The 68,741-nt window shown below is 53.4% G+C and overlaps 3 protein-coding genes across 3 annotated transcripts; 1 reads left to right on the top strand and 2 right to left on the bottom strand.

The window, feature by feature from the left end:
* Positions 1 to 3,976: 3,976 nt before the first annotated feature.
* On the bottom strand, positions 3,977 to 5,428 carry RNF26 (ring finger protein 26). Its single transcript, XM_054395712.1, has one exon. The coding sequence runs from the start codon at positions 5,426 to 5,428 to the stop codon at positions 3,977 to 3,979; it is 1,452 nt and encodes a 483-aa protein (XP_054251687.1).
* An 8,900-nt stretch (positions 5,429 to 14,328) lies between these two features.
* On the top strand, positions 14,329 to 26,687 carry MCAM (melanoma cell adhesion molecule). Its single transcript, XM_054395534.1, has 15 exons — positions 14,329 to 14,395; positions 18,716 to 18,843; positions 18,954 to 19,164; positions 19,275 to 19,345; positions 19,457 to 19,535; positions 19,716 to 19,898; positions 20,022 to 20,149; positions 20,673 to 20,826; positions 20,916 to 21,037; positions 21,327 to 21,465; positions 21,548 to 21,669; positions 21,755 to 21,890; positions 23,449 to 23,590; positions 24,030 to 24,147; positions 25,011 to 26,687. Exons 1-15 carry the CDS (start codon positions 14,329 to 14,331, stop codon positions 25,038 to 25,040), a joined length of 1,830 nt encoding a protein of 609 aa, XP_054251509.1. The 3' UTR covers positions 25,041 to 26,687.
* Positions 26,688 to 34,840: 8,153 nt separating this feature from the next.
* Positions 34,841 to 67,080, bottom strand: CBL (Cbl proto-oncogene). Its single transcript, XM_054395689.1, has 16 exons — positions 66,934 to 67,080; positions 61,890 to 62,137; positions 51,272 to 51,418; positions 49,488 to 49,644; positions 47,739 to 47,860; positions 46,620 to 46,757; positions 45,667 to 45,754; positions 44,904 to 45,035; positions 44,159 to 44,362; positions 41,910 to 42,041; positions 41,048 to 41,425; positions 40,409 to 40,503; positions 39,737 to 39,892; positions 38,678 to 38,781; positions 38,022 to 38,204; positions 34,841 to 35,121 (listed from the first exon to the last, which is right to left on the bottom strand). Exons 1-16 carry the CDS (start codon positions 67,078 to 67,080, stop codon positions 34,841 to 34,843), a joined length of 2,712 nt encoding a protein of 903 aa, XP_054251664.1.
* Between the last annotated feature and the right edge of the window lie 1,661 nt (positions 67,081 to 68,741).

The following is a 68,741-nucleotide window of genomic DNA, read 5'->3' as shown; positions in this document are numbered from 1 at the left end:
GGACAAACCTTCCTTAGCCACTGCAGTGGAGAAGCCTATATAAGAGCCAGGCTCAGCACAGGAGCTGTGGGGCAGTTGGCAGAGGTGGCAGTTAGTGGATTGGTTTTGAATTTTGGTTTGTTTTAAAAGAAACAAAAAGTGGCAGCACCTCTTCTCAGAGCAGCACACACATCATGGGTACACCAAGGTCACAGCTCTCAGCAGCCGTTGGAGCAAATCTTCCTGCAGTGCTGGAGGACACAACCCTGAGCTGCAGAGGGTGCTTGGGGCCAGTTGCTGGGGCTGGTGCAGCTGGCTGGCAGCCTGCAAGAGGTGTGTGGTGGTGCTCGTCTTGGAGCTGTTCTGTCACCTAGAAGAGCTGCTGGAGGAGGTCAGCAGGCTGCATGGCATCAGGGAGAGCATGAAAAAGATCAACTGGACCATCTCTGAGACCCTACAGCTATGACAGCCTAAGCCCTGGGCAAAGAGTGCACCTGCCAGGTTTGGAAGTGGAAATGTCCTTGCTGGTGAAGGTTGTCCTAGTGACTCCTGGCAGTGCTCCACCCAAAAGCTTGTGGTTATGGCATAGGTTCAGCACCTTCATCGCTGACAAAGTGCAGGGAGTGCTCTGCAGTCATCTTCAGGTGACCTCTGCCAGCAGGCCAGCTGACCTGGTAAGGAGAGACTGGGAATGGCAGGGGAGGGAACAGTCCTCACTCAGGTGGGGATGTGGTGGATGGGGTGGGCAGGAGTGGTTGGGGCTGGAGCAGGCTGCTCAGGAAGGTGGTGGAGTTGGCTCTTTAGGACATGGTTTAATGGCCATGGTGGTCTTATGTTGACTCAATGATCTTGGAGGTCTTTTACAACCCAAACAATTCTATGATCTCGAGGTCCTTGCCAGGCTCAGCCCCTCGGTATCCCCGAGGTCTCTGAGGTGCTGGGATTGCCCTCACGTTCAGGGAGCTGCTGTGGCTCCCCGAGCCGAGCTGCTAATGAAGGGAGCAAAGCTGGTGCAGAGGAGCAGCCCAAAGGCCCCCTGCCGTTCTGCTGCTGATCATCACCTGCTCCCTCCCTCTGGGCCTGATATCCGTAGCTGCTCCTGCTGCTGTGCATCTGCAGTGAGCGTCTGTGCTGCCAGCTCCCTGCCGTCAGGCAGACGATGGCTGCTGGCCCCAGGCTGGGACGAGCAGCTCATTACGACTGGGATATTGCAGCCAGGCTGACAAAGGGATCCTGGGGACACAACCAGGGCCTGGGGTGTTTGAGACTGGCTGCAGCAAGCTGTCAGCCCCCACTGGTGCTAAACTGGAGTAACCCAGCAGCAGCATGCTCCTCCCTCCTTGGGGAAAAGATTGTGATGGGTCAGACCAGCCCACTTGGCTCATGCATGAGGCTCCCGAGCAAGCTCTGGAGTAGGAGGATTGCAAATCTTGTGCCCTGGACTGCTCTGTGGGCATTGCTGCTGAACACCCCCCTCGATGCCAGAGAGCAGACAGGTCTGGCAGGACTGGCCATCAGTGCTGGGGACACTAGAGCTGCCTGTTAGCTGAAGGGGGAGCTGCATTTTTCTCCTGCAATTACCTGCTGCTTGGCCAGGGCATGAGCTAAGCAGCTCACTCCTTGGCTCCAGGGGGAAGGCTGTGTCCTTCACATCATGTCCTTGCCTGGCAGGCTCAGCTGCAGCAGGCTGAACACCCTCTGCATCTCCCACTAGTGGGGCTGGCTGAGGTGGGGGTGGGCTGGGAGCACCCTGCCCTTGCAGGGGATGGCAAACATTCTCCTGCTGGCCCAGACCCCCCCTGCCCTAGGGCAGCTCTGCAGCCTGCCCAGGTCACACACCCTGGAGCATGAGAAGGATGAGCAGTGCCTCTGTTCCCCTACCTGCCACCCATCTGCAGTCAGACCTGAACAGGGCTCAAGTAGGCTGCCAGCAGGGCCTTCTTCCCTGTGCCCACACTGTGCCTGGCAGAGCTATGCTCCTGCAGCAGATGTCCATCTCTTTCTGGCCTCCCAGGAGCCACTCTCTCCCCTCCACGTTTTCATCTTGGTTAAAATTAGCTATCTGGGCATGGGGCTGCCAAGGCAGGTGAGTTCAGGGCAGGGTGAGCCAGAACTCCTGGGGTCTTTGCCCATCAAGGCCCTGAAACATTTTTCCAAGCAATTTACAAGGATGCTGGAGAAGCAGAGGGTGCTTAAAAGCAGACATCAAGTGCCAAGAGCTCAGACCCTTGCCAGGGAGTGGTTAATTCCTGCAGCAGATGAATCTAACCAGTGGCCCAGCACTGCTGAGCCTGCCACAGCCTTTTTGTGAGGCAGGACCTGTGCTGCTCCACAGCTCCTGGTGCTTTAGGTGCTGTCTTCAGCCCTGGGACAGTCAGCCTTGCCAACACCCTGCCCTGCAAGCAGCAGGACTGAGGTGCCAAGGACACGTGGAAGCAGGGAGTTGTATTGTTGTGTGTGTTCCTGCCAGCCTGGGATGTGCCTCCTTGCATACCCACAACCAGCTCCTCTCTCTGGGGGTTAGAAGGGCAAGGGGTGGGGGGCTACACCCCCTGAAAGCTTACCCACTGTGTCTTCAGGTATGGATTCATCTCCTGGGTGCCAGGCTTTCCCTGTGCAGCAGCCTGGCTGCAGGGGATCCCCCCAGCACCCACAGACAAGTAGCCCTGAGCTCGCTGGAGGTCTTGGCCCTCCAGTTCTGATGCCTGCTGAAGAGTGATGAGCTTCCTCTGGAGCCCAGCAGAGAGGAGGCTCCATCCCCACAGAGAAAACCCTTCCCAAGAATGAGGCAGCAGACAGCTTTTGGTAAAGAAAGCTTTAATCTGCTTAGTGCCTAGTCCATTGTGCAATGAGTTAAGGCAAAGCTTTCTCTTTATAAACAGGCAACAAACCAAACAGGCTCTAAAACAAAAAATGTGACTGCTAGAATAATTAAAAAAAAAAAAAAGTATGGGGAGGGTTGGGGGGGGAACTGCAGTCCTGAGGTGTCCTTTCCCCTGTAACATATTGGAAGCATTGCACTCAGGAGCTATGAGCTGGTCCCAACTGAACCCCACTGCCTGCAGCCAGAAGCATGGGCACACTCCCAGGTGTCTCCAGAGGTACACTCAAGAAGGCTGCAGCTCCATCTCCTCTTGAGGAGGACCTCTGGAAGTGCCTGGGACAAACTGGGCCTTGTAGGGTTATACTCACTGCTGTACCAAGGGCTTGGCTACTCAGCTGCAAGTGTCACTGGCTATAGCCATAGGGGAGGTGGCTGGAGAGAGCAAACCATGGGTGGTGCATGTTTTGGGAGGTACAGGGACAGGAATCAGGGAGATGGGGTTTAGGCCCGGAGCCAGAGTGGCTAGGGTTCTGAAACACCCCAAGAACCCTGGCCTTTTCCATCTGAGAGCCAGGCTCAGCCCTCTGACAGCAAAGCCTAAAAAGCTGGAATGTGCTCATTGCTCTCCTAGGATGTTTGCAAAAGGAGCACCCTCTTCCCTTTCAAGGGAGCTGCCCAACTTGGAGGGTGGGAGGAGGAAACAGAGGCCTGATTGCACTCTACCAGGTAGTCTTCTGGTCAAACCTTGGGGAAAAACCCTCCCTTGCCTTGCAACAGACCCTGTGATTCCCAGGAGGGCACAGCCTTTAACCTTTACATCAGCTTTGACTAGGAGGGACCCAGAGCATCTTTCTACACTCTGCTCTGGATCTCAGATTGCTGCAGGCTCAAGGCAACAGGCCCTGAAACTGCAAAAGCTGTTAACCACAAAAAAAAAAAAAAAATTCTCTTTCAGCCTGCTGCAGAGATCAATAGCTCTGCTTGCTAGCAAGACCTACAACCCAGCAGATCTGCCTAGCAGGCACTCCCAGCAGCCTTCTGCCTTTTCAGCACCATCCTGAGTTCTTTGGAAGCTGCTTAAGGCAGCCCTGGGAAGTTCTGCTTCCTGCCAGAAGGCAGTCAGGGGTGCCCTTCAGCAAACTGAAAATGAGCTGAGCTGCCCACCCCTTGGGCTCACAAATAGACATTGAGTGTCTGGAGGATCATCTGGCGGCACAGGGGACAGTTGCGCTGGTAGATGGCCTGCTGCAGAAGGACTTCTGTGCACTCCTGGCACAGGCACAGGTGCCTGCAGGGCAGAAGCAGGACTGTCTTGGTTTGGTCTTGACAGATGACACATTTCTTACGTTCCTCTTGTTCCTTCAGGAGCATCCAGGGGTCGTTATCCGGAGTGCCCTCAGCATCCGCAGCTGCTGCATTCAGCTGCTGCCTCCCTGGACCTTTCCCCCTGGAGGTGTTTGGCTCCTCCCTGGGCAGCTGGAGACGCTGTCCTGCCATGGCACTTCGGCTCAAAGCAGGACGTGCTTGTGGCACCTGCTCAGCATCCAGAGGGTCCTCATGCTCAGCTGGCAGCTGGCCAATCCCTGCCAGTGCCAGCCTGCTGGGGGCAGCAGGTCTGGGTGCCAGCACAGGTGCCCCTCGCTGGTTGCTTTCCTGGTTTGTGGTTCTGCCTCCCCGGCTCCAGTTGGTCACCTGCAGGCTCCAGTCGGTCACCTGCAGACTCCAGTCCACCAACCTGCGCCAAGCCTGCGAGGTCATGGCCATGCCCAGCGTCAGGACTGCCACCTGATAGAGACGCCACACATCCCTCTGCAGGCGGTGGTAGGAAGGCAGAGTGTTGAAGTAGCTCAGCATGTAGCCTGCCAGCGTCCACAGCAGTCCAGGGTTGAAGACAAAGCTGCTGACCACAATGATCAAGAGGAGCAAGCCCAGGCCGTAAATATTCACAAAGAAGATGCTGATGAAGAGCTCGGCAATGGAGGCCAGGAGCTCGAAGGCCAGCTGGCAAGGTGACCACAGCAGGATGGACACAGCGATGGCACCGCTGGAGACGTGGGCGAGGAACGCAGCCAGCAGGTCTGTGACTCTGAGGAAGGGGCTGGCGACCGAGTCCCACAGGGCTGCGACCAGGGTGAAGAGGTTCTGCGTGCCGATGAGGCACACGTTGACGAGGCTGTTGATGAGGTAAGCCAGCAGACTGGTGCCGATCGCCAGGCCCTCTCCGACCTGCCTGGCCAGGGCCTGGCCGCAGCCCAGCAGCCCGCAGAGCTCGCGGTGCAGCAGCTCCCTGCCTCGCAGCGCCAGGTGCGACAGGAGGTGCCCGGCCACTTTGAGCCCCTCCAGGCCGCCGCAGCAGCAGCCGCGCAACAGGCCGGCCAGCCCCTGCGCAGCGCCCAGCGCCAGGGAGCCGGCCGCCCGGGCCAGGGAAAGCAGCGAGAGGAGCAGCCCGTCCCAGCAGGCCAGGGCGCCGGCGGCGGTGGCGGCAGGGAGGCTGCAGGCCGCGGCGAGCAGCCACAGCAGCGCCGACACCAGCGACGACACGAGGAAGAAGTTCACATCCAGCAACAGCACTAGCAGGTCCAGGGCCATCCGCAGCCCACGGAGCAGCACAAACAGTAGGTCCATGGCGGCCGGGTCTGGGCTGCGGGCGGCGGCCAGGAGCCCCGCCGGGGCCCGAAAGGCGCCGTTAGCCGCGGCCCGCTCGGGGCCCCTAGGTGCTGGGCGCCGCCATCTTGGTTCGGGCTGCCGCGCGACGCCGAGCCAATCGGCGGCCAGGGCTGCTCCTCTCCCCGCCGCCCATTGGGTGGTTCGCAGGACGCGGCGGGGGAGCGGCCTGGTGGGGCACTGTGATTGGCGAATCCTGTGGGACGGGCCCGCCTCCTGCTCGCGTTTAAAGGGCCAGCGGCATTCGGTTCGCTTCCGGCGGGGCAGGTGTCTCAGGGCGAGGGTGGCCGGTACAGGGCGTGAAAGTGATCCCCTCGCAGCGCGGGGGGCACCCACCCTGGGGCCGCAAACGTGATGAGTTTGTGGCGACCTCAGCCCTGGCAGGGGAATGTTTGCACTCGCTAGCAGGTGCCCTGGGGAGGAAGCGTTTGCGACCGGGTCAGCACAGGGCTGTGCTGCTCTCACCCCACCAAGAAGTTTCCTGTAGGAGGTCCCAGAATAAATCCATGGCCTTGTCCTGGACCAAGGTTACAGCCCTAGAGCAGCTCCTCTTGGCTCCTGGACAGGGTGTGGGGCTGCCAGTGTTTCTGACCTTGCCTCTGTTGTGTCCCAGGAGATGGTCCAGCCTTGCTGCCCTGTGGTGTGATAACAAGTTCAGGAAAGTCCAACCCAAGGCTTTTTAAGGAAGGGGAAAGCGAGCAGAGTGGATGACCCATGGGAAAGTCATCTGCAGCCCAAGGAGGCACCAGCTAGCATGAGGCCAAGGAGAGCAGCACTGCACCCCTGGGCAGGAAGGGAGGAATGCTGAGGGAGCAGGGCTCTGGTGTCCCCTTCCTGCAGCTGCCTGCCTCCTCTCCTGTATGTTGTCCTTGAAACACTCTGATCCGGGGCAGGAGCTGGGACAGGGGGCATGCCCTTGAGACACAGCACTGCCTGGACTGCCGGGATGGCAGATCTGCCTCTATCTGTCTGTCCGTCCCTGCCTGGGGTCTGTTCTGCTGGCTGTCTCCCTGCCAGCCCATCTCCTCCCTGACTGGATGATTTTAGATGTGGGTTCCCTGACTGTGGGTGCCTGGAACCCCCCCAGCAGCACGTGCACCCGTGCCCACGTGACAGACACAAATGCTTTCAGCATTTATGGTAATGTTTGGCTTTCTCATTACTTCACCAGACAGGAGGAGGAAAATAAGAGCTGAGCCAAAGGCTGTGCATGCTCCACTCATGCGCTGCCTCTGGTCATGCACCTGCCTCGCCCCCTTGCTCTAGCAGGCTCCTTGCTGCAGGGCCAGAGAGATGCAGGGCATGCACGGTTTAGAAATCACAGCTCCCTAGCAGGGTTCTGCATCATTTCTCCATATTCCAGTGGGCACATATTCCATATTCCAGAGGACAGCCTGTGCCTGCTTTCCTCTGCTGTATGATGTCCAGCTCCACAGCATCCAGATCTGCTGGACAGAGGGACTTGTGTCCCCCTGTGCCATGGGGCATGGAGGGAGCAAGGCACTGGGAGCACTCAGGATCAGTTCAGATTGGACTATCTCTTCAGCTGGAGCAGAATCAAGTGGGGTGTCCAGTGGGGGCATTGCAAGGCTTGGGTGCAGGGGTGGAAAATGCCATCCTGGAGCCTTGTGGGGGTGGGACAGAGGTCCCCCCCAGGGTGCTTGGTAGCTGGGCCATGGCCAGGATCCCCAGGATCCCCTCCAGCTGTCCCAGCACTTGCCGAAGGTCCAGGCACAAAGCCACTGTGTTCCCAGCTGTGCTTGTGGCAGCTGTCAGCAGCAGGACAGGATGAGCCCTGCTTGCAAACCTCCCTCTCCTTGTCGGCCTCTCAGTGCTCATTTGGCACAGAGTAGACAGAGTAGGTCTGTGGTAAACCAGGCTGCACTGGTGTTAACTAGGGCTGCCATAACCCATCCTGAGAGTGCAGGAGCCTGGGATGTCTGTGCAGCCCTGCCTGGAGACCCATTGCCAGCCAGGGGCTGTGCATCTCACCAGCTATGCTGGCACTGAGCCTGACCACAGGGCTGCTGCTGCATCATGCCTCTGAGCTGCCTTCCTGGTGCTGAGCTCACCACAGCCGGGCAGTGCCCTGCACTTTGGAGAAACAGAGCAGCCAGAGAAGCTGCCTTGGCCCTCATCCTTGCAGCTTTTAGCTGGAAGCAGAAGAGGGAAGGGAGCAACCCTGGGGCCAGGTGCCATGGTGCTTGAGGAGTATTCTAGAACCCAATGTGCTTGAGGGGGAATCAGGATCTTATGCCCTGGGTCCAGGCTGTGCCTGGTGCCAGGCTAGCAGTGTTGGAGCTGCCTTGCATCGCACGCTGGGCAGGTCCCAGCAGACTGGCTGGGAACAGGCTGTGGGTGGCAGAGGAATGGGAAAAATGAGGCAGACAAAGAGCTGGCATCACAGCCTGCATTTGCAAGATGGTGCTGGGGACCACCATGGCTCCCTCCAGGCCTGTCTCTGCAGGGGGACATGCAGCTTACACAGCCCCAGCATCTTCCCCTGCCTTCCTAAGCCCTTGCTGCATGGGTGTGTTCAGCCCTGGAGCTGCCCTGAGGCAGGGAGTGTGCTGCTGGGGTGTGGGTCCTGCTGGCATTGTGCCAGTGCTCCCAGCATGATCATAGTTGGCTAGGCAGCTGGGCCCATCCCCTGGGTGCTCCTGCCTTTGGACCCCTGGCCATGTGGCAGCCCTGGTGCTTGGGAGAAGCCAGCCAACAGAATCCTGGCACTGCCAGCAGCCTTACCTCAGGTCCCCTCAAGATGCCCTTGCCAAGGGCCGGGGCAGATGCCTCAGTGTGGCAGCGGCTGGCTGCAGCCCCGTGCTTGCAGGCCAGGCTGGAACAATAGCTCATTCTGCTGCATCCGTTCCAGGAAAATCCCCTGTCCCCACTTGGGCTCAGCTCCAGCCCGGCATGGCTCCCTCTTCCTCTGGCCTTCACCTCACCTCGCAGGGACAGGTGATGGTGTCCCCCACCGCAGGCTTTTGAGCTGACTAGGAACACAGAGCAGGATCCACCCTGCACGCCGCACGTCTGGGGCTGCCAGGGAGAGCCTGCAGTTAGGTTTGGGAGCTGGAGGGTGCCCGTGTCCCACACTGCTCCCAGCAGCAGGCACTGTCTCTGCTTTCCTCGCCCAGCAGACCGGTGGGAGCACGAAGCCTGCCCACCGTGGTTCTGGAGGGCTGTGGCTCTCCACTAAGGGATCTGGGATAGCTCTCTCCTCCTGGAGCCTGGCCAGACAGCCCTGGGAAAAGCAAGTCCTCTTCCATGGGAAAGTCCTGCAAGGAGAAATCCCTGCCGGCCCCACAGTTCCCTTGGGCCCTGGTGCTCCTGCATGTCACTGATGCTGTGGGGCCAAGCATGGTGCGGGGCGTGAGGAGGTGGCATGGGGACTGTGCTCTGCTTGCTGCATGCTCCCGAGCAGCCCTGATCTGTTCTCACTCTTACTCCATGTGCCCTTGCAGTGGTGGGGAGCCTTCCCCAAAGCCCTCCAAGGGGATCCTCCACAATCCATGGGTGTGAGAAGCACTCCCCAAAAGCTGGGGCTGGCATCACTGCCTGCCTGGGGCTAATTTCTCATTATGCTTCCTTCCAGTCGATCCTAATGAGCTGTCCTGGGGGACCCCCAAGCTCTGCAGACAAAGCCAGGATGAAGAATTCACCACCTGGGGCCACAGGCAAGTACAGGAGATGATGCTGTACCCCCACGCTGGCTTCCCCTCCCTTCCTTGGCTGCTCACTGGCGCCACAGCAGGACCAGACAGCTGGGTGCCAGGGAGCACAGGACAGGGGCATCCCTCCTCCCCATGTCCCTGGGGAGCCGTGGCACAAGAGTGGGCACAGCAGCCCAGGCCATGGGTGCTGGTGGCAGCTGCTGTTGCCGGACCCCCAGCAGCTGGGTGCAAAATCCACCCCCATTGTGTGGGCGAGCGCCCGGCCCCGGCCCATCTGGCGCTCAGACAATGAGGCCTTTTTCCGGCCGCTGCTGAGGGAGATGATCTCGGAAATCTTCCAAAGGAAAAGGCTGGTTTATAAATAGCCATCCATGGGCTCCCAGCTTGCCCTTGCTGCCCCATCAGGCCCCAGCCCCTTGCACCAAGGTGGCAGTGCACTGGGGCTGGTACAGGAGCGTGGGGCATGTACCAGCGGCCGTGCCCGTGTGAGCAAGAGGGCAGCATGTGGCTCTTTGCTCACTGTCCCAGAGCAGCACCTGCTCCAGGCACTGGGGAGCCTGCACGCCTGGGATGTGGAGTGACAGATGAGCCCTGGGCAGAGGGCTCCTTCCCCCTGTTCCTTGGTGGTGGCTATCAGCTGGCTAAGGTTTCCCCAGGAGCACTCACTCCCCTAGCTGTCCTTGTCCATCGACCTGTACAGGGCGAGGGTCAGACCCCAGGGCAGGGCACAAGAGGAGGGCTGCACAGCTCCACAGGCTTCCTCACCACCCCTGTGCTGCTCCCTGTGGAGCGTGGCTGAGCCCACGTCGCTTGCACGCCACAAAGCAGCCATTGCAGGGGGGCTGGAGTGCAGGGGGCTCCTGGGTCTGTCCTCTCAAAGCAGCAGCATCACCAGGGTGGATGCCAGGGGGCTGTACTTTGGCTGACATAGGGCTGGGTGACTCTAACCAGCCTGGCTCCTTTTTAGGGCTTTGCCACTGCTCTGCATCCGCCAAGTCCTTGGCTGTCTCTGTGCAGCTGCCCCAGCAGATCCTGCTCCTCCGGCACAGAAATCCAGATGTCACCTTCCTTCCCCCCTTCCCTTCACGTCCTTCCTTCCTCTCTCCGCCCAGCCCCTTGCCCCGTTCCTGTTCCCGGCCCCCCCTAAACAAAGGCTCTGTAGCCATGGTTAATAATCCCCACATAAAGGCTCTGCAGAAGATGAGAGGAAGGAGAGGGGAGAGACAAAGAAGCCGCTGGGAGCCCAGCCGAGGAAGAGGGGGGTGGAAAAAAGACATTTCCCTGAGCTGCAGGGCAGGGGCATGGAAGAGGGCTCCCAGAGGTGGACAGAGTTGGTATGGAGGCATCCTAAGGCATTTTTGCCTCATGACACATCTGATATGCCATCTCTTGTGGTCTTCCACCCAGGGCCAGAGGTCAGGCAGGGCTGCAGTACATTTTGTGAGCCCTAAAGCACCCCTGAGTGTGGCACCAGGGGCTGGCAGGAAGGTGCCCCAGGGGCTTCTGCCCCAGCAGTGGGGAAGTGGCGGGCTGCTCCCAGGCGGTGTGGGAAAGTGTGGTGCTGGCCTGCATCCCATCCGTTCCCTGGGGAGCAGGGCCCCTTTCGGCCTTGCTGCTGTTGCGTGAGGAGGTGCAGGCCTGGGCAGACACGGTGCTGGCAGCCGCCCTGCATGGCTGCTGCTCAGCCGCCCTGGAACCGTGTGGGAAGCCAGTGCCAGCCCACAGCTCATCACTTACTGGCACTGGCAGGGGAATTTGCTGGAGGTACCTGGGCACAGAGCACCCTGAGCACCCCACAGACCTTTCCTGAGCCTGCTGCTCGGGCTGGTCTGGGCTCTGTTGTCATGGTAGAGGACTGCAGGAGCTGGGGAAGGCATGGAACTCCCTGTCCCCACATGGGACATGCTGAACAGCAGGTCAGGGCATGCACAGTGGGAGAGCAGAGTACTGGCTGCTCGCACAGCCTGCACTGGGGCCAGATCCTTCCAGCAGCACCGACAGGATGCAGACAAGCTGGGAGGTCGGGGAAAGGTGGAAGGAGCTGAGGTGGGTGCTGGAGTACAGCCTGTGCTCAGCCCCTGTGACTCTGCACAGTGGATGTTGCTCCCTTCTGGCTACAGAGAGCCAGGCTCAGTGGGAGTCAGAGGAGAAAGGCAAATACAATTACACCCTTACAGACTGTGCCTGCAGCCTGCCATGCTCAGACATCAGCAGGGGAATCAGCCCTGCCCTGGGCAGGCTGTGCCCATGAGCCATCCTGCAGTCCCCAGGTTTCCAGCAGAGAGGAACAGCTGTCCAGCAGCTCTGCCAGTGGCCAGCAAGACCTGTGGCTCCCACCTGCATGGGAACAACCTCTCACCCAAGAAGTGGCAGCAGGATGCAAGGAGGAGAGTGTGGTGAGCCATGGTAGCCCCAGCAGCCATATTCCTTTGGCTGCCAGAGAGAGCAAGAGCTGCTCCTGACCTTCCCACCCCAGCTGTGTGTGTGGGACTGTGACAGGGGAGCCTAATCCACACTGTTTGTTTGCATAGCAGGGGATGGGGGCTGAAGTCAAATCCATTAAGCAAGCAAATAAATAAGAAGGCGTGAGACAAAGTGGCATAAAGGGAAGCTGAAGGTGGCCAGCCTGTTGTGATCCCCACGTGGAGATCCCAGGCCCCCTGGGTGCCACACACAGCGCGGCAGGGGTGATTTCATGCCGGCTGTGAGGGCAGCAGGGCCTCGCTTTTAAATTCTGCCCATCTTCTCCAGCTGTTAGCTTGGTAGGGGCAAAAATATATATATAAATAAATAAAGTTTTCTTCAAAACCAAATGGTTCTGTACAGCAGAAGCCTGAGAAACTGGAGGCATGTCCACTGCACTAACAGCAAGAGGTTGTTTCAGGGTGGCATCTCCCTTGCCACAGCAGTTGGCCAGCCTCTTTTCTCCAGAGAGGGCCACTGCCCTTTCCAACTGCTGGGAATTTTCTGCAGAGGTTTTATTAGCAACATTTTTTCTTTATTTTTAACAGGGAATAAAAGTTAGCAGCAGAACAAACAGCACCAGTAGTGTGGCATCTGGACTGTCCTGCTTGTTTGTTTGACTTGGATGTTTTCCCATGGGAAAGTGGAACACCTTGAGCCCTCTTCCCTCACAAGGTGATGTTTGCAGGGTTTAATTGTGGCATTTTGTGCAAGATGGATCATCTCTTCCCTCCTCCATGGGGAGCAGAGCCTAAGGCTCCTGTGTGCTGTATCCTGCCCTTTGGAGGGAGAGGAAAGTGTGAGCAGCGTGTCAAGGGGTCTCCAAGGACTCATGGTGGGTGCAGACAGGAAAATCCTGCCAGTGCTGGCTGCGAGAGCATCCCCACACCGCAGTCGTGAGGCCGGACAGCAGCTTGCAAGCAGCCTGTGCGTGATGGCACAGCTCCCTCACACTTGTTCCTCCCAGTGAATGCACTGCCTGGGAGGAGGAGGCCTCCTCTCAGCACCAGCAACGTGAGGGCTCTGAGCCTTATCACTGCCCAGCACTGCCATTTTAAGCAACTAATCTCGTGGGGAAAGTATTTAATCATTTCCGATGAATCATCAAGACTGCTTGGCTGGGAAAGTGTGGAGGGGCTGGCCAGGCATGCGGACCAGGCAGGAGGAGGCATGGGAAGGGCCACTGCATGGCACCCGCAGGGGAGCCGGGCTGGGGCTGGGGGCCAGCACAGGGCTGGTGGTATGAGGAGTGCTTGAGGATGCTCAGGAGGAATGTTGTGGCCCGGGGGAACATGCAGCTGGGTCCCAGAGTGGCTCAGGGTTGTTGAGGAGATGCAGTCTGTGGTGCCCAGAGCCTGGACAGTAGCTCATGCTGCAGGAAAGGCAAACAGAGGAGAGCAAAGGATCTGCAAAGGTTCAGGAGCCCTTGGGCTGAGAGCTGGAGGAGACCTCTCTTGCTGCTTCTGGAAGATGCTGGAGCCTGTCCTCAGGTGGGGACAATAAGAGTCAATGAGCTTTGGGAGCCCTGTGTGAAGGGGAAGAGAGTGTGGGAGGCAGAAGGGTGGCTTTGGAGGAGAAGACAACTTCAGTGCTTTCTCTTCCTACACAGCCTCTCTGGCTCTGAGGGGAAAGTGAGATGCAGAACCTGGCTGTGATGTGACAGGGACACTGGACCCAGGTGTCCTGCATGGTTGGTTGTGGGCAACCCACAGCAGCTCAGGAGATTTGTGGTGCTCCCCCAGGCCTGTGCAGTGGCCTGTCTCAGGAGGGGCTGGATGATTACCCCTGGATAATAGCAGCCTTGTGCAGCCCTGAGAGCCCTCAGGCCGGGAGCACCACCCCAGCCACGACTAACAGCTTTCCCTGGTCGGGGCTTGAGCCGTGGCTGGGGCCGTGCCTCGGGAACAGGGAGGAGGCTCTGCAGAGACCCTCCTGGAGGGGCTGGGGACACTGCATGCAAGGACACTGAGGCACAGTTGGGCCCTGGGGTACAAACGTAGCAGAGCTTGGTGAGCTGCCTGGGACAGCACCACCCTTGTGTTCTCTCTGTTCCCACAGAGAGGTGTTTTGTAGGTGCCTCTGAAAACCCCTGGGCTTGGCCCAGTTGTGAGTCCACCTGTTAAAAGGCAACACAGAAGCTGTGGTTGGGCTTTGGGACACTGCAGGACTGAGCAGCAGAGTTCTGCCCTGAAGCAATGCCAGCCAGATCCGCTGATGCCTGATCTCAGGGACTGTCCCTTTTGCTTCCATTCCCCAAACGGTGTGGAGACAGGACTGACCCTACACCTCTGCCCCCTCCTCCGGCTCTGCAAGTGATTTCCACCTGGAGCACTCAGCAGCCTGCTCCAGCAGCCTGCGCAAGCCCGGGCAGGCAGGACCTGGCAGGCTGTAGGGCTGAGAGCAAAGCTGGAATGAGCCCCTCCAGCAGAGCTCCAAATGCCTGCGAACCGGCCCCTGCCGAGGCGTGGAGAAGTATTTGCTAGAGGTCAGAGTTAGAGGCCGTCGGGGTGAGCCGGGGAGCTGCCCGCGGGGGCCGAGCGGGGCCGGAGTCCGCACCCCACGCTGTAGGGCTCGGCGCGGCGGCGCCCGGCCGGCTGCCGCTGGGGGGTGGTAAGGGGCCGCGGGCGGTGGGCAGGCACCGAGCCTTCCTCCTCCTCCTCCTCTGCCTGACGTCAGCCCGCGGCCCCGCTCAGTCGCGGGCGGTCGGTGGCGGCAGTGGCTGGCATGGCTCGGGGGCAGCGGGCGGCGGGACTCGCCCTGGGCTGGGGCTGCTGCCTCCTGCTCTGCTGCGGTAAGTGGTGCCGGGGGCGGCGCGGAAGGGACGGGACGGGACCGGGTGGGACCGGGTGCGGGCGCACCTGCGGGACGGGCGGGCGTCCGCAGCCGCCAGCGAGGCGGTGAACGGGGCCCCACCGTCTGCGGGCATGGACGCACCCTCGCCCCGTGCTGTTGGGGCTCCGGGCTTCAGCGGACCTGCACCGCTGCTGGACTCTGCTCGCCGCGCAGCCCCTTACCAGCGCTGTGCGGCGGTGAGGAGCGGCAGCCGGCAGAGGCTTCTCCGGAGAGCCGCTCCAGGGGCAGCCAGCACGGCTCACGCCCTTCGGAGGCTGCTTGGCTTGGGGCCAGGAATGCTAAAATTGTGCTGCCGGGGAAGCTTAGGTAGGAGCAGCCCCCTCAAGCGCACGTCCCCAGGCTGCGCGGCGGGCCTGGGGTGGGTCTGGGTATGGGGGAAGCAGGGAGTGCCCTGTTTTGCTTTCAGGATCCTTCTGCGTCTCTCCTAAGGTAGGGCAGGGTGAGGAGAGGTTCCTCCACGTGTGTTCAGTGTGCAGCAGGGTGAATTGGTGGAGCTGTTAGGAGGCATCCACCCCTTTCCTTCTAAGGAGTTTTTTCCCTGAGCACTGTTTCTCTTGGCTTTTTTCACGCTTTCTTTTTTTATCCTCTTTCCAGTCCATTTTCACCCTCGGGTTGGGGGGGGCTGCATTTCCTGTCCTGACCTGCTCCCCGCAGCATGCCCTCCTCTTTCAGGGGGCCAGGCAGTAGTCCTAGCGCACTGTGGCTGCTCCATAGAATCCCAGAACTGTCCATGTCGGAAGAGACCTTTGAGATCATCACATCCAACCACTCGCTTAGAGCTCCCAATCTCATGATTACTGATAAACCAATACTTTAGCTTCTCACCTCGCCCCTGCCCAGCCTTGCTGTGGAGGTGGCCCAAGGCGCTGGGGCAGCCTGCTCTGGTCAAGGCGTTGGCACCACAGGAGAGCTGAACGCTCGAGCCAAAGGCAGGCTGCTTCTACTGCCTGCCCGTGCTGGGATCCCCTTCCTCACAACACATGTGCTGAGCGAGGTGTTTATTGATTGATGGCATGGGTGTGTTTGCGAGCCCAGCCACGGGGAAAGGCTTTGCCCTCCCCAGAAGCATGAGGGGCCATGGTCAAGCCGTTCCTAGACGGGTTAGGGGGCTCACCGTGCTGCTGGGGCGGGGGCCTGAGCCCACACTGCCAGTGCCACCCTGGTCCCTCCTGCACTGCAACCTCTGGCTGGTGTCTGTGGATGTTGTCACCTAGCTGTGGGGCTGGGTTGTTAGCTTGTTGTCTCCTGATGTACTGAGGGAGTTTGTTTGGGAGTGTAAGGTGTGGGTCCCTCTTGCAGCAGACAGCCTTATCTCGCTGCCCATCGCCAGCACAGCAAGGACGGGTGGAGGCTGTTGCGTGCTGGCTCTGCTTGGTGTTTCACGTCTGTGACAAAGGAGGGGTGCCGGTGATCCTGCTTTGTGGAGCTGGTGCTTCTTGCTTGGCGGTTTGTGTGGGAGGGGTGGTCTTGCCAGGGCAGAGGAGGGTAGCATGTGTGCATGTGCGGGGAGCAGGCGGGATCTGGCCGCAGCTGGTTTCCCCGAGATGGGCACAGACGCCCGCGGAAGCCTCAGGCATCCCCATGTGCGGCTGCAGACCCCTGTGCCCCTCCTTTCGCTGCTCTGCGCTGGGGGCTCTGCAGCCGCCCTCGGCAGGTCCCCGCACACCTCGGCTCCGCAGGAGGCTGGCGGAGGGGCTGTGCTACTCCCCACCCCCTTCCCCGGCTCTAAAAGTAAATCTTTGTTCTTGCGGAGCTTTGGCTGCCGGCCGTCTGTCCGCCAGCCAGATGGAAAGGCACAGGGGCTCTCCTCCTTTCCCTGCTTGCTTGTGGCAGGCGTCCTCTCCACATCTCCAGGGCTCCCGCTGGAGCTGTGCCAGGCACTTGGGGTGCACAGTGCGGGCTGGGGTTGGGCTCTGCGCTGGGCTGCTCCACGCGTGGCCAGTGGGTCTGCAGCCCTGCCCAGATTCCCTCGTTGAACTGGTGTCTTACAGCCATGCTGGGTGCAAGGGAGAATTGCCATGTCCCAGGGCATGTTATGCCAGGGTGCCTGTGCCCAGTGTCTGCCCACGCAGCTGGCAGATGGTGGGGTCTCAGAGCTGCAGGGGGAAGCCTTGTGTCCCAGGATTGTGGGGGACTCTGGGGTCCCCCAGTTGCCCACACTTGCAGTGTAACCTACCCATGGGTGCTCCTTCCAGCCTGAGGGAGGGTCAATACCCAGCCTGTCCCAGGGGAGGTGAAAAGCAGTAAGCCCTCGTTTCAGGCAAGGAGAGGGGGCTTCAGTGTCCATGTCTACCTCCTCAAGGGCAGTGCATGGGTGGGAGGGAGGTCTGCCTCATGCCAGCCCCAGATGCCAGCCATTCTCCAGTTCTGAGCTCATGGTTTCGGCTGCTCCACTGCCTGGATAAGAGCTCTCATGCCGACCGGGTCAGCAGGGCGGGCCAGCAGCTCTCCCTGCCCAAGGGCCGTGCTGAAGGTCTAAAAATGATGAAGGGGCAAAGGTTTCCCTGGCTGCCAGCACCCAGAAGTGTCAGGACTCAGGGGTAGGGTGCAGGAGAGGGCAGCTGGGACACACCCCAGCCCCGGGCTTGCCCAGGCTGAACCCGGCAGCCAAATTGTGGCCATGCAGGTGGGCAGGTGCCTGTGTGTGTGCTCAGTCAGCTTCCTGACCCTGGAGGGTGCTTGGCTCTGGGGCTTTCACCTGTTTTTGTGTCACCTCCTTTCCTTGCTTGTTCCTTTTTGTTTGGTGCCAACTGTACTGTGCTGATGGGATGGATGAGAGCCAAAAGTTAGCTGTTGGGGTTAGTCCTGAGGTGGTTAGTCCTGTGACTAATCTTTGCTGTGGCAGGAGGGCTCTTGGCTGCATTTTGGGGCTGTGCCAATTCTGTGGGGGAAGTATTTTGTGGGCATGACATTCCCCTTTGAAGTTGCCTCCCTCACGAGGCTCTGTGGCTGTAAGTGAGCAGCACTATCAAGGCAGCTGTTGACACAGCTGCCTTCCTCCAGCCTTTTGTCTCCAGCTCCCATACCTGGGCTGGCCCACAGGTGCCAAAACAACTGGCCTTGTTGCTGGGGGACAGAATGCTGTCCCCTCCTGTAGGGCTGTGTGCCAGCCCCAGGGTGTGCATTGGCACCCAAAGGGCTGGTGGCAGTGGCACTGCCAGCCTCGCTGTGACGCAGCCCTTTTTTCTGCCATGCCTAGTTGGGGCTGCTCTGCCCCTGGACCCTGAGGAAGCTGTTCTGTTCCTTGTCCTGGATCAATAGCCATTACCTTCTCCTGCTGATCTGGAGAGTGGCCAGCAGCTCCATTACTGCTGCGGACAAGTGGGTGGCTGGGCAGGGCAGGTGGGGTGCTGCGGTGAGCAGCCTCTGCGCAACGTGGGTGTGGGTCCTCAGTGCCACCCGTGCTGTGGGTGGGCAGTGCTGGCTTTGCTTTGTGGGCAGGGAGCAGTGAAGCAGTGAGTGGCTGCTCTTGGATATGCTGCAGGGGTCAGGGCACTCACTGCTGGGTGCTGGGTTCCAGGGTCAGTGCTTGGGAAGAGCCATGGTCTGCTCATGCCACAGCCATGGTGGCTCGGGCCATGCTGCCTTGATGAAGGGCCCTCTTGCCTGGGAGGGTGAAAGGGAGCAGCAGGCAGCTGCAGCTGGCTGGGCCAGCCCTTTCCGTGCTGCTGCCCTATGTGCCCCATCCCACTGCAGAGTAACACAGAGCTTCATTCATGTCCCAGCTCCTGGGGCTGCTGCGGGGGCTGCTCAGGATGACGTCAGGGCTCTGGTGCTGGGCTCTGGGAAGGTGTGGCCTTGGTGCTGCCAGTTTCAGCCCCCAGCCCCTTCCCCTGCTAACCTCCTGACACCTCCTTGCCTGGCCTTTCCCCCCAGTGGGACATGGTGGGTGTGGGGTGGATTTGGAGGCCCAGAGGTCCTGCTGCCCATTGCAGCAGGGCAGGAATGCTGTGGGGAAGGGCAGGTGTGGTGGGGACTGCAGCAGCAGTGGGATGGGAGCTGTGTTCAGGTGTCCTGGGGTGAGCACAGTGTGCCTTGTCCTCTCAGGAAGCAGTCTTGTTGGCCTGAGCCTGAGAGCTGGCTGTGGGTGCAGGAGGCAGTGAGGCAAGTGGAGCAGGGCTGGCACTCCCACCAGGCTGGGACACAGTGCCTGGGGGACGCTGGCAGGAGGCCAGCTTTGCTTCCTTGCTGACTCAGACATGGGAGCTTCCTTGCCTGTGCTTCCCACCCCTGACAGGCTCTGGGTTCTGTCTCGCAGCTGCAGCCAGCAAGGTGGAGGTCTCCATGCCAGCAGTGGTGGAAGTGGAGAGAGGAGGCACGGCCAGAATTGAGTGCAACTTCCACATCCCTGAGAATGGTTCCTTTGCCTACCTCAACTGGTTCTATGTGAGTGTTGGCCTGGCAGAGGGGCGGTAGGCAGCGGGCTGGGATGGCAGCTGGCTCAGGGCTTTCACCTGGGCTCTCTGTCAGCCTGGCCTTGGTCCTTTGCCTTGCAGATCGACCGTGCCAACCGGGTGAGGCTGTACCACATCACGAGCAGGGAGACCCTGGAAGAGGAGACAAGCTACAAAGGGCGACTGTCACTGGGGGAGGACAAGGCCCTCTCCATCAGCAGGGTGACACTGCAGGACTCCAAGATCTTTGTGTGCCAGGTTGGGGCAGGCAGCTATGGCGTGGATGAGAAGCACACCGAGCTCCTCATCTACAGTGAGTGATGGGGCAGGAGGGCAGCACAGCCACACATCTGCCCTGCAGGGCTGGCAGGGGATCCTGTCTCATCCATCTTAATACATGGGGGAGGTGACTTCTCTTTCCAGAGGTCCCTGAGGCCCCTGAGATCACGGCCAGCTCAGGAGGCATCTCTGTGCAGAACAGTGACACCTCAGAGGTGAGGAGAGGCCCCACAGTGGGCAGGGGGAGGCTCCCAGCCGTACCAGGCTCCTGCTCCCTTCTCCCCCGCGGGAGCACCTTGTGCTGAGGGCTCTCTCTGCCGCTGCAGATCGCCCAGTGTGTGAGCAGGAACAGCTTCCCACCTCCCAACATCACGTGGCACAAGAACGGGGAGCAGCTGGAGGAGAGCCGTAAGTGGGATGGGGAGGGAAGATGGGGATGAGGCATTGCACCTGCCCGCGGGGGAGAGCAGCCAGGACCCTGCTGCTGTCCTCCTCTGGCTGCGGCCAGCCAGAGGAGCTCTGTGCTTCCAAGGGAGCTGTGGCACCCCCGCGGGCTGGCAGCAGCTGCGTCTGGTGTCCCTGCAGCGGAGGTGAAGCTGACGTTCACACGGACGCGGGAGGCCAGCGGGCTCTACACCGTCACCAGCAGCCTCTTCGCCCGTGTGCGGCGCCAGGACCGCCACTCGCGCTACCACTGCGCCGTGCACTACCGCCTGCGGGGCCAGGCACACACCCTGGAGTCACGACGGGTCAACGTCACCGTCTTCTGTGAGTCAGGGGGCTGCCCACCCCACCCCGGCCCCTGCCCCCCTCGGCCCCTGCCCACTCTGCCAGCCTCACTGCTGTGCGGTGTGGGCTCAGCACTGACCCTCCCCTCGTGCTCCCCCCCAGACCCGGCGGAGCACGTCAAGCTGCAGGTGATGCCATCTTCCACGCTGGTGAAGGAAGGGGATGATGTGCAGCTGGTCTGTGAGGCTGATGGCAACCCAGCACCCGTTTTCAGCTTCTATAAGAGAGAGGTGGGCACATGGGCACCTCCTCCTTGGCAGAGGTCTCGTGTCCTAGCTGCAACTTGTGTCCTGCCTGCAGGGCCCTGGACAGTGGGGTGCAGTAGCTTGGGTGGAGCCCTATGAGGAGAAAGTGAGGGAGCTGGGGGGTGTTTAGCCTGGAGAAGGAGGCTCAGGGGAGACCTCATTGCTGTCTACAGCTACCTGAAGGGAGGTTGTGGCCAGGTGGGGATTGGTCTCTTCTCCCAGGCAACAGGCAACAGAACAAGAGGACACAGTCTCAAGCTGTGCAGGGGGAAGTTTAGGCTTGATCTTAGAAAGAAGATTTTCACAGACAGAGGTTGCCCTTGGGAATGGGCTGTCCCCGGAGGGGGTGGGGTCAGTGTCCCTGGAGGTGTTTGAGAAAAGCCTGGATGAGGCACTCAGTGCCATGGTCTGGTTGATTAGTTGGGGTCTCTTCCAACCTGGTTGATTCTGTGATTCTGAGGGTGTCAGTGTGGGGCTAAGGGCTCTGCTCTCTCCCCACTGCCTGCAGCTGGAGGACTGGCAGGATCTTTCAACGCTGGCAGAGAGTGGGGTGCTGAACCTGCATGATGTCAATAAGAGCAGCAGTGGCCTGTACAGATGCCAGACTCTGGACTTGGATGATCTGCGACAGCTAGAGGAGGATGTGGAGCTTGTTGTGAACTGTAAGGCAGGGGAGCAGGACCCTGTGGACCTTGCGATGGGTGCCTCCTCCCTCCTGCTCACTCTGCTTTGCTCTCCGTCCCTTTCTTAGACATTGAAGGGGTCCATGTGAACATGGAGCCGTCCTCAACCCTTCATGAAGGGGATAGTGTGAGGCTGAGCTGCGATGCCCACAGCCCTGTGGACCTGGACTACCACTGGAGGGATGAGAAGGTGAGCAGGCATTGCTAGCCTGGGCTTTACAGGAAACTGGGCAGAGCCAGGAGCTTGCTTCATCTCTCCTGAGAAAGACCAGGGGTATTGTTTCCTCTTCTATGGACCTGCATTGTCCATCTCTACCTCTTCGCCTCCTGGCCACTACTGCAGGGAGGTCCTGTGGTTGCAGGTTGCCTTGCATGTATAGGAAGGAGGATGGAAGCCCCCTGGGACAGAGCTTGGGGACCTGAGTGCAGAAGGGCCTGGAACTTGGGTCTCATTGCTGATGAGCATCGCTTCTCAACAGGGCAAGAAGGTAGCAGAGGGCAACCAACTCTTCCTGAGCAACCTGACCTTCGAAACCTCCAGCAACTTCAGCTGCAAGGTGGTGGCACCAAGCGTGCCAGGGCTGGAGCGGAGCAAGCAGGTGGCTGTGGCCGTTCAGGGTAAGAACTGGCATCGGTGTGGGCATGCTGCCCTGCCAGAGCGAGCCCCGTTCCACCCAGCACTGATGAGCCCTCCCCACAGGGAAGCCGAGGATCGTGGCCATCAGCTCCCCGCTCTACGTGCAGCAGGACGAGGTGGTGAACCTGACCTGCAAGGCCATTGCTTATCCTAAGCCCTCTCTCCACTGGAGCGTCAACGGGACGGTGAGAGCTGGGGAGGGTGCTGGCTGCAGGCCGTGGTGCCTCAGAGGGAGCACTGAACCCTTCCCTGCCTCTGCTCCCCTGGCAGGCTCATGAGTACTCTGACAACCAGCACATCGCCAGCAACCTGACTGTGCGTGTGAGCCACGACCTGCTGCGGGCAGGAGCCAGGTGCAGGGTCTCCAACGCCTTGGGTGTCACTGAACAGCACATCCAGCTGCTGGGTGAGTGTTGGGCACTGCCCTCTGCCCTGGGAGCCCAGGGAAACATTGCTCTGTGTGTGTGTGTGCCATGCTGGTGTGGTGTGGCTGAGCCCTGTCTGAGCAGATGTTGATCTGTTAGAGGGTAGGAGGGCTCTGCACAGGGACCCTGCCAGGCTGGAGACATGGGCAGAGCCCCAGGGCATGAGGTTTAACAGATCTTAAGTGTCGGTTCTACACTTTGGCCACAACAACCCCATGCAGTGCTGCAGGCTGGGGACAGAGTGGCTGGAGTGCAGCCAGGCAAAGAGGGACCTGGAGGTACTGGTTGACAGTAGCTGAACATGAGCCAGAGTGTGCCCAGGTGGCCAAGAAGGCCAATGGCATCCTGGCCTGCATCAGCAATAGTGTGGCCAGCAGGAGCAGGGAAGTCATCCTGCCCTGTGCTCAGCACTGGTTAGGCCACACCTTGAGTGCTGTGTCCAGTTCTGGGCCCCTCAGTTGGAGAAAGATGTTGAGATGCTGGAATGTGTCCAGAGAAGGGCAGCAAAGCTGGGGTGGGGTCTGGAGCACAACCCTGTGAGGAGAAGCTGAGGGAGCTGGGGGTGTTTAGCCTGGAGAAGAGGAGGCTCAGGGGAGACCTCATTGCTCCCTACAACTACCTGAAGGGAGGTTGTAGCCAGGAGGGGGTTGGTCTCTTGTCCCAGGCAACCAGCAGCAGAACAAGAGGACACAGTCTCAAGCTCAAGCAGGGGGAAGTTTAGGCTTGATCTTAGAAAGAAGTTCTTCCCAGGAAGAGAGATTGCCCCTTGGAATGGCTGCCCAGGGAGGGGGTGGGGTCAGCACCCCTGGAGGTGTTTAAGAAGGAACTTGATGAGGCACTTAGTGCCATGGTCTGGTTGATTAGTTAGGGGTGGGTGATCAGTTGGATTTGATGATCTTGGAGGTCTCTTCCAACCTGGTTTATTCTGTGATTCTGTCTCTTTGCCTTCCTCTCCTGCTCTGCCAGTGGATTCCGTCAGAAAAGGTCAGTCTCTGCACTGTGCTGGCTGCATGCATGCCTTGTTCCAGGCTCTGGCAGGAGTCAGCAGGAGTCACACTCATCTCTGGCTTGGGGAAGGAGCCTTGGCTGCTGGCACTTGCTCTGCATCTCGCTGCCAAGCCACGAGGGAAAGGGAGGCTTTGTCTCCACTTGTTTCTGCAGCGGTGTGAAAGCTGCTTGCTTGTCCTCAGCCTGGAGCCTAGCAAGAAGATCAAGTGCAGCTTTCTGCTGCCCAGGCCTGCTGGGCAAGGAAGCCAAGGGGTGGTTTGGCTTGCAGGAAGCACTGTAAGCTGTCCTTCTGCAGCATGGTAGCTGGGAGCAGAATGCTAAGTGTCTTCAAATTGCCCAGAGGGAGCTTTTCTGTAGTGCCCTCTGCTTCCTGCAGGGAGCTGGAGAAGCGCTGACAACTGGAGGCCCTGTGGTGCTTTCCTAGGGGGAGAGGTCCTTTCCTCAATCCCTCCCAAAGGGTGTAGTAATGCAGAAGATGGAGAACATCAAGGTGGGACAGGCATTAACTTCTTCCTCTCCCATTGTGTTTAGATCAAAAGACAGCAGAGAGCAAGGGGGTGATCATTGTGGCCATCATCGTCTCCATCCTCGTGCTGGCTGTGCTGGGCTCTGTCATCTACTTCCTGCACAAGAAAGGGAAGATCCCCTGTGGCCGAGCTGGGAAACAGGACATGTAAGCACTGCTGCCTGCCCTCCCAGGGAGCCCCTGGGGCCAGAGGTGCTTGCCATCACTCATGCTTCCCATCTCATTGCACCAGCTTCTCTCTGCCCAGCGTGGAGGGAGGCAATAGGGCAGCCTCGGGGGGCACCGCGCTGGGACCTCTGCAGCGCTTCCAGCTTCCCACAGCCTGGGGTCTGCACTGCTCACCCTGCCCACGCAGGGAGGTGGTGAGGAGGACAGCAGAGTGGTAGAGCAGCCAAGGGACCCCTCCCCAGGGAGGGGCTGGGCAGCCCAAAGCTTTTTCTGAGCCAAAGCCTCTTTCACCCCTGGCCTTCCTCTGCCCTGGCCCTGCTCCAGAGCATCGCCTGGGATGGAGCTGCAGGGCTCATCCGGCCACGTGCCCTCTTTGGTATTGCAAACATGTCTCAAAATTGTCACCTCCCTCCCCTAGCACAAAGCCAGAGGCACGTAAAGACAAGATTTTAGTTGACGTTAAGTCAGATAAGCTTTCCGAAGAGGCTGGGCTCCTGCAGGGTGCCAACGGTGAGAAGAGACCTGCCGCTGACCAGGTAGGACAGAGCGTCGGGCACTGCCCTTCCCCAGCGCCAGGGCTGCTCCCAGCGCTGGGCGCAGAGGTGAGGAGCATAGGGGGGGTCTACCGAGGTAATGCTTTGCTCCTCTCCATGAGCTCTCCCCACCCTGCATGGGCCTTCATCATCATTGGCGCTTGGAGAGGGTCTGTGGGAGTGCGGGGCGGTGACAGAGCCACAGCTCTCTGCTCCAGGGGTGTAGGAGCAGCCCTGCCCTGCATGTCTACAGCTCTGCTCCGTGCCAGCCCCTGGCACCTCCTGGCAGCACACTGCCAATGCTTGGCACTGCTGCCTTCCGTGCTACCTGGAGCAGGAGCCAGGCTCCCCAGGGGCCTCTGGGAAAAGGAACTTGCAAAAACATCTCAGAGGGCCAGGAGTCTGAGCAGAGGCTGCAGGAATGGGCCCTGCCCTGGCATCTCTGAGCCAAAGCTTTTGGTGCAGGATGAGACGAGTTTCCCAGGTTCCATGCTTACCTCTCACCTGGATTCAAGAGCCCTTGCAACCTTGAGCACCTGTTTACAGTGTCAGTGCCAGCCCATGCCCATGCTGAGGCAGAGCCTGCCATGCTTGGCATCCTGTGGAGCCGCAGGATGCAGCACCTGAGCCCACTGCAGTTTTATTTGCCTTATGCCAAGAGAGAAACACCTCCCACCCTTGTTTGGCTGCCCATACAGCTCCTGCTTCCTGCCCCTTGCCCTGGGACAGATGCTCAGCCATCTTGGGGTGGCCTGGGCCTGCTGAGAGCTTTTGTCACATTCTGCCTGTCACACAGGACCTGGTTGTGTTTTTTAACTGCTGCTGTGTTGTTTTTTTCTTTCCCTCTTTGTTCCGGCAAACTGAAGAGCGAGAAATACATCGATCTGAGGAACTAGAGAGGGAACCTCCTAAGTGCTTTCTTCCTTCAAACCTTTCCTGCTCTTGGATTGCCTTGTCCCATCCCTGCTCCAGAACCTGGGGGGGCACGGCCAGAGACAATTACTGCATCACAGTGCTGAGCCCCAGTGTGCAAGGGACACCCCTCACTCACCTGTCCGTTACCTCAACCGTGGGCTTGCAAGTTGTCAACTTAGCAGCAGCAAAGCTGAACTTGCTCCCTGCAGCAGAGAAGCCAACAGCAATATTGGAAAGAAATAGTCCATTAAGTTACCTGGTGGAAGGATTTGAGGTTTTTTTTCAGGAAGTTTGGTTCTGTATGTTGTGTGTGGGAAGGTTTTGATGTGTTGGGTTTTTCTTTTTTGTACCCCAAAATGTGCTTGGAAAAGCTGAAGTTTTGCTTGTGGGATGTCTGAGGCATCTTAGATGTTAGCAGTGTTGCAGGTTAGAGGAGTGAAAGATGGCAGTGGTGTGTTACAGCAGTGTTTGCCAGCTGCTGTGGAGGTGCTGGTACTTTGCTTTTCCTTTGTGGAATTGTTCTTGGCTCCTTGGTTTAGCCCAGTGTGTCCTGGCTGTGCTGTGTGGGCAGGGAGCTCTCTTGTGGGTGGCTGTGACTGTTCATAGATTCATGGAATGGGTTGGAAGGAACCTTAATGACCATCCACTTCCAACCCCCTGCCATGGGCAGGGACAACTTCCACCAGCCCAGGTTGCTCAAGGCCTCATCCAGCCTGATCTTGAACACCTCCAGGGAGGGGGCAGTCACAACCTCTCTGGGCAACCTGTTCCAGTGTCTCCCCACCCTCACTGGAAAGGAAGTTTCTGGGAAGTGAGTGGCTGGCAGAGCAAGGCCAGGGCTGCCCCTCTCAGGCAGATGCCAGCCCAAGGGCTTAGGATCTCTGGTTTGTAGCACAGCTTTGCTGGCATGAGGAGAGGACTTCCTTCTCTCCACTTCCCAGGGACCCAGGTTCCTTTCAGGGGGGCTGCTGGTGACAGTGGGTCACAGACCCTCCCCAGCCTTCTCACCCCTCAAATTTGAAACAAAGGAATGTTAGGCCAGAGTCAGTTGGTGGTGTCTCGGGGTATTTTGGTTTGGTTTTATGTGCTGAACAATTCCCAGCCCCAGGTAAAAGTGGTTTATTTCTGTGCTTTGGTAGCACCACTGGCCCCACAGCCAGGCTGGTGTTAGAGGAGCTGAGCGGTGGAGGGGGGAGATGGGCAAGCAGCCTGCCTTTAGCTTCAGCTGCCATGGGCTGTGCCAGCCCTCTGCCTGCAAGCAGGGCTCTCTCTCCTGCCTCCTCCTAGAGAGACCAGCCCCCTGCAGCCCCTCCTGCCTCTCAGTCACCTACTCAGTGCTATGCTTTCCACAAGCCTGTTTCCTCCCAGCCCCTTGGCAGGGGGCTGAGGCCAACCCTGAGGGACAGGAGAGATGTCCCCTGGTGTGCCCCCAGCATCCTCTGCTGGGAGCAGGGGGCTGAGCAGCAGCTGGTGGCCAGCAGCCCACCAAGCAGTGAGCTATACTCATGAGCTATGTGTTGTTGAAGCAAGAGCTTTGGTTTATATATATTTTTGTTGAATTGTGTGTAAATTTCCAGAAGTTTTTGTCTGATACTTGCAGGTTTTTTTTTATATATGTGAAAATAAAGTACCAAGTTCAGCTCTGGCTCCTGAGCTTGTTCCCACTAGCAGTGGTCCTACCAGGACGGTGTAAGGGCAGCACCACTCCCCCAGCTCCACTCAGTTTCAAGGCTTCCTTCCCAAGGGCAGGCTGGGTGGCACGATGCCCACTCCCATCTTCAGGTTTGATTCCACAGCAGTAGGACTTGCTGCTTCAAGCAGCAGATAAGTGTTAGCTCTCCTCAGCCAGGTCTCCAGCACACCACTGGAGGTCATAGAATCATAGAACTGTTTGGGTTGGAACCCAACTTCCACCACGGGCTCCAAACCATGGCCTCAAGTGCCATGGCCACAGGTTTCTTGAATGCCTCCAGGGATGGGGACTCCACCACCTCCCTGGGCAGCCTGTTCCAACCCCGGCAGCCTGTTCCAACCCCTGACCAGCCTTTCTACCCCCAGCAGCTGCTTTAGTGTCATCTGCAAGCTTATCAAGGGTGCCCAGCTCCTGGATAAAGATAATAAAGAGAACTAGCCCCAGCACTGAGCCCTGGAGAATGCCACTGCTGTCTGTCTGCCACCTGGAGTTAACTCCATTGTTCAACCAGACTTTGGGCCCAGCCAGTCAGGTCTTAATCCATGGAAGCTTCCACCCAAGCCATCAGCAGCCACTTTCTCCAGGAGGATGCTGAGGGACACAGCGTCAGAGACTGTACCAAAGTCCAAGTAAACAGCACCCACAGCCTTTCCCTCGTCCACAACCAGATCAGCTCAGTGGTGGAATTACTCTTAGTAACTGTTGGTAACCACAGAGCTGATGCTGTGGGACAGTTGCCACTAGGGAAGACACGGCGGGGCCGTCTGTATGTGCCCCAGCGGAGCCATTTAGACTCCAATGAGCCGCGGAGCTGCGCGGGGCTACAGCGCTGGGGCGATGTACGCGGCGCATGCGCCAGGGAGAGCAGCGCTGCTATGGGCTGGGCGCATGCGCTGTGGAGCACAGCGCTGTTACGGGCAGGGAGAGAGCGCAGCGTTGCTATGGGCAGGGAGAGAGCGCAGTGTTGCTATGGGCTGGGCGAGAACGCAGTGTTGCTATGGGCAGGGAGAGAGCGCAGCGTTGCTGTGGGCTGGGCTCATGCACTGTGGAGCACAGCGCTGCTATGGGCTGGGCGAGAACGCAGCGTTGCTATGGGCAGGGAGAGAGCGCAGCGCTGCTATGGGCTGGGCGAGAACGCAGCGTTGCTATGGGCTGGGCGAGAACGCAGTGTTGCTATGGGCTGGGCAAGAACGCAGCGTTGCTATGGGCCGGGCTCGTGCGCTGTGGAGCAGAGTGTTGCCATGAGCACGGCGCATGCGCTGTAGAGCAGAATCCGGAGGGAGCCGAGTACAGCCGCACGAGGCTGTGCTGAGCCGAGGCGAACAGAGCCGAGCCGGGACTCAGCGCCGAGCCGGGACTCAGAGCGTAGCCGGGACTCAGCGCCGAGCCGGGACTCAGAGCGTAGCCGGGACTCAGCGCCGAGCCGGACTCAGCGCCGAGCCGGGACTCAGAGCCGAGCCGGGACTCAGAGCGGAGCCGGGACTCAGAGCGTAGCCGGGACTCAGCGCCGAGCCGGACTCAGCGCTGAGCCGGACTCAGAGCCGAGCCGGGACTCAGAGCCGAGCAGGGACTCAGAGCGGAGCCGGGACTCAGCGCCGAGCCGGACTCAGAGCCGAGCCGGTACACAGAGCCGAGCCGGGACTCAGCGCCCAGCCGGGACTCAGAGCCGAGCTGGGAATCAATGCCGAGCCGGGACTCAGAGCGGAGCCGGTACACAGAGCCCAGCCGGGACTCAGCGCCCAGCCGGGACTCAGAGCCGAGCTGGGACTCAGTGCCGAGCCGGGACTCAGCGCCGAGCCGGGACTCAGCGCCCCGCCGGACAGGCCTTCACTTGACCATATTGTGTCCTCATTTGACCCCAACAAAGTGCAGTTCACGCCACAGTTGACCTCAGGTAAACCCTGAAACCACGGGTAACCCCAACTAAGTGCAGTACACTACAGTGCAAAGTCTAGAGGCTTCAGTTGACCTCAGGTAACCCCTGTGACCTCAAGTAACCCCAATTAAGTGCAGGCCACTTCAGTGCAAAATCTAGAGGGGCTTCAGTTGACCTCAAGTAACCCCTGTGACCTAAAGTAACCCCAATCAAGGGCAGTTCACCTCAGGTCAAAAATCTAGAGGAGCTTCAGTTGACCTCAGGTAACCCCTGTGACCTCAAATAACCCCTCCATGACCTCAAGTAACCCCTGTGACCTAAAGTAACCCTTCCATGACCCCACATAACCCCTGTGACCTGAAGTAACCCCAATGAAGTGCAGTTCACCTCAGGTAAAAATCTCGAGGGGCTTCAGTTGACCTCAAATAACCCCTGTGACCTCAAGTAACCCCAATTAACTGCAGTTCAATTCAGTGCTAAGTCTGGAGGGGCTTCAGTTGACCTCAGGTAACCCCACTATGACCTCAGGTGACCTCTGACCTCATCTGACCCCCATTGCACTGTAGGATCCGATAGGGCAAACTGGACCATTGAAAGTTCCACCTCAAAGTGAGGAGAAAGTACTTTAGTGGGAAAGAACTTTGGTGGGCCCTGGAGCAGGCTGCCCAGAGAGGTTGTGGAGTCTCCTTCTCTGGACACCACATTCAAGCCCCATCTGGATGTGTTCTGTGTGACCTACCCTGTGTGACCCTACTCTGGCTCTCCAGAGGTCCCTCCCAACCTCTCCCATTCCATGGTAACTCCATCCACAGACTCCTCATTGTAACCTCTGTGTAACTCTGCCAGTGTGAGTTTGCATTTAGCAGAGAATTGTGGCATCAGTTCCAACAGCTGCAGTCTGCAGGAGATCCAGGAGCCCAAGTGAACACCTCAGGTTGCACCAGGGAGGGGGTTTAGGTTGGAGATGAGGAACAAACTCTTCCTCAAAAGAGGCTATCAAAGTCTGGAACAGGCTTGCCCAGGGCAGTGGTGGAGTCCCCATCCCTGGATGGATTTAAAGCCACACAGATGTGGTGCTGAGGGCCATGGGTTAGTGGTGACCTAGGCCTGGACTCCAGCATCTTGAAGGTTTCTTCCAACCAAACCAATTCTGTGATCCCAGAGCTGGGCAGCCTGAAGAAGATACCTGAGCCAGGTTTGAGGAAGGACTCACAGAACCAACACCACACAGACCATCTGCTACAACAAAGGAAATTTTATTTAAAAATAAAACTTTGTTTTGTTTTTCTTTTCCTCTTTTTTTTTCTTTTCTTTTTTTCCTTTTTTTTTTGGGTTCTTTTTTTATTATTATTTTATTTTAACTGACACAGGTGAATGAAATCCTCAAACAAAGAAGCTCTTTAGTGGGCAGCATACAAGAATGGAAACAATTAATAAATAACATTAGTATTAACCTCTAAACATTAACAATGCAGTTGCCAACAAAAATGAGGACTTTAAAACCAAAGTGAACCTTAAAGCTCAGCTACTCTCTGTAAGAATATTTACCTTCTGTTTTGTTTTCCTTATTCTTTACAGATCTGAAAGGATTAAATACTGCTATTATAGTTTTTTTTTTATATTAATGACACTATTATACCTTTGTCTTTTAAAATAGTTTGTGAAAATCTCAACATTTATTTCTTTTCTTTTAACACTGATACTATACAGATTGGAGTTTTGTCATTTCCAAGGGAAAGAACCAGCTGGGTTCTGCCCCGCTGAGGACTTAATCATAGAATAATAGAATTCTAGGCTGCTCTCCCCAGCAGAAGAAGGACACAGAGCTGCTGGAGAGAGTCCAGAGGAGGCCACAAAGATGAGCCAAGGGTTGGAGCAGCTCTGCTGTGAGGATAGGCTAAGGGAGCTGGGGGTGTTCAGCCTGGAGAAGGGAAGACTCCAGAAGGACCTTAGAGCTGCCTTGCAGTAGCTGAAGAGACTCTACAGGAAGGCTACAGAGAGACTTTTCATGAAGGTGTCTAGAGACAGGCCAAGGGGGAATGGTTTGAAGCTGAGGGAGAGCAGGGTTAGAGTGGAGCTGAGGAAGAAGTTCTTCAGTAGGAGGGTGGAGAGACTCTGGAATAGGTTGCCCAGGAAGGCTGTGGATGCCTCCTCCCTGGGGCTGATCAAGGCCAGGTTGGAGGAGGCCTTGAGCAGCTGAGTCTAGTTGAGAGGTGTCCCTGCCCATGGCAGGAGGTTGGAGTAGATGATCTCTGAGGTCCCTTCCAGCCTGAGCCATTCTATGATTCTATGATTCTATGATTCAAGAGAAAGCACAACTGGTCCTTCCCCACAGAGAATTTCCCAAAAGATTTCTGTTAGGAACTTTAAAAATAAATGTCCTTATTCCTAATTTTTAAAGTGGCATCTTTAAGAAAGTGCCCTGGGAGTTGCATTTTTATCTTGCTCAACTGAAAAACAACAGCAACAACAAAAAATTTACAGTAATGACCCTGCCTCAGGATTAGCTACAGTAATGTCATCAGTCTAGTGCAGGAAGCAACATGCTGTACTCAGAGCCTGTCTGGCTCTCCCAAGGGAAGGGCTGAGTGAAGGGCATGCAGAAAGCTGCTCAGAGAGAAAGCAAGACTCCAGCATGGGCACTCCACGCCTCACACTGCAGAGACACAGCCACAAGGGCAATGCAGCAGCCACCCACACCTCTGGCAGGCTGGGTCTCATTTCAGATTCCCATTCCTGATGGCACTGAAGTCAGCCAGAAACCCTCTGCAGAACCAACTCCACTTGCTGCCTTTCCACATGTACCTGCTGCTTGCCATGCAGAGATGGGTGCTGGGCCCACACATTTTGTGCCCAGCTCCTATTCTACAAAGTATTTTCTGCTTGCTTTGTGTCCAGGGTTGACACACAGTGGGGGGAACCCAGCATCTCTTACCAGCAGCATTTTGTTACAAGCAAACCCAATCCTCCCCTACAGCTCTACTGTCCTGCTCTAAGCTTAGCATAGCACCAGGCCAGACAAGTCACTGTTAGTAACAGGCAAAGCAGGAAAGAGTTGAAATGCTACAAAACACAGTGTCAGGGTTGAAGTGACAGTTGCCATCTTTCTTGCCCCTTCATTCCACTCCTTTCAAAGCAGTCTCAGGTGTCTAGCCTGGGCTCTTCATTTTCAGAGAGGGATGGACACTCAGACCCAGCCTAGGGATGCAGCATTCCCTTCAAAAAGGCACTAGACATTTGGGTTGGGTTCTGGTTGTTTCTTTTTTAAAGTTAATTTCTTAAGAATAAAGATCAAGGAGGTGAAGGGAAGAGAGAGAAATCAATGTAAGAGTTACCTTTTCTGAAAGAAAAAAACCCAAAACAAACCACTCTGCAGTGCCTGGATTGACTTCAGAGAGCACAGCCATAAGACAAGGCTGGGATTCTGCAAACATTTCCATGTTTCAGGAAGAAAAAGGTCAAGGCTTCAGTTTCTTAAATCAGTTTGAGACACCAACAGTGCACAGAAAGGACACATGCAGAAAAAATGAGTGATACATGCCACAAAGATTGCTCTCTCTAATCTCTAATCCCTGGCACAACACCCACAGGAATGCCTCTCAGCACACAAACCCCAAAGGCAGGGCTGCAACAGCCCTGCTAGGCAATGAGTGAATTCAACCTTACAACAAGCCTGTAATCAAGGGCTTGCATGGGACAGAGCATCACCACCCTGGCCACACACACTGTGCAAGACCAGAGTTAAGGCTTTCTAGCTGGCTGGACCTGGCTTTGATGCAGCCTTGGCAGTGGCAAGAGTCACACATCACAGCTGAACACACTTGCACTGGGTTTACACAGTGAGTCAGAACTGAAGTGGCTCCAAACCCAAGAGGGAGCTGGTGGCAGCACTGGCGAGAGCACAAAAATAGAGGGAAATAAACCCAGAGTGCTCCAAACCCAAGAGGGAGCTGGTGGCAGCACTGGAGAGAACACCAAGAAAGAAGGAAATAAACCCAGAGTGCTCCCTCAGCAAAGGGTTTGGGCTGGCTCTGCAGGACACAGCCAGGAAATACTCTCAGGCACTAGGATTCCCAGGTGTCACATGCAGAGGGGACAAGCCAAGCTGCTCCACCTTCCTGCCCCAGCAGCACCAGTGCTGGGCTTGCCTCTCCACGAGCTCCCACAGGCTCCCTGAGCAGGGCTGCAGGGCACAGCTGGCAGAGCACTTCACAGACAAAGAGCAGCAGCACCTCTGAGCTGTGGCACACATGGGCAGAGGAAAGAGAAGAGCTCCTCTACTCCAAGCCTTTCAACCCAGCACCTTCCCCAAAGCCAGCCCCTGCTGCCCCTGCAGAGAGCCATGCCCACTGCCAGCAATCCCATCAGTGTGCTGCATTTGCAAGTTCCAGGCCTGGCCCCAAAACAGGAATGGTGCTGATGGCCAGGAGAGCTCATTATGGTTTCAGAGAACATTTTATTCACTACAGAAAGGAGGGGAGGAAAGAGGGACAGTTCGTGCTTTGAGACTGCCTGGAACCCACTGCATCAGTTTCTAAAGCTGGAGATTCAGAGAGAAACAACCTCACAGTCCATACAAAACAAACACTTCTTCTTAGTTCCCTTTGCTTGTTAAGTCCTCTGCCAATTTCAAGCAGTTTCTCTAAGGCCTGGGCCCAGCTCCTGGATTCTTTAAAAGCCTAAACTGCATCCAACTACCATAATCACTCCAAGTTGCAACCCTTAGCCTAGTGACTGCTGCTGCCCTTAGAGAGGTGCAAATAATGCTGGAGATGCTTCCAAAGGCTGCTAGCCCCGCAGTGTGCACAGAGCACTTGCTCATCTGTCAGGCTGTGGTCTCTCTACTTCAATCCTCTCAAAAGGAATCACACACTTCTTGCACATCAAGCCTGTACAAACAGAGTTAAGTAGCTGAGTATGCAAGTCAGGTTTTTTTTTTTCCCAAGTAACAGCTGAGCCCTGACTTTTAAAGCCATGTTGATTGTTTTACAAATACAGAAGTTTCCCCAGAGCTGTTTTAACACAAGCTCTGGCAATACCTTAGAGCAATGGAAATGCAAAGAAGAGCCCCCACGTTGTTGGTTTGGTTTTTTTGACAGCCATGCAGAGAACTGCTGCATTTCTTTGACTGCAAAGCAGGTGAAGATACCAAACAAACACATCAGCTGCACCTACCAATTCCACAAAACAGCCTGGCACAAAGACAGCTAACTCCTGCAAAAGCTCTCTGAAGGAGATGATGGAATGTGTGTGAAGGCCACTAGTCTGCGACAACCACCATGCAATTAAGATAAATAAAACATCCCAAAGACCAGGTGCAGCATTCCTGGAGACAGAGCACATGGGGAGTGTCCAGGGATGGCTGCTCCAAGCCCAGCAGAGCCACAATCAAGTTTGAGCACTGAAGCACTAAAATGCTCAAGGCTGAAAAAACAGAGGAGAAGCAACAGCAGCCAGTTCTTTGCTCTTGCTCCAGATTCTTCCCACCCTCTCCCACCCCTCAAACCCAGCACATTTAGCTGCCTGCAGTCTGGTGCTGCCAGCAAGAGGACACCTAGGAGAGAAATCCAACTCCTAGCACTGTCAAGAGCCTGACAGAAGCTAGTCACACTACCTCCAAGCAAGGAGGGAGGTAGCAAACGCCATTATTACAGGCAAGGGGGAAGTGCCAGGGCAAACGGGAAGCAATCCAAAGATCCTTCCAAGGTCTCCTATTTATTCCCAGTGGAAAGTGACCTCCCAGCTGTTCTAAAAAAGCCTGAGCCAGACACATAGCAGCGAACAGATCCAAACCTAGTACCATGAACCACAGGACACACCACACCAACCTCAGGACTTTGCTTCTCAGAGCACTCACTTAGAATTCACAGCACAAACACTCCCCCCAGCCTCCAGGGCATCAGCTCAGGGATCCCTTGGCATGATACCTTCCCCTGCCAACACCCTGGGAACAGATCTGTTCTCTCCGACAAGAGGTAGGGGTAAAGGACTCCAAGACACACACCTGTATATAAAACACCACTCTGCTCCATTTCATTCCCCTGCTTTGAAATCTGGAACCACATAAACCTGATAACTGATTCTCTGAAGAGGCAGGACTGACCTCAGCGTTGAAGTCTCTAAAGGAACCCCTTCCCCTTTGGTGAGTAGCTGGGCCAGGGCTGCCCAGGCAGTTGGTCCACAGAAGCTGCAGTAGGTGTGGAGGTCGTGTGCTATGTGGCCACATGCGCCGGGGAGGAAATGGAAACGAACTCCCGGAGAATATTCTTGGCCATTTCAATATTGTTATGTGCAATGAGCAGTGCTTTCTGGATGTCCTGATATGAGTAGCCTTGGCTCATGAGGTTCTCGATCTCACTGGAGAGTTGCAGTGAGGCACTGGTCCCACTGCTGGCTCCTCCTGTTTGGCAGCTCCCTGCTTTCCGCTCCGAATTTATCCTCCGAGGCAGCGGCTTTGGAGGCCTTTCTGGAACTTGAGAGCCGTCTGAAAAACCTGGAGGGAGAAAAAAAAAATGCATCACTTCAGAAGCAAAAGGCCATGTGATTCTCACTTGGAACAAAGCAAGCATGACATGAGACTGATAAATGGCACTTGGAAAATGTGCCACTGAGAGCTGCTCTGCTTTTTCCACCTCTCACATCGTGGTGCGGATTAGCTCAGCTTCCCCTCGTGCAACAATTGCCATGGAGATTTCTTTTTAATCAGGAAGCCACATCAGGGTCATTCATTAAGATAAGACCATAAAAATAGAAAAAAAAAAAAAAAAAAAGAACTGGCAAGGAATATGTGTGTGCATGTGAGCAGAGCTCAGAGCCTTACAGTAAGAGGCAGCGACCTGCTAGGAAATAATGACACAGAGAATGTGGCAGCTTTAGCAAACAGAGGATCACAGAATTGGGTCGGAAGGGACCTTGAAGAACATCCAGTTCCAACCCCCCTGCCACAGGCAGGGACACCACTCAACTAGACTCAGCTGATCAAGGCCTTGAACACCTCCAAGGAGGGGGCATCCACAGCCTCCCTGGGTAGCCTGCTCCAGAGTCCTACCACTTTCCTGCTGAAGAACTTCTTCCTCAGCTCCAGTCTAACCCTGCTCTGCCTCAGCTTCAAACCATTCTGTCCTGTCTCTAGACACCCTCATGAAAAATCCCTCTGCAGCCTTCCTGTAGAGTCTCTTCAGGCTTTGGAAGTCAGCTCTAAGTTCCTCCTGGAGCCTTCTCTTCTCCAGGCTGAACACCCCCAGCTCCTTCAACCTGTCCTCACAGCAGAGGTGCTGCAGCCCTAGGATCATCTTTGTGACCCTGTCTGTTGTACAACAAACAGCTCTGTAAGACCAAGAATGTCCAAACCATCCCTTTTGAAGAGCAGGCACTGCAGCACTGTTCTGAAAAGCAGCAGTCACCATGGAGCCTTTCCCAAAAACTTGTTCCAGAAGCACTAAGACAGAGAAAGCTCTTGAGGAAAGAAAGTCATTGAAGCTTCCTCACCAACCACACTGCAGTTTAACTCCCCAGTCTTCAAAGCACAAAATTCTTAGACTTCAAAAGCTTTTTGTACAGCTGAGGAAAAGGACTACCCATTCCTCTGCCACAAACTGCCTTTGGAAATAGCTGATTCAGCTTGGGCTGGATGGAATTTCAGAGCCCTTGGGTCACTTTGAAAGGACAATTACCAGCACAGGTTTTTTTTGGTAAATGATTAAGAAATTCAGCAGTAAGGCATGAGAACAGAAATCTGCCTAAATGGATCCCATCCTAGTCAGGCTTGCTCAGCAGCAGCCAATCCCCAGGGTTTCAGAAAGCTCCATGTGCTTCCCAAGCACAACCAGCAGGTCCACAACATTCTTCAGTAAAGATTCATAGAATGGGTTGGGTTGGATGGGACCTTAAAGATCACCCAGTTCCAACCTCCCTGCCATGGGCAGAGACACCTCCCACTAGCCCAGGTTGCTCAAGACCTCATCCAGCCTGGCCTTGAACACCTCACATCATCTCCTAACACTACAGAGCAGGACTGCAGTGTTGTTATTTCAGGGGTGCAGACAGAAAGAAGCATCAATGACTAAGCTCTCTCTGTCCCTTCTTATCCCTGTCTGCCACATCCTACAGACACAGTGACAGCAGGGAGCAGGAAGGAGGGTAAAAGCTAATAAATTCTCTGCACTAATAAACTCCTCTCTGTGCTCTAGAAGGGCAAGCTCAGAGAAGGGGAAGTGGTGAGGCAGGTGAATAGAAGACTCACTGAGGCAAGCAGTGCTGGGTACAGGAGGCTCTGCCTCTCATCTGCCTCCAGAAGGAACTAGAAGCTTACTTCTCCTACCTGGCAAATCACCAGGCTGCTCAGAGATGCTGAAAGCCCCCAACAGGAAGAGTTTCAGAGCTTCCTTTAGAGCTGCTGGGCAGTTGTAGGGAGTAACTCAGGCATGATTCAGAAAGGTTCTTGGGAGAGATGAGGCTTTGACTGCTCCCTCGGAGAGTGTGCCTTGCATCCAAGAAGGACAAGATGTCCTATGCTCCCCAAGGACAAAAAGGTGACCTTGCTGAGCCACTAGGTCCCTGCTCAAAGTGTGCTCAGGCAGCACACTTGTGCCATCTGCTGGCAACGGCCGCGGCCCAGCCTGCGGCAGAGGCTGTGCAAGCCCAGCTGTGACATCTCCTACTTACAACAGTGACAGCAGCAACTTTTGCAAGCTCTCCTTCATGCCCTGCTACAAAAGGAATGCCCTGGAGCAAACACTGGCTTAAGAAATGTCCTTTAAGCCAAGGAAAGGTTTTCCTATCTGTGACTGAAATGTGATTTGCTAGCTCAGAATCCCAGAGCGCCAGGTTGGAAGGGATCCCAAGGATCACCTGCTCCAACCTTTCTAGGTGAGAGTGGAGTTCAAATGAGCTGGCCCAGCACCCTGCCAAGCTGAGTCCTAAAACTGCCCAACAGAGGGGAATTCACTGCTTCCCTTAGGAGATGATTCCAACCTCTAACTGTCCTCATGATGACCAACTGTCTTCTGGAGTCCAATGGGAATCTCCCCAGCAGTAACTTGACCCCATCACCCCTTGTCTTTTCCATGGGACTCCTTGTCGAAAGGGAGTCTCTATCCTGGTAGTCACTCTTTAATCACTGGTCCATTGTAATAAGGTCTCCCCTCAGCCTTCTCGCCTCAAGGCTGACCAAGCCCAGCTCTCTCAGCCTTTCCTCACATGGCAGGTCAGTGACTGAGAGCCCAAGGCAGTGTGCTCCCAGTTGCAAACCAAACTAAGCATCTACGAGCAGAGTTAATTCTGCCTTGCCACCTTGATTTCACAGCTTACACTGAAAATCTTGGCTGAGAAGTTTCAAACCTGCACAGCAGCTCCCCAGTAGGCACTACAAGAGGAGGAGCAGAGGTGTCTGACCTGTGACTGGGTCGTTTTCCAAGGACATTCTGCTGAAGGCAGGCGTGGCGTTGGAGATGTCGGACAGCGTGCGCCGAGCAGTGGCCACCGGCAGTGGAGGTTTGGGGACATCATAGCCATCTTCTTCATTTTCTGACTCCTCAGGGCCATTGCTGGCACTGGCTGCTGCCAGATCCCCTGCATCTACAACAACAGGTACATGCTGAGCTCTGAGACTGAACAGAGGCTTTGTCTCTCAAGGCAGACTCTTTGCCCCTGCAGTCCACACTGACAGGACGCGGAAGGAAAGTTTCGTTGCCAGAACTCCACATTCAGTGGAAGCTCTTTTCAGAAAGTGCTATGAGAATCAAAATGCTTAGAATAGATGTGGGCTGACAAATGCTGCCCAGAAAAAAACCCCAAACAATAAAAATCTTCAAACCAGCATTTTTTTTTCTAACAACTGTTGAGTATTTTTACAGTGCTGGGCTTCTCAACAACATCCCCACAACACGCAGGCTAAGGACAAAGACACAGATGTTTCCACAGACATCCCAGCTATGGTAACAGTGAAAGCAAATAACACTCAATTTAGCCTCAGATGCTGTTCCAGCTGGGACTGAGATCAGTTCATTGCACCCTAGTTTCTCAGTTGCTTCTTCAGCACACCCACTCACCAGAAGTGTTGACAGTCTCAAAGGCAGAGGATGCTGCCTGGGAGTGAATGTTGTACATCGCTTCATACATGCAGGCATCTGTCTGCTGGTCGCAGTCTGAAACTCTGAGGGAGAGAGAAAACAAAGATTTCCCTTCAGTCATGGATGCTTCCTCCCTGGAGGTGTTCAAGGCCACGTTGGATGAGGCCTTGAGCAACCTGGGATGGTGGGAGGGGTCCCTGCCCATGGCAGGGCAGTTGGAACTGGATGATCTGTAAGGTCCCTTCCAACCCATTCCATGGTCACCACCTAGTCTCTGTGGCTGAGATTCTGCACAGATCCCTGCTTCCAAGTGTCCTGGGAAAGAGTATTTGCTGCAGAAAATGTTCTAGCAAGGGACAGTGCAATAATCAGCTTAAAAGAATTCAACTGATACTACCAGAACACAACCTTTAAATGGATTTTTTACCTTCAGTGGCTGCTGCTCTCAAAAGGAAGAATCCCAGAATGCCAGGTTGGAAAGGACCCCAAGGACCAACCTTTCTAGGTGATAGTGATGAAATGAGCTGGCCCAGCACCCTGTCAGGCTTCAAACTGACCAACAGAGAGGAATTCACTGCTTCCCTCGGGAGATGATTCCAATCTCTAACTGTTCTCATGATGACCAATTGTCTTCTGGAGTCCAATGGGAATCCTCCCAGCAGTAACTTGACCCCATCACCCCTTGACTTTTCCATGGGAATCCTTGTCAAAAGGGAGTCTCCATCCTCCTGGTGGCCACCCTTTATTCACTGGTCCACAGCAATAAGGTCTCCCCTCAGCCTTCTCTTCTCAAGGCTGAGCAAACCCAGAGCTCTCTCATGAGAGGGGAGTGGCTACCTGGGCCCTGCTACACTCTATAAGGATTCTGCAAAAGAGCAGCAGCCACATTTCACTCACGCTCAGCTGTGCCAGCCTAGGCCTGGTGAGTATCACTGGGGGTGGAATTCAGCAAACCAAGCAATCAGAATCATCTAGCAAACAAATCTGCTTGCCCAGAGCTGTGAGGGGGAAGCAGAGTGCACACAAACAGAACCTCACCGTAAACTCTGAGTCATTTCCAAAGGCATTTTGAGCTCTGGTTTTTGTACAGCAGGACCTGGAGGCACCACAGGCAGAGAGGATGGTGACATGTATTCAGTGTCCTCATCACTTTCAGACTGCTCCCCAGGAGGCAGTTTTGGTACAGGCAGTGGTCTGGAGGCAGTAGAAACAAAATATAAACATCAAGAAAATATTGATGGCAAATCTAATCCAGATCAACTTGGCCTTTCAAAATCCACAGGGGAACTAACAAGCTGCTGTCTTAGGGTGATTCTGGCTACAGAAATAATTTGGTTTTCAGGGTTCTCAGCAGCCCAGCTGCAAAGTCACACTGGTGCAAAGTGTGCAGAAGGAAGCTGACAATGCCATACCCATTGTGCATCACCTGCACCACCACAAAGACCAACTCAGAAGTGAATTCAGAAAGGAGTTAATGGAACTGTAGCCTCTTTCCTATGGCCACAGGGGTAACTACCAGCACTATCCATGGATCTTTGGCATGCTGATCCCATCCACCTTTTTGAGGTTGTGTCTTTTGAATCTGCCAGAAATTGAAACCAAGGCTGACAGAGCTTTGTCAAATTCTGTCCCTGGCAGCAGCATGAAGGGAACCCTACAGTTACAGTTCTCTAAGTTACAGAAGAACACCTCTGCTGGAAAACAACAGACCTGGCAGCTAAGGAGTAGATGGCATTGGCAGATGAGGAGGGTTTGATTTTGGGGTGTTCACACTCTGAGGTTGTTGGAGGACCACTGTTCAAGCTCTGAAAGAAAAAGAATTCCAAACCAGGAATCAGAAACACCAAATACACCAGAGTCATGGCAAAGCTCATTAACTCATTTAACTCATTCACAGCTTGAATTGGGTTGGAGGGGACACTCAAAGGGTATCTTGTTCAAATCGCCAGCAAGCAGCAGGGACACCTCCAACTACAGCAGGCTGCCCACAGCCACACCGAGGCTGACACTGAATGTCTCCAGGGATGGAGCCTCAACCACATCCCTGGGCAACCTGTTCCAGTATCTCACCACTCTCATCGTGAGGAACTTCCTCCTGATGTCCAAACCAAATCTCACCTGCTCCAATTTCAAACCATTTCCCCTTGTCCTATGGAGATAAAAGCAGCTCCCTTGTAAGTCCTCCCATTATTCTCTCTCAATTTCCCTGAATTCCAGGCACTCACCAGTTCCTTTTCATCTCTCCCTTAGCACAAGATCAGCCCATTCAGACATACACCATGAGAAGAGGGCACCTTGAAAGACTCAATTCCTCTCGGATTAACTTCACCTCCAACAGTCCCTACTCACCCCTGGGTTGTCCAGGCTGACTGTGCTCCCAAGGCGGTGACTGTCAGCCCTGGAGTCCATCTGAGAGGGCAGGGAGAAGGGCAGCGAGTGCCTGTTCGACAGTTCTCTGCCAGCCCAAGGGTCAGCGGGGCTCAGCGCTACAGATGGGGCTTTAGGAATGGGCCTGGATGGCCACAGCTCTGCCTGGCGGTTGGAGGGCACAGGGGGTGGTTTGTCCCTTGCAGGGCAGTCTCCTGGAGTGCAGGGCAGGGGACGTCTCTGAGGTCGCCCTTCAGCGCCGATGGAATGAGGCCTGTCCGGAGGCGGCGGTGGAGGGAGGTCTCTGAGCGTGGGTGGGATGGGCAGAGGTTTGTCCTTGTGAAGAGTACCAGGGACAGCCTGCAGGGCAGAAGAATGCAAAACATTGCTCAACAAAGGTAGTGGAACCCCGAGACAGAGCAGGGAGGGGGGTGGGTGGCAGAAAGGCAGGGTCTGGCATTCACTTTATCTCTAAGGATGTGGAGATAACTCTCCAGATCTCCACAAGTTAGCCCTCCAGAGACATCCTCTCTGCAGGCTTGAAGAGAACACAGAGTCACAGATTGCATCAGGTTGGAAGGGGCCCTCAAAAGGCATCTTGTCCAAGCCCCCTGCACTCAGCAGGGACACCTCCAACTAGACCAGGCTGCCCAGGGCCACATCAAGGCTGATCTTGAATGTCTTCAGGGATGGGGTCTCAACCACACCCCTGGGCAACCTGTTCCAGTATTTCACCACTCTCATTGTGCAGAACTTCCTCCTGATGTGCAACCTACATCTACTCTGCTCTCCTTCCTGTCTGCCCCACCACAAATCCCAGCTGAAAGAGCAAAGTGTCTTTGACCTTTGAAGTGGTGCCAGGACTGGAAGCCCCAGGTGGATTGGCCACTCTCTGCTGCAGAAGGTCCAGACGTGGTGGCACAGGAGGAAGGGCAGCCTGGGGAGCTACTGAGAATGGAGAAGGAGGACGCTCGACCTGAGAAACAAAAGAATGAGAAAAATCAACAAAGGGAAAAATCCAGCAGAAGTCCTTTTGTCTAGAGAGATTTGCAGGCTCTGTGAGTTGCAGTGGCTTGAACACAGCTGCTGGTAACAAACCACTGCATCAGTAGCAACACACAGCAGGAAATCCAGGCACAGCACAACAGCATCTGACTTGCAGCAAGCCTTGAAGATCAACAACAGTTTCAGGTGTGGCACAATAAAAGACAAGCTGGAGTAACAAAAGCTGCCTGCCTGGGCCCTGAGCAGAAGCAAGCTGCTTCTCTTCTTGACACAAGAGGGCAGGATCTGCTGCAAACCTCCTCAGAGCTGCAGGCACCAATGTGCAAACTACCAGGTCCCACACTACAGTGTGCAGCAATCATTTCGTGAGCTATAACCTTAATTTTTGCCTCTAGAAAGCTCTTTTTTTTCCATCTACCAATTGACAGAATGTTAGGGGTTGAAAGGGACCTTAAAAATTATCCAGTTCCAACCCCCTGCCATGGGCAAGGACACCTCCCACCAGCCCAGGTTGCTCAAGGCCTCATCCAACCTGGTCCTGAACACCTCCAGGGAGGGGGCAGCCACTACCTCCCTGTCCCAGTGTCTCCCCACCCTCGCTGGAAAGAATTTCTTCCCAGTATCCAGTCTGAATCTGTCCTCCTCAAGCTTCAACCCCATTGCCCCTTGTCCCATCACTAATGGCAGAGTCACCACACCTTTATAGAATCATAGAATCAGTCAGGGTTGAAAAGGACCACAAGGATCAGCCAGTTCCAACCCCCCTGCCATGGGCAGGGACACCTCACACTACATCAGGCTGGCCACAGCCTCATCCAGCCTGGCTGCAAACACCTCCAGGGATGGGGCCCCAACCACCTCCCTGCACAACCCATTCCAGGCTCTCACCACTCTCATGGGGAAGAACTTCTTCCTCACGTCCAGTCTGAACCTCCCCACTTCCAGCTTTATTCCATTCCCCCCAGTCCTATCACTACCTGATAGCCTAAAAAGTCCCTCCCCAGCTTTCTTGTAGCCCCCTTCAGATCCTGGAAGGCCACAAGAAGGTCACCTCGGAGCTTTCTCTTCTCCAGACTGAACAGCCCCAACTCTTTCAGTCTGTCCTCATAGAGGAGGTGCTCCAGCCCTCTGCTCATCCTGGTGGCCCTTCTCTGGACACCTTCCAGGAAAACTGTACAAAATCATCAGGCACCCTGTAACAAGCTGACAGGCAAACTGACTTCCCCAGCAGAACAGCTTTGCCCTCTACACAGTTAGTCATCAGGACTTGGGAAGACTTTATCTGGTTGGCTGCACCCATCACCGAGGAAAATGGATGACTTTCTGCTGATATGGGTGAACTATGGCTAGCAGATCAAAAGCACCACTGCTAAGCATGCAGACAGGTGTTATAAACCCAGACCTTACATTCTAATAGGTCAAGTCAGGCTTTTCACCCTTCCAAGGATCTCTCAGGACAAACCACAAAAGATTCACAGATTGCATGGGGTTGATGACCCTCAAAGGTCATCTTGTCAGCAGGGACACCTCCAACTAGAGCAGGCTGCCCAGGGTCACATCATGTCTTGAATGTCTCTAGAGATGGAGACATTCCCTGGGCAACCTGTTCCAGTATTTCACCACCCTCGCTGTGAAGAACTTCCCCTGATGTCCATCCTATATCCTCCCCTGCTCCAGTTTCAAACCATTGCTCCTTGTCCTATCACTCCAAGCCCTTCTAAATAGTCCCTCCCCAGCCTTCCTGTAGCTCCCCTTTTGGACATTGAAATGCAGCTCTAAGATCTTCCTGGAGCCTTCACTTCTGCAGGCTGAACAGCCCCAATTCTTTCAGCCTGTCTTCATAGCAGACGTGCTCCAGCCCTCTGATCAAAGATTTCAAAGTGTGATCCCCATTGCTTATTAGAACTGACAGTGCAAACTGAACTGACAAAAATTAACCTAAATCCCTGTTTTGCAACCTGAATAAAAATCTCTCCTGTTACAAGGCCATCACACAAATCACTCACAAATCACTAAGCCCACAGAAAGCTGGTGGAGAACAAACGTACTGCAACAGCTGCTAGCTAGCACACACTTTGGTAACCTTACTTTGGTACCAGCAAGTTCTTTCATCATGAAGAGGGAATCATCAGCTCTGTCATCATCATCATCATCATAATTGGGTGAGGGGGTTCCTTCTGCCCCTTGTCGTGACAATCCTCCTCCTCCTCTGGGGTCGAAGGGGTCTACAACAATTGGCTCCGTGCCTTTGATTTCACAGCGGCAGAAAGGACAGCCCTGGCCCTCTGATTCCTGCAGGGAGCAAGAGGTCTGTTACAGCAGCCACTCAGCTTCATGTACGAAGAGGAAGGTATCTTCAACACCTCCAGGGATGGGGACTCCACCACCTCCCTGGGCAGCCTGTTCCAATCCCTCACCACTCTTGAAGCAAAGAAATTGTTCCTAATCTCCAACCTAACCCTCCCTTGGCACAATTTCAGGCCATTCCTTCTCCTTCTACCATCTGATACTAGGGACACCAACCCCCATCTCACTCCAACCTCTTTTCAGGGAGCTGTAGAGAGCAACAAGGTCTCCCCTCAGCCTCCTCTTCTCCACACTAAACACCCCCAGCTCCCTCAGCTGCTTCTCCCCAGCCCTTTTCTCCAGACCCTTCACCAACTTTGTTGCCCTTCTCTGGACCTGCTCCAGCTCTCAATGCCTTTCTTGGAATGAGAAGCCCAAAACTGAACACAAACTGAACACCTGAGGGAAACTGTACAGTTGTGACAAGTGAAGACACCACTCCTGCAAAAAAAGCATCCAGAGAGATGAAGCAGCAGCAATGCCTCACCTGCCAGGCAGTCAGACAGGATGTGCACATCAGGTGGCCACATGGTTCAATCTTCACATCCTTGTCGTTCTCAGCACATATTTTACACAGCTGAAACGTGGAGCCCATCTCACAGTACAATTCATATTGTTCCTTGGGGAAAGAGACAAACAGACAGACATGGTTGATGCTGTAAAATGACAGCTGGGATTAGTCACAGCTGCAAGAAACCCAACAGGAGATTCGCAGGAATAAAAGGAATTCCAAGCACAAGAACACAGGGCAAAGGAGAGTGGAAGTCTGCTGCTAGAAGAACCGCCAAGCTCTGAAAAAGTGGGCTTCAAGTCATCCCAGATCTTCACAGATTCACAGAATGGGTTGGGTTGGATTGGAAGGGACCTTCAAGATCATCCAGTTCCAACCCTCCTGCCATGGGCAGGGACCCCTCCCACCAGCCCAGGTTGCTCAAGGCCTCATCCAGCCTGGCCTTGAACACCTGCAGGGAGGGGACATCCACAACCTCCCTGGGCAACCTGTTCCAGTGTCTCCCCACCCTCACTGTCAAGAATTTCTTCCTCATCTCCAGTCTAAATCTGCCCTCTTCAAGCTTCAATCCTTTCCCACTCATCCTCACCCTCTCTCATCTAGTCCAACCCCCAACTATAACTCCTGTAAAATACAATATGTCAGCCTTAAAATAAAGCCTTGGGGATACCAAGTATGACAGAATAAGGGGAGAAGTTGGGAAGAAAGTGAGTTTTATGGGTTGGAACACTTTGCTTACCTGTGTGACTTTAATGTGGTCCTGAGGTGTGGGCTCACACAAGCCAGTCAAGTCAGGATTCTGATTCCGGCCATCGGGAAATAAATAACTGCAGGGAAAGCAAATGGTCTCTATGTGCAGAAACACATCTGAACAGGTAGAAAACATCTTATGGGGAGATGGGGGAGGAAAGAAGGAATGAGGGTGAGAAGTGACGGGCAGGAATTCAAGTTATTCTGCATTCAAAATAAGTTTGGGAAGAATTTTCCTATGGGATAAAGCCCAGACATAATGTCCTTAAAAATCAAAATGAAACTTGTTTTCCTTGCTGGCAGCAGCTTGGATTTGAAACAGGATGTTATGGCCCCAGAATATTCCTACTTATATCATCCTAGAATCATAGAATTGTTTGGGTTGGAAAAGCCCTCTAGGATCTAGGATTCAGTCCAACCATCAACCCAACACCACCATGGCCACCAAACCATGGCCCCAAGGTTTCTTGAACACCTCCCCACCACCTCCCCCACCTCCCTGGGCAGCCTGTTCCAACCCCTGACCACTATTGCAGCAAAGAAATTTTTCCTCCTCTCCAACCCAATCCTCCCTGGCCCCTGGCACAATTTCAGCCACTTCCTTTTGTTTTATCACCTGAAACTAGGGAGAAGAGACCAACCCCCACCTCACTGCAACCTCCTTTCAGGGAGTTGTAGAGAGCAATAAGGTCTCTCTTCAGCTTTCTCTCCTCAAGGCTGAACAAATGCAGCTCTCTCAGCCTTTCCTCCAATGTCAATAATGATTTCTTGACCTCTGCTACCTCTCCTGTGAAGTACCTCATGTGTGGTGTCCCCAGAGGCTACATTTTACCATTCAAATCGACTTTAAGACCTCGTCGGAGGATGAAGATTTATAAAACAAACGGAGAGCGAAAAAGGGCAAAAGTGCAAAAAAACCTTAACGTTGCTAAAGTTACTTACAAGCCTTCCCTGAAGCCATCAATCAGTGCTTGAAAAAGAGGTTTGTTGTGGGGGATTGTCTGAAGAATGTTGCCATCTGCAGTGACGTAGCCAATGGCCCACTGACCCAGCCGTGTGCAGCTCAGCCGGAAAATGTAGCTGCAAACACACAAAGGAAAGGAATTCACTTTGGGCAGCAACAGAGAGGAAAGATGAAATGGCAAGCAGGCAATGTCTTTGGCTGTCTGTCTCAAGCCAGCAAATATAAACTAGTAGGAATAACCTGATGATTTATGGCAGCTTTCCTCAGTTTACCCCCAGGCAGATTAAAGAATCATAGAACAGTTTGGGTTGGAAGGGACCTTAAAGATCATCCAATTCCAACCCCCCGCCATGAGCAGGGACACCTCCCACCAGCCCAGGTTGCTCAAGGCCTTATCCAAGCTGGCCTTGAACACCTCCAGGGAGGGGGCATCCCCAACCTCCCAGGGCAACCTGTTCCAGTGTCTCCCCACCCTCACTGCCAAGAATTTTTTCCTCATCTCCAGTCTAAATCTCCCCTCCTCCAGCTTCAATCCATTCCCTCTCATCCTGTCACTCCCAGCCACTGTCAGAAGTCCATCCCCAGCTCTCCTGCAGCCCCTTCAGGTATTGGAAGGCTGCTCTAAGATCTCCCTGGAGCCTTCTCTTGTCCAGGCTGAACAGTCCCAACTCTTGTAGCCTGTACCCATAGGGGAGGTGCTCCCCTGTGCTGCCTTGGCTATCTGAAGTTGGCCTCAAATGTCCACACTGCTTGTGGGAGCTGCAATCTACTCAGCTTAGCTGATTTTATACATGTGCACCAGAAAGCTGTGGGACCTACAGACACATTCTGCTACCCCTGATCCTGTCAGCCTACTGTTCAGACTCACTCTGGCAGCACCCTCTCTGAATGCTCACATTCTGCTCGTGCCCAAAGGAGGTGTTGTAGCAACCAGGAGAGCGGGCAGGAGGTAAGTCACCACCCCATGGAGGCTAATCTCCAAACAGAGGGCAAGCTAGAGTTTTCTACAGTTTAAATTTCTTAGGAAGCCTCAAAAGACAAAGACAAACCCAACTTCCTCAAGTCAAGAATGATCCAAAAAGTGGTCAAGCACTAACCTGCCAGGTTTGTGAATGAATTTCTGCAGCCTGGCTTTCACCTCATCATAGGTGAGGAATGCCATATAACCAGGGTGAGTCACTGCTAGGCTATTCCAGTTCCTGAGCAAGGAGGACCATGGCTGTAGAAACAACAAAGAAATAGATTAACCATGAACTTCTACAAGGCAGCAACACATACAGAGTATTCCTTAAGCAAAGGGATGAGTTCTTAGGTTAAAGAAGCATCATAAATCCAGCAGAGGAACCAATCCTGCATTTTCATGCAGCAGTTTCTCTTTTGTTGGTGATAAAAACATCCTTAAACAAATCTCCTTTAGTAAGTCATAGAATGGCTAAGGATCTCAGAGAACATCTACTCCCATCTCCCTGCCATGGGGGGACAGCCAACCAGCCCAGTCAGCTGAACTTGGTTGCCCAAGGCCAGTCAGCGAGGTCACCAAAAGACAGCTCAAGGATAGCTACCAATTTCTGCTGTCTCTGCAGAGAGCAGGCATAAAGGGAAGAGCTTAAAAAGATCATGCAGAGGAACATAAATGATGACTAGCCTGATCTCTGACACCAGCTTCCTATATGGCCTCAGGAAAGAGCCATCCCCTGTCTCGATTTCACTGGGTGCAAGACATTTGTGACTGCTCCTTAACCACCTCACCTCCCTGGGGCATGGCAAGGCTTGCTGGTTAGTCTCAGATTTGAATAAATAAACCAGCTGATACATGTTAAACACTCCTGAAAATGATGCACACAAAAATATTAGAACAACTGTTGGAAAGCTTTCAACCTGAGAAAGGGCTCAGTGCCTAAATCTCATCCAATTCGTCCTAATTTCTTGCCTAAAAGGAGCTATCAGCTCCCCCTAATAACTTTACAGCTCTTGGAAATTGCAGCAGCTCTTAACTTGTTCTTTGTGTACTAAAGTTGGAAAAAAGTACTGAATGAGATCAGCTGCATTGCAACACTGAACATGGGAATTTTTCATCTAGACCTATCTTAATTACAACCCACCCTATCACATGGGAAAAGGCAAGTCAGAGCTGAAGAAGGGTTTGTTCTTGTTCTGCACCATCAGAAGCTGTCCTGAATTTATCAAAGACTATGGGTTAGAATTTTACCTGCTGTTAATAACACTTCTTGGAATCATAGAATGGTTTGGGTTGGAAGGGACCTGAGAGATCATCTACTCCAACCTCCCTGCCATGGGCAGGGAAACCTCTCAACTAGAATCAGCTGCTCAAGGCCACATCCATCCTGGCCATGAACACCTTCAGGGAGGGGGCATCCACAACCACTCTGGGCAGCCTATTCCAGAGTCTCACCACCCTCATCCTGAAGAACTTCTTTCTCAGCTCCAGTCTAAGCTTGCTCTCCATCAGCTTCAAACCACTCCCCCTTGTCCTGTCTTCAGACACCCTTATGAAAAGTCCTCCTTCAGCCTTCCTGGAGGATTCATTCAGGTACTGGAAGGCAGCTCTAAGGTCTCCCTGGAGTCTTCTACAGGCTGCACACCCCCAGCTCCCTCGGCCTGTCCTCACAGCAGAAGTGCTCCAGCCCTTGGCTCATCTTTGTGGCCTCCTCTGGACTCACTCCAGCAGCTCTGTGTCCTTCTCATGCTGGGGACACCAGAACTGGAGGCAGGATTGGAGATGCAGAGCAGAGTCAAGGGGCAGAATCCCCTCTCTTGCCCTGCTGGCCACAACTCCTCTGGCTGCAGCCCAGCATACAGCTGCATTCAGGTTCCTCAGTCCTTACCTGGAAAAGTCGTGTGAAGATATCAAATTCAAAGACTGAAATGTAGTCATTGCAGGTCAAGTCAATTGTTGACTTCAGGGCCATGGCTTCCAGCCCTGAGCTGATTGGATGCACTTCATGCAAGGCCTGACGGAAGCTCTTCCAAGGAACAATAGTCCTGGAGGAAACCAAACCATCTGTAAATGTGCTGTGTCTGAGGACCACCACCATGCACACAACTCCTAGATGTCTCCTGGTGAGCATGCACCTCACGGTGATGGAAGAGAGGAAAACCCAAATTAGCCACAAGAGATTTCTTCGATTAAGAAGCAGAGGATTCCTTGGCACCGCAGCGATCAGCAGTCAGATGAAATTCAGGCAGTTTGGGAACCTTAAATCCAGCTCTGCTTTCTCCTTCCCCTTTTTGGGCTCTCCTATCATGCCAGCACGATCAGGGTTTTATGTACCCTGAGCTGTACACACCACCACCACTTGTAGCTGGTAAAGAAGGAGTTAATAGCAAAGGTTTTAGCAGAGGGCTGGGCCTGGTGGAGTGTGGCCCTGGGCAGCCTGCTGTAGTTGGAGGTGTCCCTGCTGCCTGCAGGGGGGTTAGACAAGATGACTTTTGAGGGTCCTTTCTAACCTGGTCCAATCTGTGAAAAATATTTTTTAAACAAGCAAATTAAAAAGCTGCAAATAATTCTCTGGAGAGGGATTAAGTGGACAAGGGAGATAATCAGAAGCCAAATCAGAGGCTGTTCTGTTCAAAGGAGTATTTTCCTTCTTCTAAAAATATGAAGTGGAATATAAACATAGAACATGGCCAGCTACAGACAACTGTGTCATTTATAAGTAATTATCATTGCTCTTTGTTCTGACAGCTACTAATTAGACTCTTTATGTGGAGCACCTCAGTTTGAAAGCAGTACCCCAACTCCATTGACTTCAATCCTCAAAACATTGCTGTGGACACCTGCAGAGTTCCTTTAAGTCAGGGGTTTATGAGATACAAAAATCCAAGCTGTCATGTCAACACTCTGCACACAAATGGACTTTGCACTTCACTTGCACCTTGCAGCCTATCTCACCAAAGCCATTATGCAAACTGCCAAAAGTTCAGGGAGGCCAGAAGGAAGGTGATGATGTGATTGGAAAGGTTAATTGGAGGGAAGATGAAAAGAACTTGATGTCATGGCTCACCTAAAGGACAACTAATAGAGGGGTATGGGCACCTTTGGAAGAAGAAAGTAGATTATTTGGCATCACTCATGGAGCTTAATTATAAGTTGTATTCACAGATTGCATTGGGTTGGAAGGGACCCTCAAAGGTCATCCTGTCCAACCCCCCTGCAGTCAGCAGGGACACCTCCAACTACATCAGGCTGCCCAGGGCCACGTCAAGGCTGATCTTGAATGTCTCCAGAGATGGGGCCTCAACCACATCCCTGGGCAGCCTGTTCCAGGATTTTACCCCTCTCATTGTAAAGAACTTCCTCTTTAATTTTCCTCTCCTTAATTAAATTAGGGAGAGGAAAATTTAAGCTGAATAAACAAAGGAAGCTCTGTCCAAGAGTCTCCTAGGGAAAGACCTATCACTTGAGACATTTAGAAGAAGCCAGGACAAAGAAATCAGAAATACAAGGGAGGACCAATCCTGCACTTCACCCCAGAGAGCGCACCCAGGGACTAACAGCTTTCTCCTTTCGTTCATTTTAACCTGACAAAGACCTTTCTGAAACACAAAACAAGAGACAGTGGCTGTGTGCAAGTTGTTCACATTTCTTTAAGCATGGTTAGAAACTTACTTTTCACCAAAAGCCTTCCTCCAAAACTCTGCAGCATCTGCCTTGGTGATCCGGAAGGTGTCTCCCTGGAAAAGGCCGCTGGGAAAAATACCTTTGAGTTCCGCCAGCATATGGCTGAAGATCAGGGAGAGCTTTGTCAGGTTCCGCCTGCAAAGGGCCACAAAAGGAAATGTTTTTTTTTAGAACTGCCACTGAACAAGGCAGAAATCCATAACTACTGCAATTCAGGAAGCATCCCAGCCTAAAAAAAACCCTCATTCAGAACCATCTTGCAAGTATTTACACAGCATTCAGAACACAGATTCATAAAAGGGTTTGGGTTGGAAGGGACCTTAAAGATTCCATGGGCAGGGACATCTCCCACCAGCCCAGGTTGCTCAAGGCCTCACCCAGCCTGGCCTTGAACACCTCCAGGGAGGGGGCATACACAGCCTCCCTGGGCAACCTGTTCTAGAAGGCTCCAGGGAGGCCTTAAAGCAGCCTTCCAATACCTGAAGGGAGCCACAGGAGCGGTGGGAAGGGACGTTTGACAAGGCCTTGTGGTGATAGGATAAGAGGGAATGGACTGAAGCTTAAGAAGGGCAGATTTGGACTGGAGATTAGGAAGAAATTCTTGATAATGAGGGTGGGGAGACACTGGCACAGGTTGCCCAGGGAGGTTGTGGATGTGCCCTCCCTGGAGGTGTTCAAGGCTAGGCTGGATGAAGCCATGAACAACCTGGGATGGTGGGAGGCGTCCCTGCCCATGGCAGGGGGTTGGAAATGGATGTGCTTTAAGATCCCTTCCAACCCAAACCATTCTGTGAATACAAAACAGAGAACTGTTCCTTTAACAACCCAGAGCATCACCACAGCCTATTTGCTTACAGCTACCCTCAGCTCCAAAACTTGCACTGCCCTGACACTGACCCAGGACCCTGCAGAGAGATGCAGGATCTCAAGAAACCATTTTAGGGAACAAAAAACAGCATGAAGCAAGCCTGGTTTTCAGTCACCCAGAGCTTACTAATCAGCTGGCTCCCCAAGGCAGGGCTCTGCAGGCTGAACCAGGCATGTTCCTTAGGCTTCCCTCCTCCGTGCCCCCCCAGCTGTGGTTGTGCTGCTTCCTTCCTGCTTCAGGACTGTTTCTGCTCCACGCATCTTAGCGGAAGTCAAGAGGTCAAGCAGGCACTTCCATTTGCACCACAGTTCTTCACTTCAGCCCCTCCACAGGCTGGCTCCCAGCTGGGTTTTCTGCTGCTGGTGACTCCCCCAGACCTGCAGCAGATTTTTCTATCCCAGTTTCCTGTTTGCTGGACAAAAGCATTTTTGCCCTGTGTAGGCTCAGCCCTACCAAGCCATTAACGTCACAGGAAGGGTTTCAGCTGAGTTGCCTCTTTCAGCTCCATCAACAGATTGAAACAGGTGGGAAGAGACCCTCAAAGGTCATCTTGTCCAACTCCCCTGCACTCAGCAGGGATGCCTCCAACCACACCAGGCTGCACAGGGCCACATCAAGGCTGATCTTGACTGTCTCCAGGGACAGGGCTTCAACCACATCCCTGAGCAACCTGTTACAGTGCCTCACCACCCTCACTGTGCAGAACTTCCTCCTGATGTCCAACCTAAATCTCCCCTGCTCCAGTTCCAAACCATTGTCCCTCATCCTATCACTCCAAGCCCTTCTGAACAGTCCCTCCCCAGCCTTCCTGTAGCTCCCCTTCAGATATTGAAATGCAGCTCCAAGGCTCCCCAGAGCCTTCTCCTCTCCAGGCTGAACAGCCCCAATTCCTTCAGGCTGGATTCGTGGGAGAGGTGCTGCAGCCCTCTGATCATTGTTGATTAATTCACATTACCAAGTCTTACAGCACCTGATGTGCTTCATGACTGAAATGCCTTTCTTCCCTCAAGGCAATGTTAATGCAGCACTACCATTTCTGCCACTGCCAGCTAGAATTTTTCCACTTTCTTCCAATATTTCTCAACTCCTTCACAGCTAACCATCTGACACAGGATAATTTTGTTCCTCACACATAGCAAGGAGACTGCTCCACTGGATGATTTAGTCACAATGTTGTGCTTGCACACCACAATTTGACACATACACACTGTCAGGTCTGTAAAGCTCATCCTGTGAAAGCCTGTTGCAAACACTGCTGTGCAGAGGAATCCTTGTACCAGTGCATAAAGGGTGGCTAGCAGAAGGATGGAGACTCCCTTTTTACAAGGAGTCACATAGAGAAGACAAGGGGCAGTGAGTACAAGTTATTGCTGGGGAGATTCCCTTTGTACTCCAGAAGACAATCTGTCACCATGAGAACAGTTGTTAGAGATTGGAATCATCTCCCAAGGGCAGCAGTGGATTCCCCTACACTGGACAGTTTGAATACTCAGCTTGGCAGGGTGCTGGGCCAGCTCACTGCAACTCCACTCTCACCTAGAAAGGCTGGAGCAGATGATGGGCTGGAAGGGACCTCCAAAGGGCATCCAATCCAACCCCCCTGCAGTCAGCAGGGACGTCCTCCACTAGATCAGGTTGCTCAGAGCCTTTTCCAGCCTGGCATTGAGTATCTCCAGGGATGGGGCCCCAAACCACCCCCCTGGGCAATCTGTTGCAGTGTTCTACCACCCTCATGGTGCAGAAATTGCTCCTCCTCTTCTCCCATTTACAAACCATTGCCCTTTATCCTATCCCTGCAGGCCTTTGGAAACTGTCCCTCAGCAGCCTTCTTGTAGGCCCCTTTAGGTAATGGAAGGCTGTGAGGGTGCTGGAGCCCTGGAGCAGGCTGCCCAGTGAGGGTGTGGTGTGTCCTTTTGGAGTGTTTCAGGACCCAGCTGGATATGTTCCTGGGTGGCCTGCTCTAGGTGATCCTGATTTGGCAGGGTGGTTGGACTCCACCATCTCTGGAGGCTCAAAGCCTCAACCAGCTTTGCCTTAAACACCTCCAGGGACAGGGCATCCACAACCACTGTGGGCAGCCTGTTCCAGAGTCTCACCACTCTCCTCCTGAAGAACTTCTTCCTCAGCTCCAGTCTAACCCTGCTCCCCCTCAGCTTCAAACCATTCCCCCTTGTCCTGTCTCTAGACACCCTCAGGAAAAGTCACTCTGCAGCCTTCCTGTGGGATCCCTTCAGGTATTGGAAGGCAGCTCTAAGGTCCCCCTTGGAGGCTTCTGTTCTCCAGGCTGAACAACCCCAGTTGGGTAACTTCCTGAGCACTGGCCCAGCAGAACTTTGTAAGGTGCCTTCTGTTGAGCCAGCACCAGTTAAATGGAATTTCATTCACTTCCTGTGTTGTAAGTTTCGTGGAAAGTAGTTCCTCTCTTTCTATTTTTGTAACTGATTACTGTGTGTAGAGGACTCTGAGGCTGTCTCAGAGTTGTAAAAGACATCTTGGGATTACTTCAAGCTTTTTCCCTTTTTATATGCACAGGCTGGAGCTGTGTGTCACCACGAAAAGCATGCAGAGAACTCAGTGCTGATGTGGTAACAGGATCTGGTTGTTCCCTCTGGAAGCAAGCACAGACATTTGTCTGCTGAAATTGGGGCTGACTGCTGGTGTCTGCTGCACAGCTCACAACCTCTGAAAGGCTCCTGTGATATGGTAACCTCCTACCTCTGTGGTTGCTGGAAGGTGTATTTTACTTGTTGGAGAGCCATTAAAAGAGTCATGGCGGGTGGTTAGCTCATCAGGACTTCAAATTGTAAGATGTAAAGTAGCTACAGGAAAAAATGTTTGACTCTGTGCAGGACCCAAGAACTGTGGGTTTGGTTGTTTTCATTCTCTTAAGTGCTGGAGCTGGCAGCAGAGTGTGTAGAGCAGCAGTGTATACAGCAGCAGAGTTTCCCCCCAGTGTAACTCAGCATTTAGCTCAGTTCCAAACCACCAATTCGTAATTCTTTTGCCAAATAAACACAGAATTTCTGAAGAAAGGAAGAGCTAAACCCAGGCTGTTCTGGGTGAATGTGTCAATTCTAATTTCTTCTGTCCCTCAGGGAGCTGCAGAAACTGTCACCTGTTCCAGGAGTTTTCATAGAGTCAGAGAATGGGTTGGGTTGGAAGGGACCTTCAAGATTGTCCAGTTCCAACCTCCCTGCCACGGGCAGGGACACCTCCCACCAGCCCAGGGTGCTCAGGGTCTCATCCAACCTGGCCTTGAACACCTCCAGGGAGGGGGCATCCACAACGTCCCTGGGCAACCTGTTCCAGTGTCTCCCCACCCTCACTGTCAAGAATTTCTTCCTAATCTCCAGTCTCAATCTCCCCTCCTCAAGATTCAATCCATTCCCTCTCATCCTATCACTATTATCCTATCCTTGTAAAAAGTCCCTCCCCAACTTTCTTCTAAGTGCCATTGAGGTACTGGAAGGCTGCTCTAAGGTCTCCCTGGAGCCTTCTCTTCTCCAGGCTGAACAGCCCCAACTCTCCCAGCCTGTCCCCACAGGGGAGGTTCTCCCCTTCTGTTCACTTTCACAGCCTCCTCTGGACCCACTCCAGCAGTTCCATGTTCACTACTTCACCAGAAATCCAACCCATGGCATCTCAGCCCTTAATAAAGGAGCCAAGCACCCAAGAAACAGGATGCAGTTGCCAAGTAGCAGTAAGACATTTTTGCCAGCACTGGGAAGCCCTTCCACATTTCAAATGAGAATCACTACCAACTAAATAACATGCCTGCACCTCCAGCTACCACAGCAGTCACACAGTTAGTCTCTCAGAAACTTTACTATTTTATAAGCTCTGAGAGCTAAGAAGAATGAAAATCTTACATCCTCACTATGCAATAATCTGAAAGCTTTGATTTGTCCCTAAACTGATTTTTTTTTTCAAGACAGTGGTCCAATTTTTGATGAAAAGACAATTAAAATAAATGCAAGTTGATGCCAATTATGCTAAGTGTTGCTTAGGTTCCACAACTATCACTTAAACTGACAATTTAAAGTGAAATTGAAAAGAAAGCATTCACATTCCTCCCTCCAAACAGCATTTAAATGATAATGAATTTCTTCTTGGGTAATAAGCAGTTAGTTAGTGCTGATATGCTGGAGCCTGGCAAGAAAAACCCTTTCTTGTGGGCAGCTTTGGAGCTTGTTCTTTTCTTTAGGATGCTCTAATTTAAATGCAGATGTAGACTTCACTGGTGTGAAGTTTGAGCTGGATTAGAAGTAAGTGACAGAAAAGGGACTCACAGACTGTGCACCATTTGAGTTCCACGGTTTACATTTACTTCTTTTGCACTGCAGTGTGTGTTGCAAGCACTCAAAAATAGGAGGTTAGAGCTGACCTGCCCTCTGCCTAGAAAGCTTTGCTGGTTCATGGCTCAGCACACTTCTTCCTCTTGAAAAAAATCCAACTTTGTTGGGTTTTTTGTTTGGTTGGGTTTTTTTCTCCTTTCCTCCAAGTCATTCTTCATGTATTTCCTTCCCCTCTAGAGATATGCAAGGTCACTTCCAGCAGACATTAAATACTGGTAGCTTTTCCTTGGGTAAATTAGTAAATCTTCACTTTGTAGTTGCAGAAGAATAAGAAATGCTGAGCCAGCAGCCCACAGGGCTATTGTCAGAAGGACAACAACTAAATACAAACCAGCTTCCCAAAACCATTTAACAAGGACAAAAGAAGGATCTGGGGAGCCCTTACAGCAGCTTTCCAGTACCTGAAAGGGCACCTACAAGAAAGCTGGGGAAGGACTTTTTACAAAGGCTTGTAGTGATAGGGCAAGAGGGAATGGATTGAAGCTTGAGGATGGGAGATTGAGGCTAGAGATTAGGAAGAAATTCTTGACAGTGAGGGTGGGGAGACACTGGAACAGGTGGCCAAGGGAAAGCAGCTTGCTTACTCACAAGTCCCCAACGTCGAAGCTGATCTGCTGGCTAAAACTCAGTCTTTAAACAGTAACTAGGAGTTACTGTGTGCAGTCATTAGTCAGGAAGTGCACAGGGAGCTTTAAAAGCACCCTCAGCAGCATTAATTTTTAAACAGATATGGAAGGGAGCTAAAGCAGAATTTAAACAGCATCTTTAGAGCTTCCCTAATAAAATCATAGAATTGTTTGGGTTGGAAAAGGCCTCTAAGATCATCCAGTCCAAGCATCAACCCAACACCACCATGGCCATTAAACCACGTCCCCAAGTGCCATGGCCACACACTTCTTGAACCTTCCAGGGATGGGGACTCCACCACCTCCCTGGGCAGCCTGTGCCAATCCCTGACCACTCTTTCCATGAAGAAATTTTTCTTCCTCTCCAACCTAACCCTTCCCTGGCACAATTTCCTTTTGTTCTATCACCTGGTACTAGGGAGAAGAGACCAACTCCCACCTCACTGCAACCTCACAGTATCACAGAATTGTTTTGGTTAAGATCCTCCAGTCCAACCATTCTCTAACTCGACCAAGTCTGGGGCTAATCCATGGCCCTCAGCACCACATCCCTATGCCTCTGAAACACCTCCAGGGATGGGGATTCAACCACCTCCCTGGGAGCCTGTTCCAGTGTATGAGAATCCTTTCAGCAAAGAATTTTCTTCTAACATCCAACCTAAACCTCCCCTGGTGCAACTCGAGGCCATTTCCTCTTGTCCCATAGCTTTTTACTAGGGAAAAGAGACCAACTCCCACCTCATAGCAACCTCCTTTGAGGGAGCTGCAGAGAGCAGCAAGGTTGGCCCTTGCTCCAGGCTTGGGGCAGAGTGGCTGGAAAGTTTCTTGGAGGAAAAGGAGCTGGGAGTGCTGGGTGAGAGCGCTGGCTGACTCTTTTCAGGGAGTTGGAGAGAGCAGGAGTTCTTTTCACAAAAATCATAGCACTGAGTTCATGGAAGAGAATGAAACCTTGCTCAGAAACACCACACATCCACACCAGGGCGTGACAGAGGCCAAGCAACCGTTACTAAGCCAAGACAGGAAGCCCCTGAGTGCTGCCAGTGCTGGCGTCACACTCAGGGTGCTGTTAGCCACAACAGGAGGATGCCTTCAGCCTGCTGTCAGTTGAGGTGTGACACAGGAGAGCTGCATTTACTTTTAACAGCCCTGTGACTGCAACTGGTTTAAAGCTGAAGGGAAAAAAAAAAAACCAACAACAACAACCAAACCACTCAGCCACATCCATAAGCACAGCGAGTGTTGACATAAGGCTTTCCTTCACCCTGCCCCAGCACCTCTGAGCCTCTGCTGTGGCTTGAAAGTCAGGGAGCACAGCAAGGTTTGTGATCTCTTCACAAACACAGCTGGAAATGTTCAGGGGGATTCTCTCCCTCTGCTCTGGTGAGACACCACCTGCAGCACCATGTCCAGTTCTGGTGCCCCCAGCACAAGAGGGACATGGAACTGTTGGAGTGGGTCCAGAAAATGAAAATGATCCAAGAGCTGGAGCACCTCAGCTGTGGGGACAGGCTGAGGGAGCTGGGACAGATCAAGATGGCTCCAGGGAGACCTTAAAGCAGCCTTCCAGTACCTGAAGGGGGCCCACAAGAAAGTTGGGGAGGGACTTTTTACAAGGGCTTGTAGTGACAGGACAAGAGGGAATGGATTGAAGCTTAGGGAGGGCAGATTTAGACTGGAGATTAGGAAGAAATTCTTGACAGTGAGGGTGGGGAGACACTGGAACAGGTTGTCCAGGGAGGTTGTGGATGCCCCTTCCCTGGAGGTGTTCAAGGCCAGGTTGGATGAGGCCCTGAGCAACCTGGGCTGGTGGAAGGTTGCTCCCACGGCAGGGAGGTTGGAACTGGATGATCTGTAAGGTCTCTTCTATCCCAAGCCATTCTGTGAATCTATGAATATCCAACTGCAATCTTATTTTATATTACTGGATTTTAACAGGCCTGCCCTCAGCCAACACCAGCTACCATTCATACTGTCCTCCCATGGTGTCTACTCTAGACACAGGCACAGCACCCCCAAGCCTCTCAGTGCTGGGTGCCACCTTGGAGCTACAGGATTGCTACCAACTCTCAAAGCCCCACAAGCAGCTACAAGACATGGTGCTCTCCAAAGCCATGCTCCAATCCTGCCTTAGTCCACCTTGGCTGAACACACTGCAGAATCTCTGAGAAACTTGAGAGGAAACACACAAAGAGCCACTTAGAAATAATAAAAATGGGAGGCTGATGCTCAAGTGATCAAAACAACTCTGATCCTACAATCTAAGAGAGACATCAGACACCTCCAATTGCTGCTTGTAGCCAGCACCTGCAGAGCTTTCACTCTGCTTATGCAAATGTCCCCACAGTGCATTTAGTGTACAGCAAGAGAGATTTGGGGGAGGAAAACAAGCACGTACACAACAGGAAATCAAATGAATGCTAAATCTGGGAGACAGGAAGAAAGAAGCTTCAAGGACAACAGGAAAATAAAGTCAGAAAGAGTCAAGACAAAGTGATTATTCAGTAGGGCAGATTAGATTTTGAAGGCATGTTTTCATAACACTGCAGACTAACATTAGCCACAAACTTGCATGAGAACCAGAGCCAAAGAGATTTATTTTATCTCCATACATCCATACACACACTGCCATCAGTAAAACTTCCAGTGATTACCAAATTCAGATTGTATTTGTTTGCTTTATGGGCTGCCCACAATCTTCCAGAGAGCTTTTCCCACACTTTGAGCATTTCATTCTTACAGAACTAAGAAAAGAATAAATAATATTTTTATTCACCTCTTAACTCAATGATTGGTTCCATGGTCTTAAAGGCTTTTTCCTTTTATGATTCTAACAAGGTGAGAAAATGTCTTAAGTTAAATCACCTTAAATTACCAAATACATTTTAAATCCAGAAGTGCAAAAATTCATTTAACTACACTTCAGAGGAAACAAATAGCACTTAAAGTGGTGAGGTTCCAAAAGCTTCACACAACCATGAAGTCTGACATTAGGAAGTGCCACCTGAAGTATTGCATCCCGCTCTGGAGCTTTCAACACAAGATGGACATGGAGTTAGTTGGAGCAGGTCCAAATGAGGGCCATGAAGATGATGAGGGGGCTGGAACACCTCTGCTATGAGGACAGGTTGAGGGAGCTGGGCCTGTCACTGCAGGCCCTTGGAAACAGTCCCTCTGCAGCCTTCTGCAAGCCCCTTTCAGGTACTAGAAGGCTAATCTAAGGTCTCCCCAGAGTCTTCTCTTCTCCAGGCTGAAAACCCCCAGCTCCCTCAGCCTGTCCTCACAGCAGAGGTGCTCCAAACCCCTGATCATTTTTGTGGCCCTCCTCTGGACCCTCTCCATCATCTCCATACCCTTCCTTTGTTGAGGGCTGCAGAGCTGGATGCAGTTCTCCTCCATCTCACCTCCAGCTCTTTGGTTTTAATTCAGAGAGAAGCAAAAGAGAAGTAATTCCAGAGAGTTAATCACTCCAGTCACTTTGTAGTCACACTAATTGACAAAAGAGGGTGGGGGACACTCAAATCAATAGATGTGAACTCCAGAAGCAAGATTCCAGCAGAGAATTGGCTGTCTCACAGCAGTGATGGGAGTCTCTCGGGAACTGCTAATTGTACCATTTATGAATAAACAGCTTACAAGGGAAACAACTGTGGGGAGACTTGTAAACATAAGAATAAAACCAGAATTACATCCTGGCTGGTCACATTACATCTTTCTTTGCTCTTCACTCAGCCCAGGAAGCAGCTTGTCACAAAGGGGAGACACCAGACACCCTTTTCCTGGTGCTGGTAATGAGAAGAGTAACTCTCAATTCTCTAATTTGTCAGAAGAGGGGAGAGCAGGCAGTGCAGGTGATTCAAGAGAGATCTGCACAAAGCACAACACTGCTGCTTCAACTGAGGATTCTGCTAAATGCTGCCACTTAGAGAAGCACAGAATGGTTTGGGTCAGCAGTCAGCAGGGAAATCCTCCACTAGATCAGCACATCAGACTTTTTTTAGGAGTTCAGTATGACAGAAAACACTACATAGAGTTCAACATTCTAGCAAAAACGTGTGCCAGCACCTCACACCCACACACACTGCCCACTACCTCTCTCCCTTCCCCCAAATAATTCACCCCAGTAGCTGCCAGGGTGTTAACCACATTCTCCCCAGAGGAATTATGCTCAGCCACTGAGTGCTTTTTGCTTTTTTCCACTGTGAGGGTTTGGGGGTTTTTTGGTTGTTGGTGGGGTTTTTTTGTTTGTTTGGGGTTTTTTGTTTGTTGGGGTTTTTTGGTGTTTGCTTTTGTTTGTTTGCGGGGATTTTTTGCTTGTGTGTTTGTTTTTGTTCTTATTCAGCATCTACTCCAAAATCCTGAAATGAGGTTGAAGTTACAAATGTGCATTTTGTATATCTGACTGCCCTGCTGCCAACAGACAAGTCTGTAAGATAGATCTTCTCCAGACCTTTATTCTGCTCTTTTGGACTCATAGAATGCTTTGGGTTGGAAGGGATCCTAAAGATCATCCAGTTCCAACCTTCCTGCTGTGGGCACAGACATCTTCCACCAGCTCAGATTGCTCAAGGCCTCATCCAACCTGGCCATGAACAACTCCAGGGAGAGGGCATCCACAACCTTCCCTGGGCAACCTGTTCCAGTGTCTCCTCACCCTCACTGTCAATTTCTTCCTAATCTCCAGTCTAAATCTACCCTAAAGATTTGCTGACTAGAGCACATGCACACATGAACCACTCCAAAGCATTTCTCCCCATTACCTAGGCTGAGAGTTCTCCTCATACATCCTTTCCTTCCCTTCTTTGAAGAGGCTGATGGTCTGCTTGGTTTTCTTCATCAGGTTCTCCATGAACACACGAAAATACTCATTTTCTCCCAGGGTCTCCATCTTCCCCTCGTAGCGTGAGAGGATGGTTCGGAGGTGCTGGTAGGTGTCAGGCAGCAGATCCAGGATGTAGGGTGGGCTGTTCTTCAAGGCCAGCTTTGGGTTCTGACACAAACGCACCACCTGTGGGTAATGAAGTAAAAAAAAAACCACCTGAAAACCTCCAAACAGCAAGCAGTGATCAGTGACTCAAATAGCAGCCAGTGCTAACTACAAATCATTTAGTCTGGTGAAGAGCAGCCTGAGAAGGAACCTTATTAGTGTTTAGAAGTCTCTGAAGGGTGAGTTGTCAAGAAGAAGGAGCCAGGCTCTTTTCAGTGGTGTCCTGTGATAGGACAAGGGGCAATGGACACAAACTGAAACACAGAAACTGTTTTGCCCCCTCCCTGAAGGTTTTCAAGACCTTCATCCTTCAAGTTTGGATGAGGCCATAAACAACCTGGGCTAGTGGGAGGTGTTCCTCCCCATGGCAGTAGGATTGGAAGTGGATGATCTTTAAGGTCCCTTCCAACCTAAACCTTTCTATGAACCTATAGATTTACGAGTGAATTCCACCTCATCATGAGGAAAAACTTTGCTGTAAGTGTACTGGAGCGTAATACCAAGCACATGAATGAGGTCTAAACCAACGACAATGCCAAGGCTAAGGGAACACAGGAATCAAACAATGTAAAGCTGCAAAATGCAAAGCTTAAGGGAAGTGGATAGGAAAAGGCAAAGGAACAATCCAACATCCTTTGGCAGGGCATCATTTCCAAAAAAACCTTGTGAAACCTACAAGAAGAATTGACCAGTTCCCTACAATGCACACCAAAATGCTTTTACTTCCCTTAAACACTTAAATGCTAAGGGTAAACACAGACATTTCTTCTGAAACTGTGCTTTAGCCTTTAATTTTGCCATTTAGGGTATATGCAAAGAGCAGCCTTGTGGAGTTAACTGCCATCACCAATTAGATCTCTCAGTAGAGCCTCAGCTGACAGAAAGACTCAATTTCAGTGAAGAGAAATGCACTCTGTACCAAAACTTAAACAAAAAAAAATCTCACTGCCATTGTCAGATGGAGAGGGAATGGATTGAAGCTCAAGGAGGGCAGCTTTAGACTGGAGATTAGGAAAAAATTCCTTCCAGTGAGGATGGGGAGATACTGGAACAGGTTGCCCAGGGAAAGTTGTGGATGCTCCCTCTCTGGAGGTGTTCCAGACCAGGCCGGATGAGGCCTTGAGCAACCTGGGCTAGTGGAACATGTCCCTGCCCATGGCAGGGGGTTGGAAGTGGATCATCTTTAAGGTCCCTTCCAACCCAACCCATTCTATGAATCTCTAAGCATTGTCAGAATTACATGTTTAAAAAAGCCTCTACAAGAATACATGGGGAAAAAAACTATCCCCTTTTTCCCTCCATTTTGAAGAGGCTATCAAGGCTTAGGTGGTCTGGATAAGGAGATGTTGGTCAGACAACAACTGATTATGCAAGTTGATTCTGATGCCTCAGCTGCTGCTTCCTTGGATCCAGTGAATATTGTACAGCAAACCACATCAATGGACTCAACACATTTGTCCCCTGAATAAAAGTAGTTTTACTATGCAGCATGAATGGGTTCTAAATATGCCCCTCAGACACAGCTGAACTGGGCTGTGGATGGCAAAATTTTTTTCTTCAACAGAAATTGTTTTGTTTACACAGTGAGTTTAACACTGTAATAAATCAGCTTTTAGGAGGAAGCCACATCAAGCAAGCATACAAGGCAGAGTATGCACTTCTCAGTACTCTCTAACAGAAAAGTTTGGCTGCCACCTCTTTAGAACATCCACCTATGGAAGAAGCAGCCCCTCTGTGTTTCAAGAACATCACAAACTTCAGTCTCACATGAGAAAAACTTCCCCACAGCAGCAAGTTCTGCAAACCACTGACTCTCACAGCCTCTAGAAAATGCTTCCCAAGAAGTGAACTTGCAAAGATACCTCCAAGAGTTAAGAGAAAGACCCAAAGTGCTGTGACTTTATTAGCAAATGAGCTTCTTTATTTACCAAGCAGGCAAAAAATTAGCTAAGATAAGCATTTAGAGAAGGAGCTGCTGCCTCTTGAGCAAGCTTGGCTGTTCTGTAGGACGGCAGCAAGCAAAGCAGTTGCGTTTTGGTTGTTTCTCTCCATGTGCACTTGCAGCATCGTGACGACGTCAAAAGGAATGTTCCCAGCCCTGGGAACAGCTGCCCCTCAGCCAGCTCCCCTGCCTTCCACAGGGACCAGCAACACGGAAGGAAACTGAGCAAAAAAAAAGCAGTCAAATATTTTCAATTAGGTGAGATGGCAACAAGCAGAAGCCACCCAGGGTTTTAAACTACAGCCCATATTCATCCAAGTTTGCTTGGTCTGTACTCTGTTCTCTCAGGAACAAGGCTTTTACTGAGACTTTTGGGGCTTTTAGAAATAGCAAGGAAGCATTTCAAGCTTAGCATGAGGGTTTTAAGAGACTCTAATTCTAAGGCCTGTGAAGAACCATAAAATTGCCTTCATTGATTTTCATTTTACACACTCAAGAGGAGAACACGACAATGACAAATTGCTTCCCCCTCAGCCCTGAAAAAAGGTGTTGTTATCTACTCATTTGAGGAAAAAAATTTCATTTAGATTTCCCTGGCCTGGATCTGAATCTTTCCCCTTGCCTTGACTGAATGGATTTAAGATACAGGATGAGAGGAAATAGATTGAAGCTTGAGGAAGGGAGATGGAGACTGGAGATTAGGAGGAAATTCTTGACAGTGAGGGTGGGAAGACACTGGAACAGGTTGCCCAGGAAGGTTGTGGATACCCCCTCCCTAGAATTGTTCAAGGCCAGGTTGGACAAGGCCTTGAGCAACCTGGACTAGTGGGAGGTGTCCCTGACCATGGCAGAGGGGTTGGAACTGGATGATCTTTAAGGTCCCTTCCAACCTTCTTTGAATCTCTATCATCTGCACAACAACAAAGATGTGTAGTCCTACAAGCTGTATCTGCAAAGCTCAAACTGCCCTTCCCACAGTATGCTTGCCCTCAATGTTTATAAGAGAGCCATTTGGCACTTCTCAAAAGACCTTTTTCTTTCTCCCAATCTTTCTCTGTAGAAGGTGATCAAAGCTCCTCACAAGCACAGCAACACACACTATGAGCCATGTCTTTTGTTGAGGCAGCCAACACAACACAAAGTGATTTCTTGGCATGAAGGTAATTTAATGTCTTTTTAAAAAGTCATCTCCCCTGCCTGCTGTAGCCTTTACTGCAGGAGATTCAGACACTGCATGCATAAGGAATGCAGGGAAAAGAGAAAGAGAAGTTGAAAGGCGTAAGCCTGCTAGGCAACTGGCTGAGGTATGCCCATGGGCCCTACTTGCTCTCCTCCCAGAGGGGAAGAAGGTGACAAGGTGACACACCCCAAGGACTGCAGGCAACTCTGGAGATGCTCTTTCCCTGCACTACTTTTAAACTGCAACACACCAATCCTAGCCTCGATTCTCAAGGCTGAGCCATAACAACATCAAAAGGATCAGTCAAAATCCCAGCAAAAACCATGAGAAGATTTTTATTTTATTGGGTCACTCTATAAGGAATGTGAGCATTCACTAACAAGTCATCAGGATTTCCTGGAACAATGGATTCACCAGCACACCTAGTCAGGCTAGGAAATCAATTGCCATACCCCACCAGGCCAAAAGGTCCTGGTGTCCTGCCCCCAGCAAAAGCCATTTCCTGGCATTTAAAAAGGCAGAGGAGGGGAGAGTCTTAATGACCCCAGAGTGCAGTGTCCCCATAAAGGCGTGGGACTGGAAGATGGTTTTTCCATTTCCCTCACCACAGGCTTTTGTTGTTTAACGTTGTGCTGTTTCACATTAGATTCCATGCTCCTTATCTCTATGTAACCAGATGCATTTATTGTAGAGGAGTCTTTTTTTTTTTTTAATTATTTAGCTTTTTACTAGGCTCCCAGTTTTAAGAAAAAGGCTTTATGCTGAGCTCAGTAGCATGTCATAGAAATCCTAAGGATTGGAAAGGACCTCCAGAATAATCTGAACTATCACAAAGAAGATGTTCAGCCTCACCATCCAATATTCAAACACCAGACTCTATCCCAGGCCAAAGCTCACCTCCAGACAAGTAAATTCTAGACTCCTCCACAGCTGTACACAGGTAGGACCTGCTGCTGACTACACCAGGATGCACCTGCAGCTCCCCACTAGGCCCTACCCAAACCCAGCCTCTACTCCACCAGCACCACCCACCCCAGCGACTACAACACCAGAAGGACACAAATCCCAGATCCCCATGAGCAGGCCTGCATCCTCCATTCCAAGCCTACCTCTCTTTCTCCAGCCTCTTCCCTCTGGAGCCCTGCCTGCAGCTCACCACTTGCAGAGCTGCTGTTCTCTCTCCACACCTTCCAATCTTTACATCCCACTTCCCCCCTGCCTCTCATCTCTCCTCTGCCCCACACCTCCCCACCAGCTCTCACATCCTCTCCCTTCAATGCCTTGCACGCTGCCGTGCTCACATACAGCTCTCGCCCTCCTCAAACATTTCACTACAGCCCCACCTCGAGTCATGCAGCTCCCTTTCACCCAACCAAGCCTGCAGCTGAAAGCTTACCCTCTGCCCCCAGAACCACCCCATGGGCCCCAACTCTTGAGCTCAGCCCTATACCAGCCCTGCACAGCCCTATCTACCCTAGCCCTCACTGTATTACGCCAAGCCCAGCTCCTGCAAGCGCTTCAACCCAGCCACCCCAGACTCACGGAGCCTCTCTACGCAGCCCCCAGCCCCAAGACCCTTTTCCCCAGCCCTACCTCAGCCCACAAGGGCCGCTCCCGCCCCAGCCCGACCCCTCGGAGCTCCCCCACAGCCCTCTCCGCCTGCCCAGTATGGCCTGACGCCCCCGTCAGGCCCACCTTGTCCATGAGCTTCCAGCACTTCTCCACCATCTTCTTGTCCACTGCGCCAGGCTGGTGAGGGCCGAGGTGGTGGTGGTGCGGCTGGAAGGCGTCCTTCATGAGCCCGATCAGCCCCCCAGGGCCCTTCTTCAGCGGCGCCGACATGAGGGCGGCGCGGGGGCGGGGGGCGTCCGTGAGCGCGCCCACACCCGCGCCCTGCCCGTCGCCCCCGTCGGGCCCCGGGCCGCGACCCTGCAGGGTAACCGGGAGTGCCTCCCGTAGGGAGGGGCAGGGCGGGCCGCGCCGCGCCGGGCCGGGCCGGGCCGCGCCGGGCAGGCGGCAGCAGCGGGAGCCGCGGGCGGTGGCGGCAGCGGCGGCGGAGGCGCCCGGCTCCAATCAGCCCCGCCCTCCGCCCTGGACACGCCGCGCTCCGATTGGCCGGCCGGCACCCCGCGCGCCCGGGCCAGCCCCCTCCACCGGGGAGGAGCCGGCGGTGAATGGCCAGCGCCCGCGCCCGGAGGGAGGGGGGAAGAGAGGCGGCCCGGTGGGGTGGCACGCCTCGCTGCCCGGGAGCAGGCGCACGGCGGTGGAGAGGGCGTCGTGGTGGCCATGTTTGGGGCGGGCGGACGGGGCGCGGCCCGGGGCGGGGCGGGGTCGCCATGGGAACGGTGGGGGCACGGAGGGCGGTGGAATAGAGCCGGGCGCGGCGGTGGCGGCGACCTCGCAGTTCCTTCTCTCGGGTCCGCTGCGCGCCGGGCCGCGCCGGTTCCGGAGGTTGCAAAACAGGATCGTTTCCCCTTTCCAGCAATCGGGTTCCCTTTTCTTCGAATGACTGCTGTCCAGCCCCCAAACGGGAAACGGCCCCGGGAACCGTACTGCACCGGGCTAGCAAAACCTTCTCGCCCTGGAGGTCTTCATGCCTTCCGGCCGTGGGGACAGACAGCAGGCACTGGGTGGAAAGGGAGCTGAGCCCGACCGGGGACAGCATCCCCCAACCGTGAGCCCTCGGCAGGAGGGAAACCGACCCTAACCCACCCTGGTGTGACCAGGACCACACTCCCGAGGGTGCTGCAGGATGGAGAATGCAGGGCGGAGGAGGGAGGATGCAGGATGGAGGATGCAGCAGGATGGAGGATGCAGGATGCAGCAGTACTCTGGGCACTGTCCCTGTTGTGGGACCAGCGCTTTTTCCTATGCCACTGGAAATGAACCCTGCAACAGAGCTCAGACCTTTGCTTCCCCTGTGGCACTCACGCACCCACTGTCGCGTGGGAGCCACGACCCCCGGAGTGCCAGGGTGTGCAAAGCCACAGCAGGACAGAAGAGCTGCTGCCCTTGCACACCATCGGCGATGGCTACTGATGAATTCCTGTGCAGCACAGGGCTTGCTGGGGCATCAGGCGAGCAGGACAGTGGGAAGCAGCACGCAGCACTAGGTACAGAAGGACACAGAGACGTGGTGCTAAGGGCCATGGTGTAGCACCAGAGTTGGTAGAGTTAGATAATGGTTGGACTTGATGATCTTAAAGGCCTTTTCCCACCAAAACGATTCTGTGATTCTATGCAGCAAGGGAAACCTGCACAGATTGGTTATAAAACCCTGTCTTGATTTTACTGCCTTTGGTAAAGCTTGGTAAATATTTCTGGGACAGGCAGCTCCTTGTCTGGCTTTAATTACCTGGGTAAATTTTCCTAAGGATTATATTGACCTCAAATATGTCAACATTTATTGAGGCAGTGTTCCTGAGGCTTTTCCCATTAGATGTTAATGGATTCTGGCTAATAGTCAAGCCCGATTGACCACCGGAGGCTGCCCTGGCCAACTC

The sequence above is a fragment of the Indicator indicator genome, chromosome 34, assembly GCF_027791375.1.
Source record: "Indicator indicator isolate 239-I01 chromosome 34, UM_Iind_1.1, whole genome shotgun sequence".
In the NCBI taxonomy this organism is placed as follows: domain Eukaryota; kingdom Metazoa; phylum Chordata; class Aves; order Piciformes; family Indicatoridae; genus Indicator; species Indicator indicator.
Note: the sequence above shows the minus strand (reverse complement) of the source record. Positions and strands in the feature narration are given on the sequence as shown.

Coding starts and splice junctions, on each gene's coding strand:
- RNF26 (XM_054395712.1), bottom strand. CDS start 5,428: ATGGACCTACTGTTTGTGCTGCTCCGTGGGCTGCGGATGGCCCTGGAC.
- MCAM (XM_054395534.1), top strand. CDS start 14,329: ATGGCTCGGGGGCAGCGGGCGGCGGGACTCGCCCTGGGCTGGGGCTGC. Junction 18,844..18,953: donor CCTACCTCAACTGGTTCTAT/GTGAGTGTTGGC, acceptor TTTGCCTTGCAG/ATCGACCGTGCCAACCGGGT. Junction 24,148..25,010: donor AGAGACCTGCCGCTGACCAG/GTAGGACAGAGC, acceptor GGCAAACTGAAG/AGCGAGAAATACATCGATCT.
- CBL (XM_054395689.1), bottom strand. CDS start 67,080: ATGTCGGCGCCGCTGAAGAAGGGCCCTGGGGGGCTGATCGGGCTCATG. Junction 49,645..51,271: donor AGGAAGGCTTTTGGTGAAAA/GTAAGTTTCTAA, acceptor GGTTTCCTCCAG/GACTATTGTTCCTTGGAAGA. Junction 39,893..40,408: donor ATCTACTCCTTAGCTGCCAG/GTCTGTTGTTTT, acceptor TACTGCCTCCAG/ACCACTGCCTGTACCAAAAC.